Consider the following 54,964-nt stretch of genomic DNA (forward strand, 5'->3'; position numbering starts at 1 on the left):
TGATATCTTTCCTATGAGCTGTTTGAAGTATGAACTCTTTACACTTTAAGACATGTAAAGGAAGAAGTACTTAGCAAATTAACAAAGGGTATAAAGACGATATAAGCCTGGGCTTGGTTATAATGTAAAGAAATCAACATTCTCTAACTCTGGTAGCAGCATGATTGGCGATGAATTTTCTAACAGACCGGGACACAGTATATATCAAAAACCTTAACTGTATGCCTGCTGTTGATCCAGAAGTTCTAAAATCTATAACTTTAAGAAATCGCCATGAGTTTTTACAAGGACTGATGTACAAATTTTGCCTTCATTATTATTTTATGATAGTGAAAAAGTAAACAAAATTGAAATATTGCACACATTCTAAACAATGTCTGGAAATGATCTGCTAGAATAAATAATGCACATGTGCTAATAAAAATTTAAAATATAAAAGTCCGTTCTATACATCTGTGTCTCCTTTGCTGTCTCACATAGAAGGTTATCATTACCATCTTTCTAAATTTCATATATATAATTTTATTACAATAAGAATAAAAGGAGGAAAAAAAGAAAAAAGAATAAAAGGAGAAAAAATGTCATTCCTGGGCAAAAGAAAACAGAGAATCTTTCTCCAGCAGACCTGTACTTGAAGAATTCTTCAAATAGAAAGCAAAACAGAAAAAGGATTGAGATTTTAGGTAGGAACAAACAATGGAATTGATTTTTAAAAATATGGGCAAATATAATAAGACTATAATTTCCCTACTGATTTTATTAGATTATGACTGTGCAAATTTATCATTTGATATGGTGCTCAATGGATGTTGAGAATACTACAGACATTTATGTTAAAAACTTGGGGAGTATAAATAAATGTAAATGGAAGTAAGCTTCCCACATTTCACTTGAGGTGGTAAAACATCAGCAACAGCAGGGAGTGATAAGCTACCTTTGTGTATCTTAATAACTAATGCAACTACCATGTAAAGCAATGCAGATGTATCACAGTTAAATTATTTTATAATGTTTAAAAATTCACAGGGAGGACAAGAAAACAAAATGGGATTGAGAAATAGAGGAAACACATATAAAACAACAGTAAAATGGCAGACATTATCCCTAAAATAGTTAATAGTTATTTAAAATGTAAATGTTCTAAATAGATCAATTAAAAGATCGAAAACGGCAGGGTGGACACATAAACAAGTCTGAGCTGTATGCTGTGTACAATAAAGTCACTTCAAACATGAAAACGTGTCAAGTGGAAGACTGCCAAAAATACACACCAGGCAAAAGTTAACTTGAAAAACTAGAAGTGACTTATGTATTTCTTGGTTGGATTCCCTCCCTTCCTGAACTCTAAACTCCGAAGTGTCCCAGGACCAAGATTCAGACTCTTTATGCTTATGTGTACACGAATTCTCTGAATGACTTCAGCTAGTTACATACTTTTAAATATCACCCATATGTGAAGATCCCCAATTTATGTCACATTTTGTGGCCAGGCCCTGGCTGCCTATTCCATGTCTCAAAGCAGAATTTACTGGGCTATATTTAAAATGGATGGGCTCCAATTTCTTGGGCTCCAATTTCCAGCATTGGAAAACTGTTGTCACTTCCTCCTGGCTCTATGGTCATGGATGAAAGCTTTATTGATGCTGATGTTTGAGCACTTTTTCCAAAAAAATATGGCATAATATCTATCAAAAGTCAAATGTACTTATACGAGTCAAATGTATCTTTAACACATTTATTCTTCAAGAAGTAACTTAATAATTAAGATAGGAAATGTTCCATGATGCCAACTGTTCATGTCTTGCTAACTCTTTCATAAGTGAAGTGAAGTGAAGTGAAGTGAAGTAAAGTGAAGAGAAGTGAAAATTGCTCATTCATGTCTGACACATTGTAACCCCAAGGACTATACACATTTCATGGAATTCTTCAGGCCAGAATATTGGAGTGGGTAGCCTTTCTCTTCTCCGGGGGATCTTTCCAACCCAGGAATCAAACCAAGGTCTCCTGCATTGCAGGCAGATTATTTACCAGCTGAGCCACAGGGGAAGTCAAAGAATACTGGAGTGGGTAGCCTATCCCTTCTTTAGCAGATCTTCCCAACTCAGGAATGGAACTGGGGTCTCCTGCATTGCAAACGGATTCTTTACCAATTGAGCTATTAGGAAAGTCCAACTCTTTCATAAAATAAACGTCAAATAATTATTCAGTTCACAATAGAACTGGATTTTAAGCACCATCTTTATTTTTTTTCTTAGAATATGCAATTGTGGCTTTTTAAATTTATTTTTTATTTTTAAATATAAATTTATTTATTTTAATTGGAGGTTAATTACTTTACAATATTGTATTGATTTTGCCATACACACCATCTTTAAATGAATTAATTTAAAAAATAAAATTATTACAGAAAAGTTACTTCATCATATATTTATAATAACAGATTTTTGTCCCTAATATGTATTCTAAATTGATTATAGGGATGGATAAGATACTCTACCATTGCACTGAGGTGGTTTTGCCCAAGTTCCATTTAAACATATCACATCTATCTCCCTTAAAAGGTCATAATCCCTGGTGTATTCATAATGTACTCTCTCACCACTCTGATATCTAGACTCCTGACTTTGTATAATACCATTTTCCAATTGAGGTGGATTCACACAGGAAGCATCTGAATAGAAAGGAAAAAAAGCATCTCTAATATAATGATCATCATGAGCAGCAAGGAGGAAATGGGATGTCATGGTTGTTTAGATTCAATAGTTAATCTGTCATGAAAGACTGCTAGTTTTAATCAGTTTACATGTAAGATTAAGGTAAAGGAAATAAAGCAATGTTTTTCAGTATGACTTAAGTTTCTGTATCTTAAATCTCTCCCTTATCCTTCACTAGAAATTTGATACACATTTTTTTAGGCCAGAGAAAATAAGAGCTTTTCTAGACATCTCTTTCTTAAGGATAGTAACATAATAATTATAAAGTATATAAATTCAATATGAATATACAAGCCATAAGAAAAACATAATAAAAAAATCACTTGACATTAGGATTTGGTTTACATTCATCCTGTTTAAGAGCTATAACTTAGTATGCCACTATGGAGAACAGTGTGGAGATGCCTTATAAAACTGCAAATAGAACTGCCATATGACCCTACTGCTGGGCATACACGCTGAGGAAACCAGAACTGAAAGAGACACGTGTACTGCAGTGTTCATTGCAGCGCTGTTTACAATAGCCAGGATGTGGAAGCAACATGGATGTCCATCGGCAGATGAATGGATAAGAAAGCTGTGGTGCATATACACAATGGAATATTACTCAGCCATTAAAAAGAATGCATTTGAATCAGTTCTAATGAGGAGGATGCAACTGGAGCCTATTATACAGAGTGAAGTAAGTCAGAAAGAAAAACACCAATACAGTATCAGTTCAGTTAAGTCGCTCAGTTTGTCCGACTCTTTGCAACCCCACGAACTGCAGCAGGCCAGGCCTTCCTGTCCATCACCAACTCCCGGAGTCCACTCAAACTCATGTCCATTGATGGCATCAGTGATGCCATCCAACCATCTCATCCTCTGTCTTCCCCTTCTCCTCCTGCCTTCAATCTTTCCCAGCACTGAGGTCTTTTCCAGTGAGTCAGCTCTTCGCATCAGGTGGCCAAAGTATTGGAGTTTCAGCTTCAACATCAGTGAACACCCAGGACTGATCTCCTTTAGGATGGACTGGTTGGATCTCCTTGCAGTCCAAGGGACTCTCAAGAGTCTTCTCCAACACCACAGTTCAAAAGAATCAGTCTTAAGTGCTCAGCTTTCTTTATAGTCCAACTCTCACATCCATACATGAACACTGAAAAAACCATAGCCTTGACTAGATGGACCTTTGTTGGCAAAATAATGTCTCTGCTTTTTAATATTCTGTCTAGGTTGGTGATAACTTTCCTTCCAAGGAGTAAACGTATTTTAATTTCATGGCTGCAATCACCATCTGCAGTGATTTTTGAGCCCCCCAAAATAAAGTCAGCCAGTTTCCACTGTTTCCCCATCTATTTCCCATGAAGTGATGGGACCAGATGTCATGATCTTAGTTTTCTGAATGTTGAGCTTTAAGCCAACTTTTTCACTCTCCTCTTTTACTTTCATCAAGAGGCTCTTTAGCTCTTCTTCACTTTCTATCATAAGGGTGGTGTCATCTGCATGTCTGAAGTTATTGATATTTCTCCCAGCAATACTAACACATATATATGGAATTTAGAAAGATGGTAATGATGATATTCTATGTGAGACAGCAAAAGAGACACGGAAGTATAGAACAGTCTTTTGGACTCTGTGGGAGAAGGCGAGGGTGGGGTGATTTGAGAGTGTAGCATTGAAACATGTATATTATCATATGTGAAACAGATCACCAGTCCAGGCTGATGCATGAGACAGGGTGGTCAGGGCTGGTGCACTGGGTTGACCCTGAGGGATGGGATGGGGAGGGAGGTGGGAGGGGTTTCAGGATGGTGAACACATGTACACCCATGGCTGATTTATGTCAATGTATGGCAAAACCCACCACAATATTGTAAAGTAATTAGCCTCCAATTAAAATAAATTAATTAAAATTTAAAAAGAGCTGTAACTTTAGGTCCTTAGAAAAACAAACATACTAAGTACTTCTTTAGAAACTTAATTAAGAATTAACACACTCTGAACAATATCATAGTTGAAGGGAGAGGATGATTAATTAAAAGATCCAAACATAAGATATAGAAAAATAAGTGTAATTTTACAAAATGACCCTTTAATGATAATGAGCTTAATGGTAAATGCTTAAGGACACCCTAGTGAGTGATGTGTAATTCCTCAGTGAGATCCAGAGCATGTAAGGCTGTTGCCATGGCTTCTAGACTGAAATGTGCAGAGAATCCCTTGGGAATCATTAAGATAGTGTCAGAATTGCAGTCCCAGTGGTTTTGATTCATCAGATCTCAGTGACCCTGTGAAACTGCTTGCATATCTAACAGTTTACAGAATATGCTGAGATTGCTGTGCCTGGACCGTGTACTGGGCTATAGAATTATTGGGCTATAGACTGACCACTGAGTACACAGTTCCATCCTTTTTTATGTGTGTGAGCATGCTCAGATGCTCATTCGTGTCTGACTCTTTGTGACCTCATGAACTCTAGCCCACCATGCTCCTCTATTCATGAAATTCTCTGGCAAGAATACTGGAGTGGGTTTTCATTTCTTCCTCCAGGGGGTCTTCCCAACCCAGGGATCAAAACCATGTCTCATACACTGTCAGGCAGATTCTTTACCACTAGTGCCTCCTGGGAAACTCTCATACCTTTTTATGTTCAGGCGTAAACCTTCTTTGACCTGGCTTAAGAATAATCTATGTCTTTTTAATGATGGTGGAGGCAATTTTCCTCACTGTGTTTCTTAATATATTTTAATACATAAATTAAAAAATGTTGCCTAAGTACTTCTGCATGCTGGCCTTCCTGTTCATTTTCTGTTAATACACTGTATAATATTGTATCCATCCAGCTGATAATATGGCCAACATTTAAAAGCTACTTGTTCTCCTGACCTACATGATTTCTTCTCTCAACCTATGAGGACTGCATCATCAAAGCTGGGCAAGTTAACACAATCTGTATCTGAAAGAAAAAGAATGTATTTGTTTAATACCTCTTTAAAAATACATATCGGCCAATAATTATATTTCAGAAAAAATAGATACATATCAAACCAATGAATATCGTATAATATTTCTCTTATAACTTAAATGTCAGAAGTCTTGACTCAGTCACATTGACTGTCTCTATATTCATCAAAATTACAACATGGGAATAGTGATGTTCTAAGAGAGAGGAATGCATACGTCTCATATTTAAATTATTTTTCCCAATTGCAAGTCATCTACATTATGAATGTGTTTATATTTCTTGCTTCTATCAAAATCTGTTACCTTGAACTCTGTTAAATATCTTAGAAAACTGCATGTTATAAAGAAATTATTGACAAGTTAATAACAAGTGGAGTAGTGATAAGACTGATGAGCAGCTGTCAGCCATGATAAAGGAACAGAGACAAGAAATCTGAGAATGTATATCAGAGGATGTCCAAACTACCTCCAAGATTATGTGAAAGTGAGACAATTTAGCTAGTGTTACCAAACTTTTATTATTTAGCTTGTTAAGATGAGACAATTTGAGACAACCAAACTTTTACTACTACTAGAGTTATTAATTCAGTTCATAACTTTCCATAGATACCTTGTTAGATTCTAGAATTACTGGTTAGTTTCATATTTATACCATTTATGCTCTGAATTAAAGATATTTGTCAGCCTTATAATAGAATGAAAAACACTATACTTATGCATTCAGGTGAACGGGAGCATTTTCCTCCTAAATGTCCTATAGATGGATACAAGTCCCTCTATCCCAAACCCCTTATCACTGTTGTAAGTAACTTCTCCATATTGGTAACTGTCTCTCTAATGAGATATAGCACCATTCTAAATATAAGGCTGAAGTCCACAAGGGAGTCCTAGGAATACATGAGAGAATGATTTCATGTTTCATTAACTCTGAAACTTACTTTGATGAACTGCTCATCATATTTGGTAGTTTTATTTGAAAATAGTGAATGATTATACTATAACTTCTAAAAAATCAGAGAGAAGTTCAAGAATATGTCCTAAAATTACCATTCTGGTGTTTGCTCAACCATCCCCTTGAGCACAAACTTGAAACTAACAGCACTGATGTATAAAAGAGACCATCAGTGCTTCTCTAATCAATCATGAGTAATAAAAAAAAAACACACACATTAGGACTTCATCACCTTAGGAAAAGTACTATATATTGTAAGAAATTAAAAGGGACATTGTAGGAAGAACATAAGAAATTTTTCAGAAAAAAACTTCGTGGCAATGCAAATGCTGCAAATTCTATGAATAGGTAGGACTATGAATATGTTATATGAACAATTAGGTTTAATTTTTTACACATGCAGTGCTAATATTACAAAAAAATTGCCAGATTGAAAACTGATTCTATATGGAACCAATTAAATGAACACAAATGATTAATTGGAATATACAAAAACCAATTAAGTGTATAAACATAGAAACTACATATTAAAACTTAAAAGTGTTAGTCACTCAGTCATTTTCAACTCTTTGCAACTCCATAGACTATAGCCCACCAGACTCCTCTGTACATAGAATTTGCCAGGCAAGAATACTAGAGTGGGTTGCCATGTCCTTCTCCAGGGGATTTCTCGACCCAGGGATTGAACCCAGGTCTCCCACATTGCAGGCATATTCTTTACTGTTTGAGCTACCCTGGTACATTAATTCCTAAATGACTTATAAATAAATAAATGATTTGATATATTTAGAAATCTAAAGGAACCTGTCTCATGACTTTGATTGCAATTGATCAGGTTCAATGAATGATACTGAATATAGAAATTTGGTTTGCACACTGTCCTCACCTATACACTGAGAGGAAGAGCTCCACTTTCCCATATAGCATGTTATTCCATCTTCTTCAAATATCCTGAAGCCTTCTTCACAAATATAACTTAACTTGGTGCCATGTGCATATAGCCTTGGTTCATGTCATGTGTTTCTCCTTTCTTCTGCAGAGCTAGATGATTTAATGGTTCCACAGTCTATTTGAGGTGGTTGAAAACATGGAATTTTTTTCTACATGAAGAACAGAGATCAAAGAATGAAGTATAAATATAATGTTTAAATTAAATTGGAATAAGTTGAACAAGTTAAAGAGTTTTAAGACTGACAAACAATTGAAACTTGCAATCCACCTGTCTCCATAAATACTCTTGTACTATCCACTTGTTCAACATGCCCCTGCATTCTTTTTTTTAATGAATTTTTTATTGAAATGTTGGATGTTTAACAGTATGTTAACTTCAGGTATGCTACAAAATCATTTGGCTTTTACATACATTATAAAATGACTACCAGTATCTAGTAACAATCTGTCCCTATACAAAGTTATTACAGTGTTATTGACCATATTCTGTATGCTGTATATTATATCCCTATGGCTTCTTTATTGCATAACTGGAGTTTGTACCTCTAAATCCTCTGCATCTATTTTGCCAACCCCCACCTCCCTTCTAGCAACAACCCATAGTTCTGCACCTGTGTGAGCCTGTGTTCCTTTAATTTGGTTTGTTTTACATTTATATTTCACATATAAGTGAGAACATGTGGTATCTGTCTTTTTCTAACTGACTTACTTCACTTAGCATAAAACACACTAGACTCATTCATGTTGTTCCAAATGAAAATATTTCCTATTCTATGGCTTAGTAATAGTTCATTTTTTTGTGTGTGTTTATCCAATCATCTATCAATGGACTGTTGGCTTGCTTCCTATCCTTGCCTATTGCATGTAATGCTGCAATGAACACCAGTGCTTATATCTTTTTGGATTAGTGTTTTTGGTTCCTTTGAACAAATGCCCAGAAGTGGAATTGATAGATCATATGGCAGTTATACTTTTAACTTTTGAGTAAACTCCATACTCTTTTCCACAATGGCTCTATCAATTTATAATTCTACCAACAGTGCACAAAGACTCCCTTTGGGCCACATTTAGCCAATACTTGCTATTGTATTTTTTATATTAGCCATTGTGACAAGTGTGAAGGGACATCTCACTATGGTTTTAATATACATTGTCCTGAAGATTAGACAGAACTTTGTTGGCAAAGTAATGGCTCTGCTTTTGAATATGCTATCTAGCTTGGTCATAACTTTCCTTCCAAGGAGTTAATTTCATGGCTGCAATCACCATCTGCCATGATTTTGGAGCCCCAAAAAATAAAGTCTGATACTGTTTCCACTGTTTCCCCATCTATTTCCCATGAAGTGATGGGACCAGATGCCATGATCATTTTCTGAATGTTGAGCTTTAAGCTAACTTTTTCACTCTCCTCTTTCACTTTCATCAAGAGGTTTTTTAGTTCCTCTTCACTTTCTGCCATAAGGGTGGTGTCATCTGCATATCTGAGGTTATTGATATTTCTCCTGGCAATCTTGATTCCAGCTTGTGCTTCTTCCAGCCCAGCGTTTCTCATGATGTACTCTGCATAGAAGTTAAAGAAGCAGGGTGACAATATACAGCCTTGATGTACTCCTTTTCCTATTTGGAACCAGTCTGTTGTTCCTAACTGATGCATCCTGACCTGCATATAGATTTCTCAAGAAGCAGGTTAGGTGTTCTGGTATTCCCATCTCTTTCAGAAATTTCCACAGTTTATTGTGATCCACACAGTCAAAGGCTTTGGCATAGTCAATAAAGCAGAAATAGATGTTTTTCTGGAACTCTCCTGATTTTTCAGTGATCCAGCTGATGTTGGCAATTTGATCTCTGGTTCCTCTGCTTTTTCTAAAATCAGTTTGGACATCTGGGAGTTCATGGTTCACGTATTGCTGAAGCCTGGCTTGGAGAATTTTGAGCATTACTTTACTAGCATGTGAGATGAGTGCAATTGTGGGGTAGTTTGAGCCTTCTTTGGCATTGCCTTTCTTTGGGACTGGAATGAAAACTGACCTTTTCCAGTCCTGTGGCCACTGTTGAGTTTTCCAAATTTGCTGGCATATTGAATGCAGCACTTTCACAGCACCATCTTTCAGGATTTGAAATAGCTCAACTGGCTATCATCTCCACTAGCTTTGTTCATAGTTATGCTTTCTAAGGCCTACTTGACTTCATATTCCAGGATAGCATATTCAAAAGCAGAGCCATTACTTGGCCAACAAAGGTCCGTCTAGTCAAAGCTATGGTTTTTCCAGTAGTCAAGTATGGATGTGAGAGTTGGACTGTGAGGAAAGCTGAGCATCGAAGAATTGATGCTTTTGAACTGTGGTGTTAGAGAAGACTCTTGAGAGTCCCTTGGACTGCAAGGAGATCCAAGCAGTCCATCCTAAAGGAGATCAGTCCTAGGTGTTTGGAAGGACTGATGTTAAAGCTGTAACTCCAATACTTTGGCCATCTCATGAGAAGAGCTGACTCTTTGGAAAAGACTGTAATGCTGGGAGGGATTGGGGGCAGGAGGAGAAGCCAATGACAGAGGATGAGATGGCTGAATGGCATCACTGACTCAATGATGTGAGTTTGAGTGAACTCTAGGAGTTGGTGATGGACAGGGAGGCCTGGCATGCTGCAATTCATGGGGTTGCAAAGAGTCAGACATGACTGAGTTACTGAACTTGGAACTTGGCCTGAAGATTAATGATGTTGAGCATCTTTTCATGGGTCTGTTGGCCATCTCTATGTCTTCTTGGAAAAATAATCTACTTAGGTCTTCTGGCCATTTTTTTTTTTTAGTTGAGTTGAATATCTTTTCTTTTTTTTTCTGACATTGAATTGCATGAATTCTTTGTGTAGTTTGAATATTAATTGGATATATCCTTTGTGAAATATCTTCTCCCATTCAGTAGGCTGCCTTTTTCATTTTATTGATACTTTTCTGTGCTATGGGAAAGATTTTTAGTTTGATGTACTCTTATTTTCTAACTTTTACTTTTGCTTCCCTTACCTGAGGAGACATATCCCCTCCAGTTCAATTCAATTCAATTGCTCAGTCATGTCCGACTCTTTGCAACACCATGGACTGCAGCATGCCAGGCTTCCCTGTCCATCACCAACTCCTGGAGCATGCTCAAACTCATGTCCGTCGAATCAGTGATGCCATCCAACTATCTCATTGTCTGTTGACCCCTTCTCCTCCCTCCTTCAATGTTTCCCAGCATTGGGGTCTTTTCAAATGAATCAGTTCTTCACATCAGGTGGCCAAATTATTGAAGTTTCAGTTTCAGCATCAATCCTTCCAATGAATAATCAGGACAGATTTCCTTTAGGATTTAGTGGTTGGATCTCCTTGCAGTCCAAGGGACTCTCAAGAGTCTTCTCCAACACCACAGTTCAAAAACATCAGTTCTGCGCTCAGCTTTCTGATAGTCCAAATCTCACATCCATACTTGACTACTGGAAAAACCATAGCTTTGACTAAACAGACCTTTGTTGGCAAAGTAATGTCTCTGCTTTTTAATATGTTGTCTAGCTTGGTCATAGCTTTTCTTCCAAGGAGCAAGTGTCTTTTAATTTCATGGCTGTAGTCACCATCTGCAGTGATTTCAGAGCCCCCCCCTTCCCTGCCCCCCGCCAAAATAAAATCTCTCACTGCTTCCATTGTTTCCCTATCTATTCCCCATAAAGTGATGGGACTGGATGCCATGATCTTAGTTTTCTGGATGTTGAATTAAGCCAACTTTTTCACTCTCCTCTTTCACTTTCATCGAAGCCCTTTAGTTCTTCACTTTAAAACTGATGTCAAAGAGCATATTGCCTATGATTTCTCTAGGAGTTTTATGGATTCAAGAGTTATAATTAAGTCTTTAATTCATTTTTAGTTTATTTTTGTAAATTATGTGGGAAAGTTAGCCAAGATTGATTCTTTTGAATGTAAATCTCTAGCTTTCCCAACACCAGTTATTAAAGAGGCAATAATTTTCCCACTATATTCTTGCCTCCTTTGTCATACATTAATTGGCCATATAATTGTGAGTATATTTCTGGGCTCTCAATTCTGTTCCATAGATATATGTGTCTGTTTCTGCGCCAGTGTCATACTATTTTAATTATCACAACTTTGTGATGGAGTTTGAAATCAAGGAGTCTGATTCTTCCAATTCCATTTTTCTTTTTCAAGATTGCTTTGGCTATTCTAGTTCTTATGTGCTTCTGTACAAATTGTAAAATTTTTTTCTTCTAATTCCGTGAAAAATGCCATTAGTAATTTAAGAGGGATTGCATTGTCTGTAGATTGCCTTGGGTAGCAAGGTTATCTTAACTATACAAATTCTTCAAATTGATGAACATGATATCTTTCCATTTGTTTTGCCATCTTCAGTTTTTTTCATCAATATCTTATAGCTTTCAGAGTACAAGTCTTTTACCTCCTTGGTTAGATTTGTTACTAGCTATTTTATTCTTCTTATGCAGTTGTAAATGGGGTTGTTTTCTTGATTTCCTTTCCTAAAAATGTGATGTTCAAGCATAGAAATGTGACATATTTCTGTATCTTAATTTTATCCTTCAAATTTAATGAATTCTTTTATTAGTTCTAATAGCTTTTGATGATGTTTTCCTATGTACAGTATTATGTTATCTATAAATAGTGCAGTTTTACTTTTTTCTTTGCAATTTGAATTCCTTTAATTTATTTTTTCATGTGATTGCTGTGTCTAGGACTTACAACACCATGTTGAATAAAAGTGGAGAGTTTGGGCATCCTCATCTTTTCCCTGGTTTTTAGGAAATGCCCCTCAGCTTTTCACTGTTGAATGCAATGTTGGCTGGATGTTTCTCATATGTGGCCTTTATTATGTTTAGGTATGTTTCCCCACTACCCACTACCCACTACATGGAAAGCTTTAACAGAAACAGGTATTGAATTTTATCAAAAGTTTTGCTTGCATCTATTGAGATAATTATATTATTTTTATTTCTCAATTTGTTGGTAAATATCACATTGATTCGCTGATATTGAAACATACTTGAATCCCTGAGAAAAGTCAAAGTTGCTCATGGTGTGTAATCCTTTCAATGTATTGTTGAATTTGGTTTGCTAATATTTGATTTAGAATTTTTATACCTATGTTCATAAATGGTATGGACAGAAATTTTCTTTTTATGTAATGTCTTTGGTTTTGGCATCAGGATGATGATACTGACCTTGCAGAAGAAGTTCAGAAGTGTCCTTCCTCTTCAATTTCTTTTGGGACTATCTTTTTTTCTATCATTTTTATTTATTTATTCTTTTTATTTATTTTAATTGGAGGTTAATTACTTTACAACTATTTTGGGAAGAATAAGTGTTAACTCATTTGTAAATGGCAGAATTCACCTGTGAATCTGTTTGCTTATGGATTTTTGTTTCTTGGGTTTTCAAAATGCTGATTCAATTTTAATATCAGTAATCAGTCCGTTTGTATCTTTTATTTTTTTCCTGATTTAGTTTTGAGAAATTGCATATTTCAAGGAATTTATCAGTTTCTTCTCAATTGTCCATTTTATTTGTGTGTAATTTTCACAGTAATCTCTTTTAATTCTCTATATTTCTGGGGCATTTCCTCATTTGTTTCTAATTTTATTGATTCAAACCCTCCTCTTTTTCTTGATGAATCTTTCTAAATGTTTAGCAACTGTATTTATCTTTTCAAATGGTTAGTTCTTGGTTTCATTGATATTTTCTATTTGTTTAGTCTCTATTTCATTCATTATCTTCTGATCTTTATTGTTTCTTTCCTTCTACAAACTTTAGGTTGTGTTTATGTTTATCGTTCTAGTTTCTTTAGATTTATATTAGATTGCTTATTTGAGATATTTCTTCTTTTCTGAGGTAGGCTTGTATCACTATAAATTTCCCTCTTAGAATTGCTTTTGTTGAGTCTCATACACATTGGATCATTTTATTTCCATTTTCATTTGTTTGCAGGTATTTTTTATATTGTCTTTGATTTCTTCAGAGACCCCTTGGTTATTTTGTAACATATTTTTTAACCTCTAGCTGTTTGTACTTCTGGCAGTTTTAATTTTTTTCCCCGATAGTTGATTTTTAGTCTTGTACATTTGTACAACAAAAGACTCTTGTTATGATTTCCATGTTCTAATAACTCTATATTTCTGTTCCCCACCTCATATTTTATATCCATTTGTTTTGAGTTTCTATTAACTATTTATTGTTGATACAAATAACGTTACTGTTTTTATCTTCTAATCTTCCCACTAGCACCTACTACCTTTACTGTAAGTTTGCTTTTACTAGTAAACTTCTTTCTTTTGTAACTTTCTTATGTCTAGTTGCAGTCTTTTCTTTTCAGCTTAGAAAGTCTCTTTCATATCTCTTGTAAAGTGAGTTTGATGCTGATGAACACATTATTTGCAGATCTCTAAAATTGTTGATCTATCCTATGATAGTCTTGCTGGATATGGTAGTTTTGTTTATAAATTATTTTTTTTCCCTTTCATCACTTTGTGTATGTTGTGTCACTCCCTTGTGGCCTGCAAAGTTTCTGCAGAAACTGCTGATGGTCTTATGAGTCCCATTGTATGTAACTAGTGGCTTTTCTCATGATGCTTTTAAGATTCTCTATTTTATTTTTTTCCTATTTAAATTACAATATGCTTTGATTAGATCTCTTTGGTTAATCTTATTTGGGAATCTGATTTCCAGGCCTGCGTCTGTTTTGTTCTCTAGGTTAGAAAGTCTCAACTATTATTTCTTCAAATAAGACTGTCTCTCTCCATTTGGGATTCCTATAATGAGAATTTTGCTGCATTTGCTGTTGCCTGGATATCCCTTAATATACTCATTTTTAAAAATTCTTTCTTTTTCTTGTGCTATTTGGGTAGTTTCCACTACCCTGTCTTCAGATCACTGATCTATTCTTTTGAATCCTCTAATCTGCTGTTGATTTCATCTAGTGTATTTTTCACTTCAGCTATTACATTATTTATCTCTATTTTAAATGTTCTACCTTTTTCTTAAAATTCTCACTGTTTTCATCCATTCTTTTCCAGAGTTTATTGAGCATCTTTATGGTCATTACCTTGAATGCTTTACTGGGTAGATTGCATATCTCCATTTTGTTTAGTGTTATTTTCTGAGATTTCATCTGTTCCTTCTTTTGGAATGTATTTCTTTGTCTCTTCATTTTAGCTAATTCTATGTGCTTTCTTCTAAGATTGGGCATGTTCCTGAGCTTGGAGAGGTGGTCTTCTGTAGGAAAAGTCTTACGTAGGGAGCCCTGAAGCCTGCTCCCCTCTGCAGGATCTGTACAGCAGATATAAATGCTACAGGGGTGTCCTTCTGTTGTAGCAAGCCCAACTACTGTGGGGACACAGGTAAGCAGGGCTAACACTCCAACCTGGTCGGCTGTCATTGCATTCTGCAGTGGCTGCAGCCTACTATTTGGCAGGATGAAGTCCTGGGGAAGCCTGCTGCAGGGCCTGAAGGTACCTGGGCTGGTGTTGTCATATGCAGGAGCAGGATGAGATCCAGGTGTAGCAGCTGGGGCCCAGTGGGGCCTGCAGTTGGCACTGTCATACTCATGGGTTGGTAAGCCCTGGTGCTAGTAATCTACACGGAGAACTCTAAAGTGGCACTTGGCAGTGGCGCTTTCATAGTAAAATGAGATTTCATAATGGCTCGCGCCAGCATCTATGTCCCCAAAATTGCGCGCCCCCCCCCAACTCTCTGGGAGGTTCACAAAGACCAGCAAGTCAGTCTAATCCAGGCTTCTTTCCAATTACTGCCTCTGCCTTGGAACATGGAGCATGTGAGATTTTTGTGTGACTATTAAGAACAGAATCTCTGTTTCCTATAACCCTCTGGCTTTCCTGTATACAAGCTACACTGTACTTTTATGTCAGATAGTCTGGGGACTCATCTTCCAGGTCAACAACTCCCATATTAAGGAGACAAATTGGTTCTTTATTCTTGTCCTTTTGATCATTAAGACAAAAATATGCATAAGTGTAAATTTTACCTGGTATTTATATAGTAGCCCCCAAATTTTGCCCCTATTTACTTCATACTAGAAGTAAAAGAATGTTCATTAATATTTATATATATATAAACTGTGATTTATTGTTTCAAGGTAAAGAGACCTTCATCTTGCTGATCCATACAAAGCTTCAGTTCAGTTCAGTCGCTCAATCATGTCGGACTCTGCAACCCCATGGACCACAGTACGCCAGGCCTCCCTGTCCATCAACTCCTGGAGTCCATCCAAACTCATGTCCATTGAGTTGGTGATGCCATCCAACTATCTCATCCTCTGTTGTACCCTCTGCTCCTGCCCACAATCTTTCCCAGCATCAGGGTCTTTTCCAATGAGTCAGTTCTTTGATCAGGCGGTCAAAGTATTAGAGTTTCAGCTTCAACATCAGTCCTTCCAATGAAACCCAGGACTGATCTTCTTTAGGATGGACTGGTTGGATCTCCTTGCAGTCCAAGGGACTCTCATGAGTCTTCTCTAACACCACAGTTCAAAAGCATCAATTCTTCGATGCTCAGCTTTCCTCACAGTCCAACTCTCACATCCATACACGACTACCAGAAAAACCATAACCTTGACTAGACAAACCTTTGTTGGCAAAGTAATGTCTCTGCTTTTTAATATGCTGTCTAGGTTGGTCATAACCTCCTTCCGAGGAGTAAGCGTCTTTTAATTTCATGGCTGCCATCACCATCTGCAGTGATTTTGGAGCCCCAAAACATAAAGTCTGACACTGTTTCCACTGTTTCCCCCTCTATTTGCCATGAAGTGATGGCACTGGATGCCATGATCTTAGTTTTCTGAATGTTGATCTTTCAGCCAACTTCTTCTCTCTCCTCTTTCACTTTTATCAAGAGGCTCTTTAGTTCTTCTTCACTTTCTGCCATAAGGGTGGTGTCCTCTACATATCTGAGGTTATTGATATTTATCCTGGCAATCTTGATTCCAACTTGTACAAAGCTTAGAGGAGTATGTATCTTATTTAAAAGAATGTTATAAAGCAAGTTATGTATTGTTGACCAATACAACGTAAGATTTACTGCCATCTACCATCCTTGCACACAATTTTTTCTGCATCTTGAGTTGGTAATTTTCTTCACAGAGAATAGATATTTTTTCTCCATCCTGACATTTCATTGTTGTTGTCATATCTGCAGTATTAGAAATCAGAGCTGGAGGTGAACGTTGTTGTATTTGTGCTCCTAAAAGTATTAAAATTTGATTTATTGATTAAAAATCTTAAATTAAAATAGTAAAGGAATAATTTTCAATAAAAAGCACTAATAATATAACATAAATGATAGAACAGTAATAATGCTTATATATATCATATTCTTCAGCTTATTTAGCACCCTAATATATCATATTTGGTTTATAGTATCATGGTCTTCCTTGCATATTCTTCCTTTGGTCCATTTTGTGTCATATGTATAAAGCTGATTTTAATTATTCCTAATCATTAGGATGTTCTGAGTGAACTTCTCACTCAATCACAGGCACTAAGTGAATTCTGATATCAAGGTCTTTAAAGAAAAAACAAAACAGGTAACTATGATCAGATATATTGGTATTGGATTAAAACTCTCACATGATTTTCTGTCAGTGGGAGCTGATTATCTAAAGGAGAAATTACACTTAGTTAATAATCAATTAATTTGAAGCAGATTCTTGATGAAGTTAAGACCTAGATTTGTTCACTGGTACTGTTCACAGAGTGTACTGTTTCCAGTTTAGAACTCCCATGGAGGTACAGTTTACTAACTTGCCTATGCTGTTAAGGGATATATACATTGATGAATGCACCTACTTTAACAGATTAGAGATCCTGGCTTTAGTTATGTGACCAGCAGGGTATAAATGATCCTTCAGTGAACTGTGGGCTTCACAGGTGGCACTAGTGGTAATGAACCCTCCTGCTAATGCAGGAAACACGAGTTGCAGGTTCAATCCTTGGGTAGGGAAGATACCATGAAGAGGAAAATGGCAACCCACTCCTGTATTCTTTTCTGAAAAATTCCATGGACAGAGGAGTGTGGTGGGCTGTACAGTCAATTGGGTGCAAAGAGTCAGAAAAAACTGAGCAACTGAACACACACACACAGATCAGTGTTTTTCATTTTATAAAAAAAATATTTTTCTTATTTATCTTTTATATGTCTTGCCATATTTTTTCAGTGTATTCTCAAGGATTTATTTTCTTCTATGTCTAACCATTTTTGTCTAAATAATCTTAAATTGTACTTTCTTTTAAGTCTTTCCAGAAGCTGAACTATCTACTAAATTTCCTTAAAAGCTGAGTTATTATGCGGATAAGTTGTTTATGTTCTTATCTTTTTAAAAATAATAATTGGTGCTTTAGTCATTTTTTCTTACACGTTCTTTGGGTTATATTCTTTTCTAGATTCTAGACTGTAATGCCTATTTCTTTTAGTTTGCTATTTATTTATAGCATGGCTTAAAGCTATAAACATCATTGCTCTTTTCTGTATGCCATTGATTTTAGTGTGTAGTGCTATTATTGACATTTTTTTTCTGTTAATAAATAAATTTGGTTTCCCCAGATTTGTGAGATGAGTGAATAAGCTTGTAGCTAGTCTACTTTTGCTATTTTATTTTTGCCTCTGATTTAGAGAGAATGATTTTAGAAGATTAATTACTTCAAATATCAGGAGAATTTATTACATAAAAGCAATCAACTCTTTTAAATTAACTGTATTATTATAAGGCAATGTAGACTTCAAGACAAGGAATATTAAACATTATAAAGAAATAGTTTATACTTATAAAAATATTAATTCACAAGGATGAGCATTCATAGAAGTATATGTATCCAAAAATAAATGAAGCAAAAAAGGATAGAACTAAAGGAAGAAATAGACAAATTCACAATCTTGGTTAATCATACTGAGAGCCTTCTCACTTTGATTGATAAAACAATTAGAAAAATATTTAAGACATAGACGAATTTGAAGAACACATGAACCTTTTTAACCTGATCCAGCAGTTGGAGTATATATATACTTTTATCTAAAAATGGAACTTTCATGAGGATAGAAAGTATGCTGTGCAATAACAAAACATGAAAAAAGGCAAAATATTGAAATTTTACAGTTTGTTCTGTGACAACAGAATTAGATTAGAAATGATTAAGAATGAATTATTTCTGTGAATGTCTACTATATTCATTACATTGGATACAAGAAATATGTGTAGTAATTTATATAATAATCATACTGCAATAAAGCTCTTTAAAAGAGAGCAAATGATTTTACATAGATTTAAATAGAAAAAAATGAATGTAAAGTTTTTTTGAGATACAGCTAAAAAGTACTTAAGGAAAAGTATAATTTTACAGGTTACATTTTTGAAATAATTGTTTAAATGCATGTGTTAATTTTCTTCAGTCGTGTCCAACTCTGTGAGACCCCAGAGATGGCAGCCCATCAGGCTCCCCTGTCCCTGGGATTCTCCAGGCAAGAACACTGAAGTGGGTTGCCATTTCCTTCTCCAATGCATGAAAATGAAAAGTGAAAGTGAAGTCGCTCAGTCGTGTCCGACTCCTAGTGACCCCGTGGACTGCAGCCTACCAGGCTCCTCCATCCATGGGATTTTTCAGGCAAGAGTACTGGAGTGGGGTGCCATTGCCTTCCTTAAGATATGAGATAGTAATATTTTTAAAAAAGCAAGTAATTTTAAGGAAGGAAATAATAAGTCCACAGAATAGAAAACGTTGTATACCATCTACCAGTGTAAGGAATAGGACAAAGATCTTTATAGTCATTACTTTTTTCAACAGTTTACTTAAAGTCCTGAGCCATATAATAAGAAAGTTTAATAAATCAAAGTAAAAATGAATTGGCAGAATAAAAATCTTGTATTTACAATGGTATAATTGCCAGGAGAAATACTGTTAACAGATCCACAAAACAATTCCTAAGATGAATAAGGCAATATAGTACAGAGTATAAAATCTATATACAAAAATCAAATGCATTTCTTCATATTTGCAGCAAATCAGATAGAAAATGTAACATTGAAGAACTGTATTTGTAATGTTATAAATAAAATATGAATAATTTTTAGAAGTGTAATTTTCTACATTTAAGACATTTCTAGGAAAACAGAAGTAGAAACAAATGATTGAAGAGATATATCATGTTTATGGATTGAACACTTGATATGGTTAACATGTCAATTCTCCCTAACTTGTCTTTCCTTATACAATAACATCCCTTTAGTTATATAAACAGATATTTTATAGAAATTAATAAGCTTTCCTTAACATTTCTATGTTACTGAAAAGACCTAAATAAAAACAATCTTAAATAAGAACAAAATTGAAAATGTGCAGCATACTCCAAGACTTACTATAAAACTGTAGTTATCAAGGTAAAGTGGTTAGGAGTAAGAAGAGATAAATGGATAAATGGACTAAATAGAGGACCAGAAATAAATCAACATTTCCACAGTGAGTTGACTTCAAAGTCAATTCCATTCATGTTGTTAGAACTGACTACTCATAATTTAAGAAATAACATTAACTCCCACTTACTCAAAAATTAATATAAGGTAGATGGAATACATAAATAGATATTCTAAAACTATGAAGCTTTTAGAAGAAAATGTAGTACACACGCATTTTACTACATATAAATGTGACTTGCTTCCTTTAAAAAAGAACTGTAAACATGTTGAATGGAACACAGTAGGTTTCTTTTTGTATTGAAATGAAGCTACTTTCTGTATTTCTTAGGTTTGTAGAAATTGATAAAAGTATTGAAGATAGTGAGTCAAGGTATCCTACAGTTGCAGAAGAGAAATACACGTGTGAAAACTGGAAAACTGGAATGAACCCTGTGCTGTTCAGTTGGAATTGGTGGTGTCATTGCAACTCAGAATTTTTTAGACAGCTATAAATCAATAGATGTCTAGATAGATAGATGCATAGGAAGACAGATGCATAGATAAATAAGTAATAGTTTTAGGCATAGGCACAATTGTGTGTAATATGTCAAATAAGAAACATTGATTTTCCTATAGTAATGAGCACACCTACTGCCCAGATGTTAATTTAAAGCCACCAAATTTCTGCATGGTTCAGTACATAATTGACTAGTGCACATGATGCAGTTCCTATTTAGAGACAGTGTTTTGGAGGTTCTAAATTATTTTCCAGCTTGATAAATAACTTCAGTTCAGTTCAGTTCAGTTGATCAGTCGTGTCCGACTCTCTGCAACCCCATGAATCGCAATAAGCCAAGCCTCTCTGTCCATCACCAACTCCTGGAGTTCACTCAGACTCATGTCCATCGAGTCAGTGATGCCATCCAGCCATCTCATCCTCTGTCGTCCCCTTCTCCTCCTGCCCTCAGTCCCTCCCAGCATCAGAGTCTTTTCCAATGAGTCAACTCTTCTCATGAGGTGGCCGAAGTACTGGAACTTCAGCTTTAGCATCATTCCTTCCAAAGAAATCCCAGGGCTGATCTCCTTCAGAATGGACTGGTTGGATCTCCTTGCCGTCCAAGGGACTCTCAAGAGTCTTCGCCAACACCACAGTTCAAAAGCATTAATTCTTCAGCGCTCAGCCTTGTTCACAGTCCAACTCTCACATCCATACATGACTACTGGAAAAACCATAGCCTTGACTAGATGGACCTTAGTCGGCAAAGTAATGTCTCTGCTTTTGAATATACTATCTAGCTTGGTCATAACTTTTCTCCCAAGGAGTAAGCGTCTTTTAATTTCATGGCTGCAGTCACCATCTGCAGTGATTTTGGAGCTCCCCCCCAAAATAAAGTCTGACACTGTTTCCACTTTTTCCCCATCTACTTCCCATGAAGTGATGGGACCAGATGCTATGATCTTCGTTTTCTGAATGTTGGGCTTAGATGTCTTTAAAAGACACAAAGACACTACTTGTAAAAGTTAGAAAGAAATAGAATGAATTTTTGTAAATATTATAAGCAAGAGGTTACCTCTCCAGGTTACCTCAGGGTCCCATCTTCTGTTTATACAGATTGAATATTTATGTTTTCCTTGACATTTGTACCTTCTTTTGGTATTATGATCAAATTCATCTCCTTTGATGGGCTTGCCTCATATACACTTAATCTTAATGATTTGCACTTTTGAAGTTCATCTGTTGCTATAAAAGGAAAATAGTCCCTTGAAAGGACTAACCAAATCATCTACTGCTACCAAAAGTAACTATGGAATAAAGAGTATGATTAAATTAGAATGTTTGTCTATAAAGCCCACCAACCAAGTTTTTCCTGATCATAATGCATGAAATGGGATATTATGTATGCACATAAGTACGGCATTCAGTCTGTGAAGTTTCAGAGAAAGTACCCATTATAAAGATATTGTGCACTGTGGGGCTGAAAAAGCATCAGAGATTCACTATTGGGATGATCTACATCACTTCATGGGAAATAGATGGGGAAACAGTGGAAACAGTGTCAGACTTTATTTTTGGAGGCTCCAAAATCACTGCAGATGGTGATTGCAGCCATGAAATTAAAAGACGCTTACTCCTTGGAAGAAAAGTTATGACCAAGCTAGATAGCATATTCAAAAGCAGAGACATTACTTTGCCGACTAAGGTCTGTCTAGTCAAGGCTATGGTTTTTCCAGTGGTCATGTATGGATGTGAGACTTGGACTATAAAGAAATCTGAGCACTAAAGAATTGATGCTTTTCAACAGTGGTGTTGGAGAAGACTCCTGGGAGTCCCTTGGACTGCAAGGAGATCCAACCAGTCCATTCTGAAGGAGATCAGTCCTGGGATTTCTTTGGAAGGAATGATGCTAAAGCTGAAACTCCAGTACTTTGGCTACCTCATGAGAAGAGTTGACTCATTGGAAAAGACTCTGATGCTGGGAGGGATTGAGGGCAGGAGGAGAAGGGGATGACAGAGGATGAGATGGCTGGATAGCATCACTGACTCGATGGACGTGAGTCTGAGTGAACTCCAGGAGTTGGTGATGGACAGCGAGGCCTGGCATACTGTGATTCATGGGGTTGCAAAGAGTCGGAGACGACTGAGCGGCTGAACTGAACTGAACACGGTAAATAGTCATCATCGGACCAAATTTGGTCCTATGCTTGATTCTGTGCAAATGTTCACATTCATTTGTTTTTTGATCTCAAGCAGGTCTGCATTATTTTTAATTCACATTCTTAAAACATTAAAAATTATTATCCATAGAAATAAAATATATTGTTTCTTATTTAAATGTATTTTTTCAAGAAAGAAGATGTAATTTAATAAGAAAAGTACCTATATTACATTGAATGTATTTAAGCTGATCTCTTGTATGATTCCCCCAAAAAAGAAGAAAGACCTGAAATAAGAAACTAGGGCTTAAAGTTGCCACCTTTTCCCAGTATATACTCTGAGACTGTGAGAAACTGTTTTTCACTCTAGGTTATCCTATAACCTGGATTTCCCAGGTGGTTTAGACATTAAAGAATCTGCCTGCAATGCAGGATACCCAGGTTTGATCCCTGGGTCAGGAAGATCCTCTGGAGAAGTGAATGGCAACCCACTCCAGTATTCTTGCCTGGGGAATCCCATGGGCAGATGAGCCTGGTAGGCTATAGTCCATAGGGTTGCAATGAGTCAAGACACGAATGAGCAGCTAACACTAACTAGAAAGAAATTTTTGCTGGCCTTTGCAGGAGTTCAGTATGGTCTATGAAAGCATTTTATATAGCTATATATTTCAAATATTCAATACATCTGGGAGTTCTTTTAGAATTTGACAAAATATCAGTGTAGGTCTTTGGTAGTGTTCCTGCATTAAACTGTTAATGATCAGAGTCAAGGGAGGATGAACAGCATAAAGAAAAGTCACGATGCAGGATACAGCATGCTTGGGGCTGGTGCACGGGGATGACCCAGAGGGATGTTGTGGCGAGGGAGGTGGGAGGGGGGTTCATGTTTGGGATCACATGTACACCCGTGGTGGATTCATGTCAATGTATGGCAAAACCAATACAGTATTATAAAGTAAAATAAAGAAAAAATAAAAAGTTAGAAAAAAAAAAAAGAAAAGTCAGGTGTCTGGCCAAAGAAAGTAATGATTTCAAAATGTAACCATGAAAAAATAAAATAAGGAGATGAATTCAAAACACACTAGAGGCTTGAGAATTTACCCTGTTTTTAGGAGTGGTTCAGAGTACTGAGGGAAACAAAACAAGGTAGCAATCTTCAAGAAGTGGTAACTGAAGGAAGATCGAGTTGTTTCTGGAGGGAAAACCAATTTGCTTCTTCAGAGAAAATAAACACATGAGAAGAGTGAAAAGCTAGGCTAGAGGGATGTACGAAATAAACATAGAGAGGGTAATAAGGCCTATTATAGCTGAAAGAGATCGTTTTACACTGAATACAGGTATAGGATTAATCTTAAGAAGAAAACTCTGAGATCTGAAAATTCTGAGAGTAATAATTGAAGCAGAAGTTGAGGTGTAAGGCAGAAAGAACAGTTGAGAATTTTCTTGCCTAATGTTACCCTGGGTTTTTCTGACAGGAAATGAGGTGAGCACATTTGCAGAGAGAGAAGAGGGAAAAACGAGGTTTGATTTTTGAAAAACTGAAAATATCATTGACAAGAATGTGTTTAGGAAAAGCAAAGATAAACACTGAAATTTGTTGACTAACTCAATAAACTCCTATTGAGTATCTCCCATCTGTTAGCCTGTTTTGGGATATAGACAATATGTCATGGAACAAAACAGCTGTGAGTCCTCACTCTCATGGAGCCTGAGCCTAAGCCCTACCTTCTTCTTGGAATAACTAATGACTAGAAATCTGATGATAAGTAAGTCTAGACAGCCAGAGCTCTCTTTGAATGCAGAACCCAGGAAAACCACAGGAAAGAATTTATTCTAAGAGAAATGTGAAAGAAGGTACCTAAGATTCTTCTGGTCAGTCATCAAGATGGTCACCCAAACGTCAGGACAAGTCACTTATAGGGAAATGTGTCAGTCAGGGCAGATTCCTGGCCCCACCCAAAGTGCCTCCAATGACAGTTACCTACTGACAGGGAGGGCTTGAGCCCATCCTCCCCCAGCGCAGTAACTTCTCTTGGCTGCATTTGAAACAGACTGAGAAATTATAGTTATCAGAAGGTTTGAGGGAGGTAAAACTTCTACAGGAATGTATCAAATGGATATTTTCTCAACCATAATTCCTGGTTTCAAAGGTCCTAAAAGAAAGAGTATCATATAAAAACAAAAATGGTATTTCTGCAATGCTAGTTATATCTTCCTGGTAACTAGTACTCACAGTTTGATTACATGAGTATATATCAATTAGTAAGTTATAGCTTCACACTTGTCAAGATAAATGATGTTAATATCAAGGCAGAAAAATTCACAAAATTCTATTGCTAGTTTATCTTTTTCCTCTTTAGACACATACTGGACTTTAAACAGCATGCTTGCAATGATTATAATTTAAGATCTTACATTTTCAAGGGTAACTCTAAATTTCAACAGTATGGCTCCAAATAATAAATGTCAAACTGAAATATGAAACAAAAAGAGTAAACACGTTCAAGGCCACATAGGCAAAGGTGTCTTTATTATGTATATGATATATAAATATCTTTATATTTAGAGATATATGAGATATAAATATCTTCCTGCTGTACCTGTAAGTATTGGAGAAGGAAATGGTGACCCACTCCAGTGTTCTTGCCTGGAGAATCCCAGGGATGGGGGAGCCTGGTGGGCTGCTGTCTATGGGGTCGCACAGAGTCGGACATGACTGAAGCGACTTAGCAGCAGCAGCAGTACCTTTAAGCATCTTCTCTTGCTGTACTTTAACTATTAATACATTTTATTTATTCTGATTCAATTTAGAAATGTATAAAATTGTCCCTGAAAGTTTTTAAAATTTATGAAATTTGTGACATTGCTACATATTATCAACAATTGCATTATTCTCATTTAGAATCTTCTTATTTTGTTAAGTAATTTATAAAATCCAAAACTGGAATTTAAAAATTAGATTCTTTCCAAAATAGAACATTCACACTATCTAAAAGTCAATGATTATTATCTAATTATGGGTTTGGGTAGACTCTGGCAGTTGGTGATGGATAGGGAGACCTGGTGTGCTGTGGTTCATGAGGTCACAAAGAGTTGGACACGACTGAGCGACTGAACTGAAATGATTACCTAATCATAAAGTTGCTGTTGTTTAGTCTCTAAGTTGTGTCCAACTCTTTGTGACTCCATGAACTGCAGTCTGCCAGGCTCCTCTGTCCATGCAATTTCCCAGGCAAGAATACTAGAGTGGGTTGCCATTTCCTTCTCCAGGGGATTCCCCCAACCCAGGGATCAAACCTGAGCCTCCTGCATTGGCAGGTGGATTCTTTACAACAGAGCCACCAGGGAAGCCCAATCATAAAGCTAGATGTAAGTTAGTGATTTCTTTTTAAAGTAATGCCACGAAACATAACTCAATAAATTTGTTTTTGTTTTAATGTTGAGTTTTGTAACTTAGTTGAAAAGATCACTCTTGATGAGAACCTTTGGGATTCCTTTCCTAAAATGCTATTCCAAACTTCCACATAGCAATACCTCTATTGGTATGTGTTTTCCTTTATATATTTTGTGCTTATCTTTAGAAAAAAATCATTTATTTATTTTGGCTGTGCTAGGTCTTCATTGTTGTGTACAGACTTCTCTAGTTGTGGCAAGTGGGGCTAGCTGTGATGCTTAGGTTTCTGATTGCAGTGCTTCTTTTGTTGGGTAGCATGGACTCTTGGCATGCAAGCTTTAGTAGCTGCAACATTTGGCTCAGTAATTGTGGCACATGGGATTAGTTGCCTCACAGCATGTGGAATCTTCCAGGACCAGGGACCTAATCCAGGTTTCCTGCAGTGGCAGGAGGACTCTTATTCACTGGTCCTCCAGGTAAGTCTTTTGTGCTTATCTTATATAAAATTCTTATTTTATTGTACTGTATTGTATTTATTCTTATTTGTTGCAATTGTAACAAAAACAAGAAAAGATCTTGGCTGTAGGGTATTTTCCAACTGTTGTCTTCACATAAAGACAGTACCTGTAAGAAAGCCATGATGATCTGAAAAGCTTCCCCTTAGAATAAATTTCAAGTTTTATAATATCAATTTCTTGCCTACATGTCCAGTGTCATCCATCTCCCCCTGGAATCCATTCAGAATTTTTAAAAGAGGTCAATTTCTTTGCTGCCTCAACTGCTGCACAGACTCCTGTCTCTATGTTGATGAACGGTTTTCACCCTTTCTTTAATAGATATCTTCCTACATGAACTAGAGCCTCAGCCCCTCCTATTTTGAAGTGCTTGGATATTTTTGTTCTTCAAATATACTTGAAAAACTATAGAAGTATTGTACCTTTCAATTCATTATTTACCTTAATTCATTGTTTTGTTTTGTTTTTCATACTAGACTGATAATTCTTGAAAGGCAGATTCCTGGCATGTCTTTCACCATTTTGTCTTGGATTCATTAGTTAGTTAGTTAGTTTGTTAGTTCAGTCGCTCAGTCATGTCTGACTCTGTGCAACCCTATGGACTGAAGTATGCCAGTCTTCCCTGTCAGGCATCAACTGCCAGAGCTTACTCAAACTCGACTCTATTGAGTCAGTGATATTATCCAACAATTTCATCCTATGTCATCCCCTTCTCCTCCTGCATTCCATCTTTCCCAGCATCGGGGTTTTATCAAATGAGTCATTACTTCACATCAGGTGGCCAAAGTATTGGAGTTTCAGCTTCAGCATCAGTCCTTCCAATGAATATTCAGGAATGATTTCCTTTAGGATGGACTGGTTGGATCTCCTTGCAGTCCAAGGGACTCTCAAGAGTCTTCTCCAAAACCACAGTTCAAAAGCATCAATTCTTCAGTGCTTAGCTTTCTTTATAGTCCAACTCTCACATCCACACATGACTACTAGAAAAACCATAGCTTTGACTAGACGAAACTTTGTTGGCAAAATAATGTCTCTCCTTTTTAATATGCTGTCTAGATTGGTCATACAACCTAGACAAGGAGTGGTGGCTGCCTGGGCACAGGAGGGCTGAGAGGAGCTACTCCACGTTCAAGGTCAGGAGGGGCAGCAGTGAGGAGATACCCCTCGTCTAAGGTAAGGAGCAGTGGCTGCGCTTTGCTGGAGCAGTCGTGAAAAGATACCCCAAGTCCAAGGTAAGAGAAACCTAAGTAAGATGGTAAGTGTTGCAAGAGGGCATCAGAGGGCAGACACACTGAAGCCATACTCACAGAAAACTAGTCAATATAACCACACTAGGACCACAGCCTTGTCTAACAAAATGAAACTAAGCCATGCTCTGTGGGGCCATACAAGATGGGCAGGTCATGGTGGAGAGGTCTGACAGAATGTGGTCCACTGGAGAAGGGAATGGCAAACCACTTCAGTATTCTTGTCTTGAGAACCCCATGAACAGTATGAAAAGCAAAATGATGGGGTACTGAAAGAGGAACTCCCCAGGTTGGTAGGTGCCCAATATGCTACTGGAGATCAGTGGAGAAATAACTCCAGAAAGAATGAAGGGATGGAGAGAAAGCAAAAACAATACCCAGTTGTGGCTATGACTGGTGATAGGAGCAAGGTCTGATGCTGTAAAGAGCAATATTGCATAGGAACCTGGAATGTCAGGTCCATGAATCAAGGCAATTGGAAGTGGTCAAACAAGAGATGGCAAGGGTGAATGTCAACATTCTAGGAGTCAGCAAACTAAAATGGACTGGAATGGGTGAATTTAACTCAGATGACCATTATATCTACTACTGTGGGCAGGAATCCCTTAGAAGACATGGAGTAGCCATAATGGTCAACAAAAGAGTCCAAAATGCAGTACTTGGATGCAATCTCAAAAATGACTGATCTCTGTTCATTTCCAAGGCAAACCACTCAATATCACAGTAATCCAAGTCTGTGCCCCGACCAGTAATGCTGAAGAAGCTTAAGTTGAATGGTTCTATGAAGATCTACAAGATCTTTTAGAACTAACACCCAAAAAAGATGTCCTTTTCATTACAGGGGACTGGAATGCAAAAGTAGGAAGTCAGGAAACACCTGGAGTAACAGGCAAATTGGCCTTGGAATACGGAATGAGGCAGGGCAAAGGCTAATAGAGATTTGCCAAGAGAATGCATTGGTCATAGCAAACACCCTCTTCAAACAACACAAGAGAAGACTCTACAGATGGACATCACCAGATGGTCAACACTGAAATCAGATTGATTATATTCTCTGCAGGCAAAGATGGAGAAGCTCTATACAGTCAGTAAAAACAAGACAAGGAGCTGACTGTAGCTCAGATCATGAACTCCTATTGCCAAATTCAGACTTAAATTGAAGAAAGTAGGGAAAACCATTAGACCATTCAGTTATGACCTTAATCAAATCCCTTATGATTATACAGTGGAAGTGAGAAATAGATTTAAGGGCCTAGATCTGACAGAGAGAGTGCCTGATGAACTATGGAATGAGGTTTGTGACATTGTAGAGGAGACAGGGATCAAGACCATCCCCATGGAAAAGAAATGCAAAAAAGCAAAATGACTGTCTGGGGAGGCCTTACAAATAGCTGTGAAAAGAAGAGAAGCAGAAAGCAAAGGAGAAAAGGAAAGATATAAGTATCTGAATGCAGAGTTCCAAAGAATAGCAAGGAGAGATAAGAAAGCCTTCCTCAGCTATCAATGCAAAGAAATAGAGGAAAACAACAGAATGGGAAAGACTAGAGATCTCTTCAAGAAAATTAGAGATACCAAGGGAACATTTCATGCAAAGATGGGTTCAATAAAGGACAGAAATTGACTGGTTCCAAATAGGAAAAGGAGTACATCAAGGCTGTATATTGTCACCCTGTTTATTTAACTTCTATGCAGAATACATCATGAGAAACGCTTGGCTGGAAGAAGCACAAGCTGGAATCAAGATTGCCAGGAGAAATATCAATAACCTCAGATATGCAGATGACACCATCCTTATGGCAGAACATGAAGAGGAGCTAAAAAGGCTCTTGATGAAAGTGAAAGAGGAGAGTGAAAAAGTTGGCTTAAAGCTCAACATTCAGAAAACGAAGACCATGGCATCTGGTCGCATCACTTCATGGGCAATAGATGGGGAAACAGTGGAAACAGTGTCAGACTTTATTTTGGGGGGCTCTAAAATCACAGCAAATGGTGATTGCAGCCATGAAATTAAAAGAGGCTTACTCCTTGGAAGGAAAGTTATGACCAAGCTAGATAGCATATTCAAAAGCAGAGACATTACTCTGCCAACAAAGGTCTGTCTAGTCAAGGCTATGGTTTTTCCTGTGGTCATGTATGGATGTGAGAGTTGGACTGTGAAGAAGGCTGAGCGCCGAAGAATTGATGCTTTTGAACTGTGGTGTTGGAGAAGACTTCTGAGAGTCCTTGGACTGCAAGGAGATCCAACCAGTCCATTCTAAAGGAGATCAGCCCTGGGTGTTCTTTGGAAAGAATGATGCTAAAGCTGAAACTCCAGTACTTTGGCCACTTCATGCGAAGAGTTGACTCATTGGAAAAGACTGTGATGCTGGGAGGGATTGGGAGCAGGAGAAGGGGATGACAGAGGCTGGATGGCATCACCGACTCGATGGACGTGAGTTTGAGTGAAGTCTGGGAGTTGGTGATGGACAGGGAGGCTTGTTGTGCTGTAGTTCATGGGGTCGCAAAGAGTCGGACATGACTGAGCAACTGAACTGAACCGAACTGAGGTTGTTCAAAACTTTTTTTCCAAGAAGCGTCTTTTAATTTCAAGGTTGCAGTCACCATCCTCAGTGATTTTGGAGCCCCCCAAATAAAGCCTGTCCCTGTTTCCACTGTTTTCCCACCTATTTCCCATGAAGTGATGGGACCGGATGCCATGATCTTCATTTTCTGAATGTTGAGCTTTAAGCCAACGTTTTCACTCTCCTGTTTCACTTTCATCAAGAAGCTTTTTAGTTCCTCTTCACTTTCTGCCATAAGGGTGGTGTCATCTGCATATCTGAGGTGATTGATATTTCTCCTGGCAATCTTAATTCCAGCTTGTGCTTCTTCCAGCCCAGTGTTTCTCATGATGTACTCTGCATATAATTTAAATAAGCAGGGTGCCAATATACAGCCTTGATGTACTCTTTTCCCTATTTGGAACCAGTTGTTGTCCCATGTCAGGTTCTAACTTTTGTTTCTTGACCTGCATACAGACTTCTCAGGAGACAGGTCAGGTGGTCTGGTATTCTCATTTTTCCTGTTTGTGTGATCCATACAGTCAAGGCTTTCACATAGTCAATAAAGAAGAAGTAGATGTTTTTCTGGAACTCTCTCCTTTTTTCGATGATCCAACAGATATTGGCAAATTGATCTCGAGTTCCTCTGCCTTTTCTAAATCCAGCTTGAACATCTGGAACTTCATGGGTCATGTACTGTTGAAGCCTAGCTTGGAGAATTTTGAGTATTACTATGCTAGCATGTAAGATGAGTGCAATTGTGCAGTAGTTTGAGCATTCTTTGGCAATGGCTTTCTTTGGGATTGGAATGGAAACTTACCTTTTCACATATGAGGTGTTTGGTGACAGCCTGAAAAGTGAAATTTGCCTGAGCCCTAACACTGTTGAATAAGCCTGTCTCATTTCTGTAATAAGCTCACCCTGTTTGTCTGTTGAAATCTCTTTTTTTAGGCTTTTCTTCTCTACTCAGAGTTCTTTCTCCTGGTTGCCCTGTGCACAACTCAGTCTCATGTGAGCTTGTTTCCTTCCTCAAAGGAAAACAGGAACCATCAGCACCTGTTTCTTTTCAGCATTAGATTTACATACCCATTTTCCTTCCTTCACCTGACAGAAAGTTGTAAGTGGAGCAGTTGTCACCAAAGCCCAGAACTTTCTCAGCCCTGCTGGTTCCTCTCCCACCTTCTTCTCAGGGGGCCAGTGTTCTGTCTCTGCCCGCTTCCCTTTTTAGCTCACCCTCTTCACGCTCTCATCTTTCCCATTAAAACGATACTTCATTCAGTGCATAATTCTCCAAGCAATATCTCCTGAACCTCCTGTTCTCTGCCACAACCAAACCTTTGAAATAGTTATGTCTGCCTGCTATATTAGGTTTCTAAGTCTTTTTCTCACCAGGTTCTATGTAGGTTTTGCTGTATTTACTCCATCCAAAACCGTCTCTGTTACATTTATTGTTGGCCTCTATATAGCTTAATACATCACATTTTTGTAGTCTTCTAACTGGACATATCAACTGAATTAGAAATATTTACTACTGCTCACTTTTCTAATGATGTAATTATGTTACAATTTCCTTAAATTAATTGTATGACATGAGCATGTGTGCTAAGTTGCTTCACTCATGTCCCACCCTTTGCAACTCCATGAGCTGTAGCCCTCCAGGCTCTTCTATCCATAGGATTCTCCAGCCAAAAATACTGTAGTGGGTTGCCATGCCCTCATACTGGGGATCTTCCAGACCCAGGGTTGGAACGCTGATCTCTTTATGTCTCTTGCCTTGGCAGGCGGGTTCCTTTGCCAATAGCACCACCTGGGAATCCTAGTTGTATGACAGGCATTGCCAAAATAATTTTACATGATTAACTTATTAACTAAAAAATCCTTTGAAATATTAGAACATTTGTAAATATAAAATCAGTTTACAGATTAGGAAGAATGAAAAAGCTTAAAATAAGCTTGGTTGTTACCCTAAAATTTGTACTTAGCAAGAGTCATTTCAGCCTGATTCCTCAAGAACCAGTGTTAATCAGTCTCCTGTACTTTGTCTCTCTTAAATCATTTTCTTCTCTCCACATTTATGAAACATTCACTCTGACATGTCTCCCCTAAATTCTCTGGATCCTCCATTTTTCTGTCTACTTTGCCATCTATTCCTCTCCTTCGGACACCTCAGTGTCGGAATGCTTCAGGGCTCAGTTTTGAGCTTTCTTCTATTTTCATTCTACGTTCTTTTCCAACTCGATGTCACCTTTTATAGAGTGATAATCTCCCATGCATATCTCCTGAGTAGATTCATGTATTAATATTGTAATTGGCATATCCAGTGTTTATGGTCCATGGGCAGCCCAACCATAAGATGTTCAGGTCAAAGTTGTGATGCTTTTCCCAAAGTCTTCTCTGTTCTGCCCACCTACAAAGTTATTTCCATTTACTTTCTTGCTTATTTATAAATGGTAAACAAATATGTAAATCCCTTCACCTTTTAGTCTCTCTGACACTCAGTGTTTAGTAACATTATCTGTGCTTTCTACCAGGGAAATACATATCAAATCCCCTCTGCATCTCTTCAGTCATGATCCTATCTAATCCCCACTCTTTCTCACCCTATGAGTCTTCTCTTGTCCATCATAAGTATATCACACAGAAAAACTTCCAAAAACCCAAATAAAATTAAATCACGCCTTTCCTTAAAATCCCCTATGGCTTTTCATCAGTCATAAAATCAATCCAAGTGTTAATACGCCTTGAAATAACCCAGATAATATTTCCTTTGCCTCCTATCAGCCTCAGCTCATAAAAGTCTCCTGCATCTTGAGTAGAATCCATTCACCTTGACATTTTCAAAATATTGGTTTGTTGTCAAAGCTTTGCACAAAACTCTCCCCTTGCCCTGGGATGCTCATCATCGACTCAGCTTCCGAGAGGCTGAAACTCTGTTTCTAGATGATTGGAAAACATAAAAGAGATCCATGTCATTGTCCTCAGTTCTTGTCCAAGTTGGAAAATAAAGAGTTACTCTCAGGGCCTGCAGAAATTAACATTCAAAGTAGGAGTCTTAAACAGAAACTCAGGAGCGAAATAGTTGAAAAGGTTGTAAGACACTATCATTCTTGTAATGAGTGAGTTTTGGACTTCAAAACATCCCCTCATTCCAGTTTACATCAAATTAGAAGGAAAAACCTTAGTTTTAATAATAATTCCTTAAAAATGACTTTAGACCAGTCAAATTTATTAAACAATAAAATATTTCTGACAATTAATTTTAATCTTGTTTGTCTTGAAGAAAAGAACATCTGAAAATGAGCACTTAGCATAAGATGCATGTTTATCAGGCCAGCTGTCCTCACCACACACTATGGAGCCTGCGGTGCCTCCATCTCAGTTCTCATACTCACCCAGGCATTGTAATTCAGCCTGAACCACATGCCATCACTCTTGGCTCAGTTCAGTTCAGTCACTCATTCTTGTCCAACTCTTTGTGGCCCCATGGACTACAGCATGCCAGACTTCCCTATCACCAACTCCCAGAGCTTACTCAAACTCATGTCAATTGAATCGGTGATGCCATCCAACAATCTCATCCTCTGTCATCCCCTTCTCCTCCTGCTCTCAATCTTTCCCAGCATCAGGGTCTTGTCAAATGAGTCAGTTCTTCACATCAGGTGGCCAAAGTATTGGTGTTTCAGCTTCAGCATCAGTCCTTCCAATGAATATTCAGTACTGATTTCCTTTAGGATTGACTGGTTTGATCTCCTTGCAGTCCAAGGAACTCTCAAGGGTCTTTTCCAACACCACTTTTCTTGGCTCTGGAATTCTCAGATACTGGCCTGTCACTGAACTCTAAGGGATAATGGGATCAAAAATTCATTTCTAATGTTAATTAGTTGGCTGCCTGACTGAGTCCCACCTCAAGGGGAAAGGGACTTTCCAATTAGTATGTGCTAAGGATTAAAAAAATCCAAGAATACCAGTTATAGATCACTGTTTTGAAATAATTATGCAAAATAAAAAACATTTTTCTCAACACTTAATGTCTTTGAAATATTTATTTTTTGACTGTTTTTCTCAATTTAATTATACTTATGCATTTTCCCATGCTAGTAATAAAATAAGCCATTACAGGTGTGTTATATTGTTTTATAGCAGTATTTTCTGAATTAATATCCAAAACTTAGCAGCTGTGACATATACTCCAAAGAAAACTTAATTGGGAAAAAGAATAATTTTCAACAAGGCAAGTCAATTTTTAAAGATTAAATAAAATTCTACTGTAAAACACACTAATCGTTAAAGTTCATATGCTAAGTTTGCTTTCCCAAATATATTTCTAATGGTTGTATATTCTTTTATTCTTATCAAGATCAAATGCAGAGATACTTCTATTGTTTATAACTAGTTACAAGAAAGTGAATGTTCTTAATTTTGACTAATACTGTAATAGAGTGGTAGTAACAAAGATTTAAATAATTTATTTCAAATTTCATAGTGTATCACATAGCCAGCTAGCTTAAAACTTTAAGAAATTAAAGCAAAACTATACTAGTTAAAAAATAATATTAGACACCTCCTCTCTTCTATAAAAGAGGGTTAGAGTGAATTGGTCACAAATTAGTATAAAATGAGTTTGATATGGGGTCAAAGTGCCCCAACTTCAAAAATACCACTGTGTGACTTTGCGATGAATAAGATATACTCAGCAGGTTGTTCTTAGAAAATCTTCATAAACATCTGTGTGGTGGTACAGGAAACCTTTCAGCGTAGCCAAATTTGGCCCACTCTAGAAGTGTTTCTCTATCTCCATTAACTAGATGTTTATGAAGACTTCATAAGAGAATTTTTCACAAGTGTATCTATCCTAGAGTTTCAAACACATAAATTAGACATTATATTATTTGAAGATTATGCACTATGGACTCATGCCTTTGCTTAAAAATGTAGCTTTTAAACTTAGGAGGAAAGACTCTGACATAAAAGTTTCCTAAGATAGAAGCAGATACAATTAGCATAAAAGTCTCAGCTAGAAATAAATGAGTTTATACCAGAAAACAGGTAAGACTCCTAGCTAAATTAGTTTTTAATCACAGGATGTTTTAAAGTGAAAAAGCCTTGAACTGAAGGGTGTGATGATATTTTAACCTACTAGTAATTAATCTGGGAGGAGGAGGCCAGCCTTTCTCTGTTCAGCTTATTGTGTTCTGATTATTTTGAAGATTGTAGCTATCATAGCAGGAAACCTTTACAGTTTTGCCCTATAAATAATTTTCTTCACAACTTGGGTTATATCCATTTTACAAAGAATTGAAAGTACATTGTCCTAAGGATCATAAAAACAATATGAAAGAAAAATTAACATGAATTTGATAAAATAACACATCTTAAATTAACTTATAGTACTTATACAAGAATGCATTAGTATTCAAATATAACATGTAACTTAATAGAAATGAAAACTATTACCACATGTTTGTTAAAAATTAAATATCAACATTTCATGTTATTTATCTTTAATTTTTATGATTAAAATGTATAAATGATGCAGATATAATTGTCATGTGTGATTTCTATGAAGAGCTCCTTATGAAAGGAAGAACTACTTGGGTGTTTTTGCTCATAGAACTTATCCCTTGGCCTTATTTTTCTTTTGACAATAGTATAAACCCACATGTACTGTTGTGTCTCTCTGTTTGAAAGATTTATACGTAAAAAATTAAAACGATTTACCTGTTGAGGCATGGTACTTATGTAAACCAACCTTATGCTATGCAAATCATGAAATCACAGGAACTTTGTGAAGAAGTCACAAAATACTGATCACAACGATAAGAAAACTGTTGACCTACACAAGCTGAAAAGTATCCTCTATATACATAATATAGTATTTCCTGTTTTATTACTGGAAAATCACAGGATTTCACGTGGAATATAAATTAAAGTATGAATAGTGGTTTACCTTACTAAGCAATCAAATTAGAAATTTTTTCATCTACTAATATATTCTCATTAACTTAATTACTCCTTGCATTAGGATTCCTAGGTAAAGAAGAGTTAGAAAATTCAAATGACTGAATTTTTTCAGTTATCTGATTTTTTTTAACAAGTACCTGAATTGGAGGTACTTGTCAATGAAGATTAAATTATGTCTTGTGGGTTGTATTATGTAAAATTATGTAATTTTGTATGTGGGCTTTCTTGAAAGAAAACTATACAGATGTATTGAATGAATTCTCCATGGTCCTAGCTTTGGTTGACTAAATTAATATCCTAACAGATGAAAGTGCAGATTTTATCCTACAACTCATCTGCTTTCTTTTTCTTTCTTTCCCATTCTCCTTAGAAACCAGAATCCTGATGTCTATTTTCAGATCAAGTCAATTGTCAGAAGAAAACAGGTTTTTGTTTTTTTTAAATAATATCATTCTATTAACTAGAAATTTATGATAAATACAGAGAAGCACAATTTCCCATTGATCACATCACACAGAAAAATAACATCTTTGTTTATCCCTCAAACCAGACATTAAGATATATTTTACCTTCTTACCCAATAGGAGAAACAAACAATGAATAATTCTTAATATCCAAATGATTGAGGTCAGGGGGACCATTTGAATGTTTATATCTAGCTTTAATTGGAGAATGATGCATTTTTCACTATTTCTTATTAATATTTAAAACGAGGTGTAGTATAATTACATTTTACTGTAATTTTTACTGAGTAATTTTCAAATGTATGCTTGCTATGTGAATTATAAACTCTGAATTTTTGCGTATCTTAATCCCTTTCTTTAACAAAGTCTGGGACCTTTAACAAAGGTCAATGATACCTTCTCTGGTCCTATACTCCATTTCTTTCATCACTGATGGATTTTCTACACTTTTTTGAAGCTTCTCCACATTTTTAAGTTTGAAATGCTTATTTAGTCTCATTCCTTTTAAGTAACAGTGTAGCATTTTTTTAATTAATTAATTTTGGAGATTTAGAATATTTTCTCTTCATCCTTGGATTTTGCAGATTTCATCATGTATGTCAAAATATGTGTATTTAGCAATACTTCTATGTTGGGCAAGCTTGAGTCTTTGTATTTGCAAGAACCAAGTCTTAATGAACTCAGTTAACTTTACCATTAAGATATAGTGAAGAGATTTGAATCCTGTTCTTCTAATTCCAGAACTAGTATGTTTTTCCACCTCATGATGTTTCATAGAATATGCATACAGTAAGATAATCTGATGTGGTTCATTTCCAAAAGGTGTAATAAATATTTGTTTACAAAAAAAGGCATAGGGCTGGACTTTACTTGGGGGTATAGTGTGCTACCCCTGGACCTAGCCTTTTCTGATTTAAAGCTTTACTCAGTTATTTACATGAACCTTGTTATATTGCAACAAGGAAAAATTCACATTATTTTTAAAATAAGATACCATGCCTTTTTAAAAAATAAGATACCATTGCAGAAATGTGACATAGCCATCTATATTGGTGCCATGTTGTACTTTGGCCTAAAAATTGGTGAAGGACATTCAACATTGCCTGAAGCTCACTTATATGCTTGCAATTTACTTTTGTTTCCATTTCCCAAAGTCAGTGATGCGCATTTTCCTCACTTTGCTCAAGGCGCCTAACACAATTGCTCCTTCATCAAGATAATAAGTCCTTGCATTCACAGTAAACAATTGAGACAACCAGCAGTGAGTTCCCTAGATTTCTATCCTTCATTCTTTCAATTTTACCTGTATATGTGAGTGCTCAATTACTCAGTTGTGTCCAACTCAGTGTGACCCCATGGTCTGTAGCCGTCCAGGCTCTTCAATCCATGGGATATTTCAGGCAAGAATACTGGAGTGGGTTGTCATTTCCTTCTCCAAAGGATCTTCTCAAGACAGGGATGCAACCCAAACTTCTTGCATCTCCTGACATTGGCAGGTGGATTCTTTACCACTGATTCGCCTGGAAAGCCCCTTCTTTGACTTTAGCTGCATCTATTCTGGACATAAGCTTTTCAACTGGTTTGTGATAATAAGGTATTTTTCATTTTTGTTGTTTGTTTCTTTGTTTAAAGTCAAAGTAGCTTCTCAAGCCGCTCATTTACCACAGATGTTGCATTACTATTTATTTCTCCCCTCTCACATTTGCTCAGCCACTCTGCCTTAAATGGACATGCAGGTTTCTTCAATTCTAAACTCCTCTCTCTACCCTTTGTCCCAGTTTAGGCAATTGCTGTAGCATTCCCAGCCTACCCTAGTGATGCTGTCATTGGGCTGTCTGAGGCATCCACGTGGGATGTAGTACTTGTGTGGAACCCCCACAGACTTTTCCTGACAGGAGTCAACACTGTGGTTGTCAGGCCTGTGGTTCTTATTATGTTTGTAAGAAGCACCATGGCGACAAAAATCAGAAAACTCTGAAGAACAAGATTTATTACACATAGCTCTTGGAGTGTACTTAGCACCCCGGAGGAGGCCCACACAGTGAGGTCAAGGGTAGAAAAAGAGAGGGACAATGAACTTGGAGCTCTGGCTTTGTTAGGGTCTGAGATTGGGTGCCTATGGTTTTCAGGCTCACTCTTTATTGGTGAATTTCAAGTGCAAGAATGGAAATTAGGGCAAGGGATGGGGAAAGAAGTCAGTTACCTACGGCATTCTTGGACCAAAAAGGAGCCTTGCCCACACATGCATCAGGTGAAAGGCAGACAAATGTCTGTTCTGACTGTGGTGCCTGCAGTGGCCCCTGAATTACTCTAGCATCTCTTAGTCATATTCCAGGAGCCTGTGGAACCACCATCATAGACAATCACCCAGAGAGGAGAGTCCTTATATGAAAGTCCAGGTTTTCACAGGAGAAGTTTGAGCACAGCATGGGAGAAAGAAGAACATGAGTTTGAACTCATGAACTGGGTAATAGGAATGGCTTGACCTTACCTACATTGCCCTCCTTAACAAGGAAGAACAGCTTAAGGCTAATAGAAAACTTTCCAGGCTCCCCTGATTTCTCCCACAGGGAAAACGGAGAGTGTGTGAATGATCTTGTATCTTTCACTCCATCCAGAGTATTTAATACTGAGCTATTTGACTGGTAGTTATGAAGAGGCTATGAAATTAGTAGACAGGACACTTACAGAGCTTTGAAGGGAGGCTGATCCTACTAACTGCATTGCAGACTCCATTAGAGCACTCAGTCAAAAGCTGCTGGATTTGCTTCACCTTCACTGGTCCCATGAATGCTTTGTCTATTTCACTCATTCCTCACCTCCCTTACCATGGTGTGTCTCCTGTAGGCACAACTAACATTATAGGAAAAAGAAACTCTGATGGACAGCTCCTGATCATGCACAGAAATTTGGGTCAAATCTTTGGGCCGGGAAGAGAACAGAAAATTAGGAAATAGTGCTATCTTGAGAGGATGTCAGAACCCATCCCAGTGTAGCATCTAGACAAGGCACATGAGCTCAGAAATTCTACCAAAAGTTGGTGAAGCAGCATGAGCAGGTGTTCACATAGAAGAACTGAGACATACTTAGAATATCTAACAGAGCTGAAGGAAGTTGTCTCTCTTACAAAGGAGACTAGTACTTTCACTGAAAACACAATATAAACTTCAAGGAACATGAAATCAAAAGAACAAGATGCCAAAAAAATGTCATAAAAATCTTCAGGATTCACCCCAAGATTGGAGGCTTGTGATTTACCCATTGGAGAATTCAAAATAGCTGCTTTAAATAACTCAGTGTGCTGGAAAAAAATACAGGAAGACAATTGAACAAAACCAGGAAAAAAAAAGTACATGAACAAAATGAGCCATTTAATTAAAAGAAAGAAATATTAAATTAAAAAATCACCAGACAGAAATTCTAGTGCAGAAGAATCCAAGGTTGAAATGAAAATGCATTATAGAGCATTGACCACAGAATAAAATAAGTGGAGTCTGTGAGATAGACGACAGATACGTTGAAGTTATCCATTCATAGGAGAAGAAAAATCAAGATAACACACCCCTCAGAAAAGTTTAAAACAAATGAAAAAAATTGAGAAAAGCTACAAGATCTATGGTACATCATCAACAAAACTAGTCTGTGAATTGATGTTCCAAATGGAGAAAAGAGGGAGATGGGGGCAGAAAGCATATTTAAAGAAAGAACTGTTGAAAACTTCCCAAATCAAGAGTTTGCATGTCTAAGTTCATGAGGTTTTTAGGTGACCAAACAAAACCAACATAAAAAGTTCCTCCCCAACACATATTATAATAAAGATGCAACAATCAAAGAAAAAAAAAGTTTTAAAAGCATCATGAGAAAAGAAACCTTGGAACTTATAAAGTAGTATGACTTTAAGCAGATTTCTCAGCAGAAACCTAACGGGCCAAGAGAAAAAGGGATTACATATCCTAGGTGCTAAAAGTGAAAACTGTCAACCAAGAATACTTTATTTGGAAAATGTCATTCAGAAATGAATGGAAGATGAAGATTTCCCCAGAACAACAAATATTGAGGGAATTGAACACAGCTAGACATTCCATGGGCAGAGAATCCTGGTAGGCTGCAGTCCATGGGGTCGCTAAGAGTCGGACACGACTGAGAGACTTTACTTTCACTTTTCACTTTCATGCATTGGAGAAGGAAATGGCAACCCACTCCAGTATTCTTGACTGGAGAATCCCAGGGACAGGGGATTCTATCCCTGGTGGGCTTCTATCTATGGAGTCGCAGAGTCGGACTCTACTGAAGCGACTTAGCAGCAGTAGCAGCAGACACTCCTTACTAGAAACACCAAAAGGAGGTATTCAAGCTGAAGTAAAAGAATGCTAATTAATATCATGAAAATACAAACCACTCAGGTAAATGTAAATGTGCAGTCATTTTCAGAACATTGCAATGCTGTAATATGTTGTGATGTTAGACTTTTTCCCTCCACTCTTCTGTTGCATCCATGTTGAGAATCAACTACCAATTTAGCCTCATTATTTTTAGTTAATATTCCAGTGTGTGTTTCCAACATTGTTGGAGATTTGGAATAATGTTACTTTACGCTGAGATTTTGCGATTTTCAGCATATATAATAGGATAAGGGTCATTCAGCAATGAAAATGGATCATAAACACAGGTGACTAGTCTGTTGCTGTAATTTTCAATTTCAGTTGAGAAAAAGATTTGACTTTCTATTTCTGTCACATGGAGAAAGAAATCTATGATTTTGAAATACTCATCAATCATTAAAAATAACTTCATAAATATTCAGCATATTTAGCTTTAAGACCACTTTTAGAAAGAATTCACTTTTTAATGAGAAGACAAGTGTTCCACTGGAGTATCAGGTGAAGTTTTGTCAAAGTTTCCCATGTATCTTTCATGCTTGCATACTCCTCTTCTGCTGTCTCTCTTGGTTAGAAATATGCCTATAGTCCTATCTCTAACTGATTAATAAACCATCTCCTGTATATCTGAGAATCAGGAAAAATTGAATTAAATAACATGCCTGCCTGCTCCTCAGAAAGAACACTGGTGATGGAGCCCCTCTTATAAGTGACCTGGGGCCTGAGCTGCTTTTAATTGTAACACTTAGGACTGGAGAGTAAGCTTCATTGTGTTGTAAATGTTGTTCACAAAGAAAATTGCCAAACAGACTTAAATAACATTGAACAAATTATGAGATGAATAATGCAGAATGATGCATATTCTATTCACACCTTGTATTTCGTGAAGTATCATAAAACTCATTAGAGGTTTCATTTACAAGAACTTGAAAATGAACGGATTATTAAGGAAAATAACAGACAAAAACACCATGATAAAGAACTTATAAGTTTATGTTTTTGGAATAAAATCTTTGTTTTTAATATGATTTAACTACTTAATATATTTATATAATTTAATTTTTTGCTTTTTATTAATTTTTATTGAAGTGTAGTTGCTTTACAATGTTGTGTTAGCTTCTGCGTACAGTAAATTCAATCAGTTATATGTTATATCCCATTTTGGGGAGATTTCCCTCCTATTTAAGTCACCAGAGGGCATTGAGTAGTGTTCCCTATGCTATACAGTAGGTTCTCATTAGTTATCTATTTTATGTACAATAGACAGGACATGGAAGCAAGCTAAACGTCCATCAACAGAAAAAAGGATACAGAAGAAGTGGTACATATATACAATGAAATATTACTCAGCCATAGAAAGGAATGGAGTCACTAATATACTGAAATTAGAATTTGTGCTTACAAGTTCCACCAAGCAAGTTACTACTGATCAAATTACATGAGATTGAAAAATTATATATGAAGCTGAGTTCCATAAGCAATTTTTGAAATTTAGGAGAAAATACCCATCCTAAAGATTTCTGCCTTTTGGATTGGAATAATTTGCGTGATCTACATAGCAAATAGTCATCGCATGAATTAATTTGGTCCCAAACTTGAAACCTGTGCAAATGTTCACATTCATTTGCTTGTTGACCTTAAGCATCCCTTCATTATTAATTCATAATCTTAAAACATTAAAATAAAAACAATTTTAAATTTTATTTAAAATAAAAATAATTCCAAGTTGCTAGTTAATATATTTTTTCAAGAAATGTAATGAAACATAAGAAAACTAAATCCAAAGTGCTTTGTATACAATTTTAACTTTTAAGCAAATCTTTTTCATGATCACAAAAAATCAGCAAATACTTGAAATAAGAAAATGAGTACTTAAAGTTACAACATGTTTCCTATATATAAACTTAGAGTCTTTGAGACACTATGTTGTATATCAAATCATTCTATATCCAATATAATGCCATGATAACAATTTTTTTTCTAGCTCCAGGATAAGTTAAATATTGACTCAAATAGCATTTTATATAGGCACCTATTTCAAAAATTCAGTGCAAGTGGATGTTCTTTATGAATCTGACAAAATATCAGTATAGGTCTTTGGTAGTATTTGTTAATGATTTATTAGTGACAATAGTTAAGTGAGATGAACAGAATAAGGAAAAGTCAAGTAGTCAAAGAAAAGTGATTTCAAAAGGAAACTCTGAAAAGATAAAATGAAATAAGGATATGAAGTCAAAACACACTAGAGGTTTGAGAATTAGCTCTATTTAAAGATTTGTTCAGAGTGTTGAGGGACACAAAACCAGTAGTATTCTTCAAGGAATGGTCACCAAAGGAAGATGTGTATTCAAAAGGAGAAGAGGTGGCTGCTGGCAACATCCTTTGATGGACTGGTTTCTGGAAGGAAAGCAAACTAATTTTTTAGGAGAAAATAAGCATAGTAGGAAGAATGACAAGCTAGATTAGACAGAGTTGCAAAATAAACCTTGAGAGAAGAAAACTGGAATAAGGTCTATTGTAGCAAAGGGGGACTACATTAAACTGAGTACAGGTAGAGGATTAACCTTTGAAAGAAAAATTCTGTGATCAGAAGAATAATAATTGAAGCAACATTTTGGCATAAGGTAGAATGAAAAGTTAAATGAGGTGAGGTCATTTGAGGAGATAAAAAAGGAAAAAGATGAGGTTTGGTCTTGAAGAACTGGCAATACCTAGGACAGGAATGTGTTCATTAAAATGTAGGGATTAATAAGCAATTAAATTTACTGATTGACTAGATAAACTCCTATTGAATCTGTCACCTCATCTTTTGAGTATGGAAAACATGTCAGGGAACAAAACAGCTATGGACCCCCACCCTCACAGAGCCTGAGCCGAAGCCCTACCTTCTTTTTGGAATAATTAATAAGGAGAAATATAATGAACAAGTAAGGATGGATATTCAGGGCACTCTTTGAATGAAAACCAAGAAAAACTCCAGAAAAGAGTCCACTCCAAGAGAAAAATGAAAGAGGGCAGGTAGGATTAATTCTACTGGTCAGTCATCAAAGACTTAGTCATTTAAAGGTCAGGAGGAGTCTCTTACAAAGAAATGTGTCAGTCAGGGTAGGTTCCTAGCCTCAACCTAAATGCCTACCATGACAGAGTTACCTATTGACAGGGAGGGCTTGAGTCCACCCTCCTCCAGCACAGTAACTTCTCTTTGCTGCTTTTTTTTTTTTTAAATTTTACTTTATTTTACTTTACAATACTGTATTGGTTTTGACATACATCAACATGAATCCACCACAGGTATATATGAGTTCCCAATCCTGAACCCTACTCCCACCTCCCTCCCCATATCATCTCTCTGGGTATTCCCAGTGCACCAGCCCCTAGTATCCTGTATCCTGCATTGAACCTAAACTGGCAATTCATTTCTTACATGATATTATACATGTTTCAATGCCATTCTCCCAAATCATCCCACCCTCTCCCTCTCCCACAAAGTCCAAAAATCTGTTCTATACATCTGTGTCTCTTTTTCTGTCTTGTGTACAAGGTTATTGTTACCATCTTTCTAAATTCCATATATATGTGTTAGTATATTGTATTGGTGTTTTTCTTTCTGGCTTACTTCACTCTGTATAATCGGCTCCAGTTTCATCCATCTCATCAGAACTTATTCAAATGTATTATTTTTAACAGCTGAGTAATACTCCATTGTGTATATGTACCACAGCTTTCTTATCCATTCGTCTGCTGATGGACATCTAGGTTGCTTCCATGTCCTGGCTATTATAAACAGTGCTGCAATGAACATTGGGGTACATGTGTCCCTTTCAATTCTGGTTTCCTCAGTGTGTATGCCCAGAAGTGGGATTGCTGGATCATAAGGCAGTTCTATTTCCAGTTTTTTAAGGAATCTCCACACTGTTCTCTATAGAGGTTGTACTAGCTTGCATTCCCACCAACAGTGTAAGAGGGGTCCCTTTTCTCCACACCCCCTCCAGCATTTATTGCTTCTAGACTTTTGGATCACAGCCATTCTGACTGGTATGAAATGGTACCTCATTGTGGATTTGATTTGCATTTCTCTGATAATGAGTGATGTTGGGCATCTTTTCATGTGTTTGTTAGCCATCTGTATGTCTTCTTCAGAGAAATGTCTGTTTAGTTCTTTGGCCCATTTTTTGATTGGGTCGTTTATTTTTCTGGTATTGAGCTGCATGAGTTGCTTGTATATTTTTGAGATTAGTTCTTTGTCAGTTGCTTCATTTGCTATTATTTTCTCCCATTCCAAAGGCTGTCTTTTCACCTTGCTTATAGTTTCCTTTGTTGTGCAGAAGGTTTTGATTTTAATTAGATCTCATTTGTTTATTTTTGTTTTTATTTCCAGTATTCTGGGAGGTGGGTCACAGAGGATCCTGCTGTGATGTATGCCGGAGAGTGTTTTGCCTATGTTCTCCTCTAAGAGTTTTATAGTTTCTGGTCTTACATTTAGATCTTTAATCCATTTTGAGTTTATTTTTGTGTATGGTGTTAGAAACTGTTCTAGTTTCATTCTTTTACAAGTGGTTGACCAGTTATCCCTGCACCACTTGTTAAAGAGATTATCTTTAATCCACTATATATTCTTGCCTCCTTTGTCAAAGATAAGGTGTCCATAGGTGTGTGAATTTATCTCTGGGCTTTCTATGTTGTTCCATTGATCTATATGTCTGTCTTTGTGCCAGTACCATACTGTCTTGATGACTGTGGCTTTGTAGTAGAGCCTGAAGTCAGGCAAGTTGGTTCCTCCAGTTCCATTCTTCTTACTCAAGATTGCTTTGGCTATTCAAGGCTTTTTGTATTTCCATACAAATTGTGAAATTATTTGTTCTAGTTCTGTGAAAAATACCACTAGTAGCTTAATAGGGATTGCATTGAATCTGTAGATTGCTTTGGGTAGTTCACAATATTGATTCTTCCAATCCATGAACATGATATATTTTTCCATTTATTAGTGTCTTCTTTGATTTCTTTCATCAGTGTTTTATAGTATTCTATATATAGGCCTTTAGTTTCTTTAGGTAGATATATTTCTAAGCATTTTATTCTTTTTGATGCAATGGTGAAAGGAATTGTTTACTTAATTTCTTTTCTACTTTCTCATTATTAGTGTATAGGAATGCAAGGGTTTTCTGTGTGTTGATTTTATATTCTGCAACTTTACTATATTCATTGATGAGCTCTAGTAGTTTTCTGGTGGAGTCTTTAAGGTTTTCTATGTAGAGGATCATGTCATCTGCAAACAGTGAGAGTTTTACTTCTTTTCCAATTTGGATTCCTTTTTCTGCTCTGATTTCTGTGGCCAAAACTTCCAGAACTATGTTGAATAGTAGCAGTGAAAGTGGGCACCCTTGTCTTGTTCCTGACTTTAGGGGAAATGCTTTCAATTTTTCACCATTGAGGATAATGTTTGCTGTGGGTTTGTCATAGATAGCTTTTATTATGTTGAGGTATGTTCCTTCTATTCCTGCTTTCTGGAGAGTTTTTATCATAAATGGATGTTGAATTTTGTCAAAGGCCTTCTCTGCATCTATTGAGATAATCATATGGTTTTTATTTTTCAATTTGTTAATGTGGTGAATTACATTGATTGATTTGCAGATATTGAAGAATCCTTGCATCCCTGGGATAAAGCCCAATTGGTCATGGTGTATGATCTTTTTAATGTGTTGTTGGATTCTGATTGCCAGAATTTTGTTAAGGATTTTTGCATCTATGTTCATCAGTGATATTGGCCTGTAGTTTTCTTTTTTTGTGGCATCTTTGTCAGGTTTTGGTGTTAGGGTGATTGCGGCCTCATAGAATGAGTTTGGAAGTTTACCGTCCTCTGCAATTTTCTGGAAGAGTTTGAGTAGGATAGGTGTTAAAATTTTTGGTAGAATTCAGCTGTGAAGCTGTCTGGATCTGGGCTTTTGTTTGTTGGAAGATTTCTGATTAGTTTCAATTTCCGTGCTTGTGATGTGTCTGTTAAGATTTCTATTTCTTCCTGGTTCAGTTTTGGAAAGTTGTACTTTTCTAAGAATTTGTCCATTTCTTCCAAGTTGTCCATTTTATTGGCATATAATTGCTGATAGTAGTCTCTTATGATCCTTTGTTTTTCTGTGTTGTCTGTTGTGATCTCTCCATTTTCATTTCTAATTTTATTGATTTGATTTTTCTCCCTTTGTTTCTTGATGAGTCTGGCTAATGGTTTGTCAGTTTTATTTATCCTTTCAAAGAATCAGCTTTTGGCTTTGTTGATTTTTTCTATGGTCTCTTTTGTTTCTTTTGCATTTATTTCTGCCCTAATTTTTAAGATTTCTTTCCTTCTACTAACCTGGGGGTTCTCCATTTCTTCCTTTTCTAGTTGCTCTAGGTGTAGAGTTAGGTTATTTATTTGACTTTTTCTTGTTTCTTGAGGTATGCATGTATTGCTAGGAACTTTCCCCTTAGCACTGCTTTTATAGTGTCCCACAGGTTTTGAGTTTTTGTGTTTTTATCTTCATGCGTATTTTGATTTCTTTTTTGATTTCCTCTGTGATTTGTTGGTTATTCAGAAGCATGTTGTTCAGCCTCCTTATATTGGAATTTTTAATAGTTTTTCTCCTGTAATTGAGATCTAATCTTACTGCATTATGGTCAGAAAAGATGCTTGGAATGATTTCATTTTTTTTTTTTTTAATTTACCAAGGCTAGATTTATGACCCAGGATGTGATCTATCCTGGAGAAGTTTCCGTAAGCACTTGAGAAAAAGGTAAAATTCATTGTTTTGGGGTGAAATTACCTATAGATATCAGTTAGGTCTAACTGGTCTATTGTATCATTTAAAGTTTGTGTTTCTTTGTTAATTTTCTGTTCAGTTGATCTATCCATAGGTGTGAGTAGGGTATTAAAGTCTCCCACTATTATTGTGTTATTGTTAATTTCCCCTTTCATACTTGTTAGCATTTGTCTTACATATTGCAGTGCTCCTATGTTGGGTGCATATATATTTATAATTGTTTTATCTTCTTCTTGGATTGATCCTTTGATCATTATGTAGTGTCCTTTTTTATCTCTTTTCACAGCCTTTGTTTTAAAGGCTATTTTATCTGATACGAGTATTGCTACTCCTGCTTTCTTTTGGTCTCTATTTGCCTGGAATATGTTTTTCCAGCCCTTCACTTTCAGTCTGGATGTGTCCCCTGTTTTGAGGTGGGTCTCTTGTAGACAACATATATAGGGGTCTTGTTTTTGTATCCATTCAGCCAGTCTTTGTCTTTTGGTTGGGGCATTCAACCCATTTACATTTAAGGTAATTATTGATAAGTATGATCCCGTTGCCATTTACTTTATTGTTTTGGGTTCAGTTTTATACACCCTTTTTGTGTTTCCTGTCTAAAGAATATCCTTTAGCGTTTGTTGGAGAGCTCGTTTTGTGGTGCTGAATTCTCTCAGCTTTTGCTTGTCTGTAAAGCTTTTGATTTCTCCTTCATATTTGAATGAGATCCTTGCTGGGTACAGTAATCTGGGCTGTAGGTTATTTTGTTTCATCACTTTAAGTATGTCTTGCCATTCCCTCCTGGCCTGAAGAGTTTCTTTTGAAAGATGAGCTGTTATCCTCATGGGATTCCCCTTGTGTGTTATTTGTTGTTTTTCCCATGCTGCTTTTAATATTTGTTCTTTGTGTTTGATCTTTGTTAATTTGATTAATATGTGTCTTGGGGTGTTTCACCTTGGGTTTACCCTGTTTGGGACTCTCTGGGTTTCTTGGACTTGGGTGACTATTTTCTTCCCCATTTTAGGGAAGTTTTCAACTATTATCTCCTCAAGTATTTTCTCATGGTCTTTCTTTTTATCTTTTTCTTCTGGGATTCCAATAATTCGAATGCTGGAGCATTTCATATTGTCCTGGAAGTCTCTGAGATTGTCCTCATTTCTTTTAATTCTTTTTTCTTTTTTCCTCTCTGATTCATTTATTTCTACCATTTTATCTTCTACCTCACTAATCCGATCTTCTGCCTCCGTTATTTTACTATTTGTTGCCTCCAGAGTGTTTCTGATCTCATTTATTGCATTATTCATTATATATTGACTCTTTTTATTTCTTCTAGGTCCTTGTTAAACCTTTCTTGCATCTTCTCAATCCTTGTCTCCAGGCTATTTATCTGTGATTCCATTTTTCTTTCAAGATTTTGGATCATTTTCACTATCATTATTTGGAATTCTTTATCAGGCAGATTCCCTATTTCTTCCTCTTTTGTTTGGTTTAGTGGGTATTTATCCCATTCCTTTACCTGTTGGTTATTCCTCTGTCTCTTCATCTTGTTTATATTGCTGCATTTGGGGTGGCCTTTCTGTATTCTGGCAGTTTGTGTAGTTATTTTTATTACGGATTTCCTCACTGTGGGTGGGGTTGTATCAGTGGCTTTTCAAGGTTTCTTGGTTAGGGAAGCTTGTGTCGGTGTTCTGGTGGTTGGAGCTGGATTTCTTCTCTCTGGAGTGGAATGAAGTGTCCAGTAATGAGTTATGAGATGTCAGTGGTTTGGGAGTAACTTTGAACTGCCTGTATATTGAAGCTCAGGGCTATGTTCCTGTGTTGATGGAGAATTTGCATGGTATGACTTGCTCTGGAACTTGTTGGCCCTTGGATGGTGCTTGGATTCACTGTAGGCATGGAAGCATTTGATGAGCTCCTATCGATTAATGTTCCCTGGAGTCAGGAGTTCCTGATGTTCTCAGGATTTGGACTTAAGCCTCCTGCTTCTGGTTTTAAGTTTTAGTTTTTACAGTAGTTTCAAGACTTCTCCTTCTATACCACACCATTAATAAAACATCTAGGTTAAAGATGAAAAGTTTCTCCACATTGAGGGACACCCAGAGAGGTTCACAGAGTTACATGGAGAAGAGAAGAGGGTGGGGGGAGTTAGAGGTGACCCGAATGAGATGAGGTGGAATCAGAAGAGGAGAGAACATGCTAGCCAGTAATCACTTCCTTATGTGCACTCCACAGTCTGGACCGCTCAGAGATGTTCACGGAGTTATATAGAGAAGAGGAGAAGGAGGAAGGAGACAGAGGTGGCCAGAAGGATAAAAGAGGTGAATGAAAAGGAGAGAGACAGATCCAGCCAGTAATCAGTTCCCTAAGTGTTCTCCACCGTCTGGAACACACAGAGATTCACAAAGTTGGGTAGAGAAGAGAAGGGGGAGGGAGCAGATAGAGGCAACCTGGTGGAGGAAAAGGAGAGTCCAAAGGAGGAGAGAGCAGTCAAGCCAGTAATCTCACTCTCAAGTAAAAATGGGTACTGGTGATTGGGTTTTTGAAGGTACAAGATTGATAACAAATACCAAAAAGCAAAGATTAAAAATCTAGAGTAGAAGTTGGATTTTCAAAAATACAATATTAAAGAAAAAAAAAGAAGAAGAGAAATAAAAAACAAAGTTTTTTTGAAGTTTGTTTTAAACTTAATATATGAAGTTTGTGTTAAAAATAGGGTATTTTTTTGAAAAGTAATAGTAGGTTATAAAAATGAAAATTAAAGGAGAAATAGAGGACTTAAAAATTAAAAAAAATGTTAAAAAAAGAAGAAAAAGAAAAGCAGAAAAAAAAAAAAAAAGAATGATCGTAAAAATAGTAAAGATATATCCAGGACTTTCTCTGGTGTTGTTGTGGGCAGTGTGGGGTCAGTTCATTTTTGGATAGTTCCTTGGTCTGGGTTATATTTCTCAAGATCTATAGGCCCCTTCCTATGTAGTCGGTACTAACGACAAGGTTTTAATTTATTGCACCTATCACTTCTAAGGCAGTTCCCTCTGTTTTAGCTTCTTCTGTTTGCTAGTCTCTTCAGTGTATGATTTCTGCCCTGACACAAGGGGGGCAGTGGTGGAGACTTTTTTTTTTAGGCTCACTTGTTCAGTCGCACTGTAGGGAGGGAGGGATGCTGCAAACAAATAACACTGGCATGTGCTTGCAGTGTCTCAGCCACGCCGAGCCTGTCCCCGCTCATGGCACACACAGCTCAGGCTCTAGGTTGCTCCGCCGGGAACCGTCTGAGGCCGGCCCTGGGCTGCATGCACCTCCCAGGTCTAAGCCGCTCAGGCTCAGGCACTCAGGTAGTCCTCAGAGGTGCAGACTCGGTTGGGCCTGTGTTTTGTGCCCTTCCCAGGTCCGAGTAGCTCGGGTGTTTGGTGAGCGCGGTCGCTGCGACTTATCGCCTCTCCAATCCCTGCTGCTCAGTGTTCTGGGTGTACCGCTGGCGCACCTTCTCAGGAGGATGGTGACTGTCCAGAACCCCAAGAAGTCTTAGTCAGCAAAGAAGCCTGTTTGTAGTTTGGTAGTTAATGTCTCTCTGGGGCTGCTATTGCCCCCTTCCAGCCCTTCCAGCTCTGGCTGCCTGTCACTGGAGGGGGATGGTCTGCAGCCGGCTAATTCTGTTCCATCCTTTGTTTTGTGAGTGGTCCTGGTGGTGTCTTATGTTAGAGCTTTTCGCGTGGTAGCTATACCACAGTCTGGTTTGCTAGTCCAAGTTAGTTTGTTCTGGTTACACTCGGGCATTCAGGCCTGATCCTTAAAAAGCCATGCAGCCCGTGCCTCCCTGCCCAGCCCCCACTTGCCAGTGGCGAATGCAGGTGTCTGCACTGCTTTTCCGCTGTGGGAGTTACCATTGGGCTCGTAATCTGTGGGTTTTAATTATTTGTTTATTTTTCCTCCCTGTTATGTTGCCCACTGTGCTTCCAGGGCTCGCCACAGACTTGGCAGCAAGAGTGTTTCCTGGTGTTTGGAAACTTCTCTCTTTTTAGGACTCCTTTCCTGGGACGGAGCTCCTTCCCTACCTCTTTTGTCTCTTTTTTTGTCTTTTATATTTTTTCCTACCTGTTTTCGAAGACAATGAGCTGCTTTTCTGGGTGCCTACTGTCCTCTGCTGGCAATCAGAAGTTGTTTTGTGGAATTTACTCAGCGTTGAAGTGTTCTTTTGATGAATTTGTGGGGGAGAAAGTGGTCTCCTCGTCCTATTCCTCCGCCATCTTAGGACCGCCCCCTCTCTTTGCTGCTTTTGAAACATATTTAGGAATGATCATTTTTAAAAGCTTTGAGAGAGGCAAAATTCCTACAGGAATGTATCAAATGGGTATTTTCTCAACTTTGGTTCCTTATATCACAGGTTCTAAAAGAAAGAGAGTCATATCAAAGCAAAAATAGTATTTCTGCAATGATAGTTGTTTTTTTTTTGTAACTAGTATTCATATTTTAGTCACATGCATACCTATCAGTAAGATTTAGTTTCACACTTAAGACAAATGATGTTCATATAAAGACAGAGATGTAAATAATTCTATTGCTAGTTTACCTTTTTTCTCTTTAAATACATATCAAACTATAAACAGTTGTTTTTGATCATAATAATTTAAAATCTGACATTTGCAAGGATAACTCTAAATTTCAACATTATGGTGTAAATACTCAATGTCAATTTGAGACGTGTATTCTGATTAACGCACTGAAGAGTTTGGGCACACCTCCACTAACACACGTGATTAATCTGGGTCCAATCAATAACCTCAGATACACAGATGACACCCCCTCATGGCAGAAAGTGAAGAAGAACTAAAGAGCCTCTTGATGAAAGTGAAAGAGGAGAGTGAAATAGCTGGCTTAAAGCTCTACATTCAGAAAACCAAGATCATGGCATCTGGTCCCATCACTTCATGGCAAATAGATGGGAAAACTGTGGAAACACTGGCAGACTTTATTTTGGGGGCTCCAAAATCACTGCAGATGGTGACTACAGCCATGAAATTAAAAGAGTTTACTCCTTGGAAGGGAAGTTATGACCAACCTATACAGCATATTAAAAAGCAGAGACATTACTTTGCCAACAAAGATCCATCTAGTCAAGGCTATGGTCTTTCCAGTGGTCATGTATGGATGTGAGATTTGGACTATAAACAAATCTGAGCATCAAAGAATTGATGCTCTTGAACTGTGGCGTTGGAGAAGACTCTTGATAGTCCCTTGGACTGCAAGCAGATCCAACTAGTCCATCCTAAAGGAGATCAGTCCTGAGCATTCATTGGAAGGATTGATGTTGAAGCTGAAACTCCAATACTTTGCCCACCTGATGCAAAGAACTGACTCATTTGAAAAGACTCTGATGTTGGGAAAGATTAAAGGTGAGAGGAGAAGGGGATGAGAGAGGATGAGATGGTTGGATGGCATCACTGACTCAATGGACATGAGTTTGGGTGAACTCTGGGAGTTGGTGTTGGACAGGGACGCCAGGCTTGCTGCAGTCCATGGGGGTGGCAAAGAGTAGGACATGACTGAGAGACTGAACTGTACTGAACCGAATCATTGTAAATGCTTTTCTGCAGCTGAACTCTACCATGTCTACATGGTGATAACGAGGAGTAAGAGGCTTGACATCACCGTGGTCAAGGTCAGGTATATCTCCACAAGTGCACTCCTTCTCTGAAAACTCATAAAAATATTTGTCTTTGAAATATTATTTTAAAGTACATATGGATACAAATAAAAGTGTTGATTTACCTTTCAGTATTACTATTTAATACATTACCAATACACACAGGTAAAGTTGTCTATTCTCCATCAACTGAATTTTATGAGAACCCTTCATAAGAAATCTGGGGTTGCAAGCATATTCCACGACCTCATTGTATCCATATTCTTTTTTGTTTGTTTCTTTCCCTTTCCTACTGAGAAGTTTAGGAGGTGGAGCACATGATTTTACTTTCCCTACTGTAAAAATATTGTTCAAATAGTGATCACATTGTCTGTTTTATAACTGAAAACTACAGCTAATGCAGAGATTTATATCATTAAATTGTCTTTTATTATATAATTTACTTTAACATTCTTAAACAATGAAAAAAACATGAAAAAAAGTTTACACAAGACTCATGTTTCTTAATTCTATTACTCATCCTGAACTAGCATATTGAAGCCCATGTAAGCCCAGAAAACATGTTCAATAATCTAGACCATCTAAATAAGCATACAAACCAATTACTCAGTCTGGGTGTGTAAATTTTAGCAATATTCTTATCCCACAGAAACATTGTGAAACTTTTGAAAAAATATCATTTGAGACAAGCATTTAAACAATATAACTTTGATTCAAATGATTTAATACATATGAGTGAACTGACAATAAGCTAATTGAACACGGTTTAGACACATTTGAGGACACTTGAGATAAAATTCATATTATATATACTGTCCAATATTAATGGTGGAATTGTAGGAAAAAGGAAAACTAACAAGAAGTTTTGACAGTGTCGGTTCCTTATGCGTTTCTGTGGATACTCCACCACACATTTCAAGAAGCACCTGGAGATTAATTTCTTAAATAAGGAAAACTGAATTATCTACTACTCAATACATGTCCTTGGTGGATATATCTCTGGTTTAAAGCGTTAGATTATAGATGCACTGGAAGTGGACAGAAAATTAACAGAGGGAAATAAAGAGGTTGATATCTGAAATCCCAACTCTTGTTTCCGCAACTGTCAGATATTTACCTTTACATGTTGGAGGTTTAGGGGGCCATCCAAAGTGGTAACACTGAACTGAATCTGCTCTGACCATAATGCAGCCTTGTCTGCAGGAGAATTTCAGCACATCTCCAACCTTAAATGTGTCTTTCCTGGGATAAGCGTCTAAGTATATGTCTATTTTGGGAATCCTGCATTCTTCCTATAGAAAAAAAAATAATTTAGTAAGAATATTTAATCATTGCAAAATAGATATTATTTGTCTTGTGTAATATCGGGCTCTGGGTACTGTATACACAGAA

The 54,964-nt window shown here is 36.9% G+C and overlaps 1 pseudogene; it reads right to left on the minus strand.

Moving 5' to 3' along the window:
- On the minus strand, positions 2,472-38,735 carry LOC108633330 (annotated as a pseudogene).

Source organism: Capra hircus, chromosome 16 (assembly GCF_001704415.2).
Source record: "Capra hircus breed San Clemente chromosome 16, ASM170441v1, whole genome shotgun sequence".
NCBI classification, from domain to species: domain Eukaryota; kingdom Metazoa; phylum Chordata; class Mammalia; order Artiodactyla; family Bovidae; genus Capra; species Capra hircus.